General features: G+C 40.9%; 2 protein-coding genes across 4 annotated transcripts in view; both read right to left on the bottom strand.

Annotated features, from left to right (window-relative positions):
* Positions 1–249: 249 nt before the first annotated feature.
* Positions 250–34,445, bottom strand: LOC114156131 (septin-7-like). Of its 2 annotated transcripts, XM_028036388.1 has the most exons (15): positions 34,288–34,445; positions 34,078–34,079; positions 28,072–28,174; positions 18,921–19,027; positions 11,069–11,169; positions 10,057–10,191; positions 9,166–9,283; positions 6,915–7,007; positions 6,684–6,780; positions 5,331–5,382; positions 4,779–4,904; positions 4,403–4,423; positions 2,910–3,045; positions 2,689–2,834; positions 250–1,101 (listed from the first exon to the last, which is right to left on the bottom strand). In XM_028036388.1, the coding sequence occupies exons 1-15, from the start codon at positions 34,340–34,342 to the stop codon at positions 1,065–1,067; spliced, it is 1,329 nt and encodes a 442-aa protein (XP_027892189.1). In that variant the 5' UTR covers positions 34,343–34,445; the 3' UTR covers positions 250–1,064. The 2 variants fall into 2 exon arrangements, with proteins under 2 accessions (XP_027892189.1, XP_027892190.1); XM_028036389.1 differs by lacking the exon at positions 4,403–4,423.
* An 18,080-nt stretch (positions 34,446–52,525) lies between these two features.
* lrrc3b (leucine rich repeat containing 3B) overlaps positions 52,526–72,089 on the bottom strand; it is a 20,685-nt gene continuing 1,121 nt past the window's right edge. Inside the window, exons 1-2 of one of the 2 annotated variants that reach the window (XM_028035224.1) lie at positions 64,751–64,984; positions 52,526–54,311 (exon numbers count right to left, since the gene is read on the bottom strand). In XM_028035224.1, the coding sequence (XP_027891025.1) occupies positions 53,383–54,165 (783 nt within the window). In that variant the 5' untranslated portion in view covers positions 54,166–54,311; positions 64,751–64,984 and the 3' untranslated portion in view covers positions 52,526–53,382. Of the gene's footprint in view, positions 54,312–64,750; positions 64,985–72,089 lie in introns of those variants that run through there. The other variant, XM_028035223.1, reaches the window with a different exon arrangement.

Raw genomic sequence — 72,089 nt, forward strand, 5'->3', positions numbered from 1 at the left:
GCACACTGGGCTGGCAGTCGCTTTAATTTAAGCCAATGTTTTAAAAAGTGACACTTTCCAAACTGCAGAATTTCTGATTAAAGTGACTTTTATGAGAGAACATGCTTAAGTGTCCGGAGGCACAAAGTGCTGCCCTTTCCCCACCTGTTGCTGCACACTGCTGGTCAGCTGGCTAACTAATGGCTACTGCATTTTTTCCTCACTAATCTATTTGTACTGAAAGTTATTGTGCCATGAAACGCTCTAAAATGTTGTGACTTACAATGATTATCCTTTATTTTCGCCATCACAGTTTTATTTTGTGACTTTGTACATTAAAACATAACATTACAAAAAATAGATGCAGTCCAACTGATGTTTACTGTCAACTTGAAGCAGGACAGACAGACAGTCTGCTTCATCTTTCGAAAGAAGTTTCTGTTGGAAAATATTCTTATGCAAAATCTGTAGAAGCTCCAAAAGTCTAATCCAAGCACCGACTGCACAACGCCCTCTCCTGATTGGTTCCGCTCTGCGTGAGCCCACTGAGGAGTCCGTTTGGTTTCCAGGGGCAACACCATCTACAACACTCACATTAAACACAGTTTCTATCCACAGGCCAACAGGAAAGAACAGAAGGGAAGAAATTATGAACAATCATGAGTAAACACTGCTATACCTGGTTACAGTTTTAATTAAAGCAGCAGTGGCTCATGCTAACTGCAGCCTCACACTTTGAGTGTACAGGAAGTGGTGGGCTGACCCTTTGTTTGGGTTTTGGCTTGAAAAGATTGTGCAGCATGAAATATTCCCAAAGCAGAAGAACAAAGGGCAAAGAATGACTGAATTCCGTCTGTTTGAATCAGGAAGATAAAATAGTAGTCATGCTTCTTTGCGTACATTTGTGTGCCCCAAAATAGATCCAGAAAAGAAATAATGAGTTATTTAAGGTTAAACTCAGACTATGCTGCTGCCCACTGGCTTTCACTTGATAGTCACACAGTAAGGTGGTCAAACGGTGGGAGTACTTTGATCAGCAGATGATTGGCAGCTTGGCAGATCAGAACCAACAGTCCAGAGAAAGATTAAAAGATCTTCTTCTTCTTGCCCTTGTCAATGGTCCTGCAGAAACCAGAGCAGAATTGCAGAGTTACAACTCAACACATTTATCAGTAACACATTTATCTGATCTAAAACCTGATGAGAGAGCATTGCTATAGGAATCAGACAACATTAAAGCTGCAGTATGTAACTTTTATAAAGATATATTTCTTAAACTGTCACCATGTTCCTGACATAACGAGACATGGATCTATGAAAAGATATATATATATATATATATAGATAGATCGATAGATCTATCGATAGATAGATATATACAGTACAAACCAAAATTTTGGACCCACCTTCTAATTCAATGGGTTTTCTTTATTTTCATGACTATTTATAAGGCAAGAAATCCCACTTATTAACCTGACAGGGCACACCTATGAAGTGAAAACCATTTCAGATGATTACCTCTTGAAGCTCATCAAGAAAATGCAGAGTGTGTGCAAAGCAGTAATCACAGCAAAAGGTTGCTACTTTGAAGAAACTAGAATATAAGGGCTATTTTCAGTTGTTTTACACTTTTTTGTTTAGTGCATATTTCCACATGTGTTATTCATAGTTTTGATGCCTTCAGTGTGAATCTACAATGTCAATAGTCATGAAAAAAAAGGAAACTCATTGAATTAAAAGGTGTGTCCAAACTTTTGGTTACACATATATCTATGTACTGTATATATAGATATATAGATAGATATATATATAAATAATTGTTTGTATAAAGCTTATTCTAGATTTTTCATTTTATTCATTTGTATTTACTTCATTATTATTTACCTGCACCTGTATACAGTTGTATATAGGGCAGGGTGATATGGCTGAAACATATATCACAATATTAACATTTCATGTCAGTCAATATCAATAAATAATTGTTGATTAGTATTTCTGTTTTAAATATCTAAAATCCTGCTGAACTGGCGATGTGATCTTTTCTGTTTTATCTGGTTTTCCCTGGACTTGGTGTCCTGATTTTCTCCCTTCCCTCCATGCTGTTGTTTTTATATTCTGAAGCATTTCTGATTCACGGTGGCAAAACCTGAACCTGCTGATATACATGTTACGCAACAAGTTGTTGCTAGGTAACCAAATAGTGAGAGAGTTAGTTGATACCACCAACCTAGCTTAGCAAATTGTAAGAAGTTGAGTGGCTAAAGTCTTTAATCCGCCTACATCTCCCAGAATGCTGTGTGATTCTGGATCGGATTTCAGCGAAATTATTTAACATTCTACCAGATGTATTTTCTATTGATTGATCTATTGATTGCCCAGCCCTACATACCAGCCCTAAGTATATGTATTTATAGTCACTCTTACAGTTTTTCAGTATTTTTTCTGTGTACTCCAAGCAACAACTTCTCGCTGCCAAATTTACTGTTGCATCTTTGTTTAGTGACAATAAAGTTTAAGTCTGACTAACAGCTGTGTGTAAGGTTAATAAGCTTTGGCGTCTTCCTATGCCTTTTTGAACTGGATATGTTCAGATAAAAGTTTAAAAAAACTTTTTTTGGCTTTAAAGGTTGATTATTACTTCTCCCATTATTTTTTCCCTCTGATATATTCCATGTTGAACATGAATAAAGATTTATTCCATTCCATTACCTGTTAAGTTCTAGCTTCTGCTGCTCCAGGATCCTCTGGTGGGTCTCCCAGGTGTTCACCTCCTCCTCAAACTGACGCCGCTTCTCTTCCAGCTCTTTGTACTGAGCTTGCAGGTTTTTCTTCATCTGCTCATGACGCTTCTGGAGCTGCAGAGACAATAGAATCCGTTCTGAGATCTGCTCAGGGAAACAAACAGATTTAATCCCTCCTCAGCTGTGTACCTCCACTTCAGAGTCTTGGAGCTTCTGGACCTTCTCTTTGACCTTCATGTCAAACACTTGCTCCATTTCCAGCTCCATCTTCTTCATCTTGGCCACGTGCTCACGCCGCTCCTCCTCCATTTGAGCTAGGGGGCTCCTGGAGACATGGACACAGGTTCATACACAGCAGATGCTCACAGGCTCTTCACCTCCCAGAGGAACAATTCCCAACAGTAGACGTAGAAAAGGAGGGAAAGCTCTAGATGACTGTTGTCACTGGAAGCCTTCTATAGCAGACTGCTTTCAGAGAGAGCTGACAGAGAGAGGAAGCAGAACCAACCAGAGTTTCACAGACAGAGAGGTAAACTGGCTCCTTGTATCCCTCTGAGGAGAAGGGATGGAAGCTAATATCACTTCACGGATATTCATTATGATGTATTGGGAAGGCTCTCATCATGGCTGAAAACCAGCTAGTCATCCAGATGAACTACGTTCCCTCTGACTTCCAGCCAGATCTCTGAGAAATACTAAAACACAACGATCAGCATTCTAACATCTGCCTGGAAGGCCCAGTGGGAGCTGAGGGGGGATTTATACATCTGAAGCACAATGGTGATTATAAATGATCTGTTTGTGTCACAATAAGCAACAAATCAACTAACCGCACGATAAATGATGATTCCCTTTAATACTGCAAACATTTGACACAGAGAACCAAGAGGTTAGTTTGCTCTTTTTTCTTGCCTGTTTTCCCTGCCCAAGCTGATTAATATTGTTGAAACATAATAACTAATGATCCGTTTTAGCTAATGCTGATTTGGTTATTTTGTTGATTTATTTTGAATATTTAAAATGCTTTCTAGTTCCACTGTTAAATGAATTTATAAATGGATGCTCTTTTTCAGAGGGTGTGCCCTCTGAAAGACATTCCATTATTATAACTATATTAGTTGAAAATGGTCAAAAAGATGACAACATGGTTTAACAGCATTTCATTTCTGGGACAATTTATCGTTCAGTAAAGTGTCATCATGACCCAGCCTAGCTGGTGATTCTCAAAGCTCACCAGCGAGGCCTGTGAGCTAGCTCAAAGCTAGCTTACACAGCTGAATGTTTTAAGATTTATAAAGATTTTACTGATTCCAGACGAAAATATTCATCTATGTCCAACAGTGAATGGTTTAGGAGTAAGGTAAATGCAAGGTGAGACGAACAGCAATAACAGGATGTGTAACAAACTGCAGTTGGAATTAAAGTGGGCTAAACGGCGGGTGAGAATGAACCCTATGGTTCTTCAGTTTTTAGAAAACAAGCATGTTAGGTTTCATGTACATCTCATGTTGTATTCACCCAATTCCTCTACCTGGTAAGGACTTAGTATTCCCTGATAAAACCTCCAGATTTCACAGAGAGCAAACAGACTAAAAGCAATGCAGCTGAAAATAAGATAGGAGTCAGGAGAGAGGCGAAGCTAGAGCCTTTTCTCAAGGGAGTGAAGAAGTGAGGTAACTTACATGTCATCAGGTGTGTCAGGTCTAAAAACAAAGAAAGAAAGAAATGCACAGACACTTAGCATGCTGCCATAAATCATGCATTAGCTTGTGACAGTGTGCTGGTGGATAGAGACAGTTGGAGCTATTGGTTTAGCAGTCAGATGGGGATTCAGTTAGAGTGGGATTAAATCCAGCTGATGACCAGTTAGTGGGGGTTAGTGCTGGCTCATTTGGACAAGGAATCAGTGAAGCTTTAGTCAGCCTGTGGCCTAAAGGAAACTTCAGGGTCAAACTGGGAGCAATCAGCTCCCAGAACCTCCAGCTGGACCGCTAAGCTAATCCTAGGAGCCTTTTCTTCATCAATGTGACCTGTAGGAGGTTGGTGTGGTAAACTCACTTGGTTAGCTGGCCCTTGTTCTTATTGTTGTCAACACCATTATAGGTGACAGCAGCCAGCTTCCTGCTGCGGTAGTTCTCATAGTGGACGTTGTTAGTGACATCCTTCAGGTCTTGCATATGAGTCCTGAAACCAAGAAGAAGTGTGTTACCTCCTCTGTGGGATGAATCAACAGGACTTTTCGTTTGGTAAGCTGCAATGTCATGCAAGTGAGATCATGTAAACCAGGGGTCAACAACCTGCAACAATGGTTCTTAATAACTTTGGCAAAAAATTAAGAAGAACCAGCTAATATTTTAAACTTTAGATATAACAACAAACAGTCCTTTATAATTTGATTTTTATTTTAAATCCTAAAAATAGAAATCAAATGGTGATTCTTTCAAAAGGACAACACATTTCCTGTAGAAGATATTCATCTAAAATTATAAGCTGTTTTTTTCAGAAAGTCATCTAAAATTTGTGGCTCTAAATGAGATTTAACTAACTGTCCTGAGTGTAAAAATGGCTCTTTAGGCTGTAAAGGCTGTAGAGATGTGGGTTTTCACTCACCTTATCAGCATGTTACGGAGAATAGTAAAATCACAGTGGTCTCCATTTTCAACTGCAGATAAAAGAGAAATGATCGAAACAGAGCTGCTAACAGTGAGGAGTCACAGTGTTCCCAAACTCTGACCTTATGCTTCAAACTTTCCTTGAAAACTAAATCACCATTCATTACATCTAAATGTGCACCAGGCAGCAGCTCAGTGTGGAACCAAGCAAGGTAAAAACTAGCCAGCCTGCTGCAGTACCGTAACATGCCACAGTGTGGCAGCCCATGCATTCCTCCACAGAGAAGCTCACCACAGTCCTCTGAGGTTTCTCTGTGGTAGAGTGACTTGCATAGTTTCTCAGGGACCTTGCCCTCCGTCTCGCTCTCTTCCCGCCTGCTCTTTATATTTATGCTGACATGTTGCCAAAAACATTTTTGGTATTCCAGATCTCCTTCCCAGAGGACGGCCCACCCTCACCCAAAACCAGTTTCATAGCAGAACGCCTACAACTCGTCTAATTGGTCGTGTTGTGTTCAGTTCTTCGGCTCGGTTTTTCCATATTGATCCAAGCAGATTCTTTATGATGTTTAACTTGTGTTTACTGCTTCAGTCATCTGCTGCTCTGTGGGCTGCAGATGTTCAACAGGTCTTCCCACAGAGCCACGGCAGCTTCCTGTGTCACGTCAAACAGCATGAGACTTTCACATCCTCTGAGCAAATGAAATCTGTGGTCTGTCCTGCTGCCTGCCTCAGAGTGACAATCTTTTATTCTGATTAAGCTTTTCTTCACTTGAGCTATAAGAATTAAGGCATATGAACTTTATATGCCTTAATTTGCTATAAGTTAGTCATCTTGTCATCAAAAACAAGCTGATGTTGGGAACTTAAAATATTCATAATGCATTTCAATAATATTCACACTATTACTGTCACATATAACCACACATTTCAATATATTTGATTCACATTCTCTCCTCTTGTCACTCTCTCATTCAGTATATTTCAGTATCGTCACCTTCCTAAAATAATGGCCTTGGTCTTTTTTTTCCAAAAGTGATTTTTTTTTTCATCTAAATCATCTTTTGGCAATAAAAAGGAGGGATTTCTTTGCCAAAATAGCTTTTGGCAAAAAATGACTTAGTCCATTATTTTAGGAAGTTGACAAGGTGGATCAGAAAAAGAATTTGCATGTGTGAAATAATCTACATGATGCGTTTCTCTTAGTGATAAATTACTGAAATAAATGAACTTTTTTCTAATATTCTATTTTCCAGTGTGTCAGCAGCTCAACATGCATGGAATGGAAACTGTGAGGTATTCATGAGTGGGACGTCCCACTGGCTGCTATTGATGAGCTAACAGCTCTCACCTTCAGCCACGCCCCAGGGGTACTGCCTGCCCCGGACCCGCTTCCCGTTGACCTCGATGATCGTGTTGCTGCCAACTACAGCGAGAGGCAAACGATCCTGCAGGAAGGGAGAGGACGCCGGTTACACGGCGCATGGACCACTGCTAGAGACCACCGTTTCAGATGCATGACCAGAAACATGCATCTGAAACCATTTCAAATGTCACAGAGGAGCATCAAGGAGGAGCTGACCTTGATTTTTCTGATCATCTTCATCTCCTCCTCATTGTCCGTCTCTGGGAAGTCGTAGATTTTGATTTTATGCTCATGGATTTCTTTCATGATCTGCGTGCAGCACAGGAACAGAGGGATGTGGGATGTGAGACAAACACCCAGAAACATCAATAGTTACAGCTGAAGGGAGTCAATACACAGCAGGGGGTCCGACCATCAGCCAGGTTGCTCTGACATTATAAAGTATAAAGCAGCATTAGTGCAGCTGTTATCAGTGTCATTAAACAACACAAAAGTGGATGTAGTCTATGAGGCTACATAATAAAGATATGTTATGTAATGAATTGATTTTAATTTATTAAACTAAAATGATTGAATCAGAAACATTTCCAAATGAACAAAGCAAATTAATATGAGCTGTAATGTAACAAATGGCTGATCTGGAGATATTAGAGTGCAGAGAAAATCCTGCAGGCTGATGCAGAATCTCAAACACTTTACAGCATCAACGGGAAAATAATCTGCCTCCATATTTATCAAATATCAATCAATCAATCAATCTTTATTTCAGACACAAAAGAGGTCCATAGTAAAACAAAAAGAAAAAAAAAAACAAAAAGAAACATGACAGTCACTGAGCCACAAATAAATGATGACGCCAATGTTTCCACAATCTTGAGAAAAATCTCGCTGTACTAAAAACAGGGTTTACTAAAATTGCTATTATATTATTGTATGACACGGGTAATCTACACATACATTTATACATGAGATTCCTGAGCGCAGCTGCACATGTGGGAACAGCGTTATGTGCAAACATGTGGCTGGCACTGCTCCATCTAGGCACTTTGAGTAGGAGCCTCAGGCCATCATTGTATGCCACATAAAGTTTGTGCAGGCTACTTTTTTTTAATATCTTCGCCATAGATGGGCTGTGTAAAATGAAGTACAAAAAACTTTAAAAAGAGCTACCTTCACAGAGGATGAACACATACCAAACTTTCTGATCAAAATATTAGCCTGTGCATACATCATGCAATACTGCCTACAAATGATCATCAGATAGGTCATCAGTTATGTAATGTCCCAGATATTTAATTTCATTGCATATATTGAGGACAATGCCAGATAAAGAGAAGTCAGAGGTTATCAGATGCTTATCTGCTCTACTTCTAACAATCATGACATTGCTTTTCTTAGCGTTATATTTGACATCAAAATCACATCCATATTGGGAGCAGACCCTTAGTAATTGTTGAAGGCCAGCACTTTATGGGCATAAGATTACCAAATCATCCGCATACATTATGTGATTGATTGTGCGGTCACCAACTACACAGCCTGTTTTACAACAATTCAGGCGCTTTGATAGTTCATCCATGTAGATGTTAAAAAGGTAAGGGGACAATATACTTCCCTGCCTTACAAATAATAACTAGGTCTGTTTCTTTAATACGGTATAATCAGGACACTTTGGATGAGGCATTAATTTAAAAACAACATCAAACATGACAAAAGTAAATTAAAGGGATAAAAAAGTAGGTGGGGCAAAATATCAACCATGACAGAACAGAGAAATCAACAGGAAGTTATGAACTCTGTGTCCTGAAGTCACAGTGACTGACAATTCAAATGTGGTTTCTTCAATGAACATGAGACTGCATACCATTATCCAGGTATGATGAAGAGGTAGAAGTTTCCTGTTAAAGCTGCAGGATGTAATTCTGATGTAGATCTGTTTTTTGTGTGTGTGTTTTTTTAACATATTTGCTAAAACTGTCACTATGTCTTGACAGTATAAAATGAGGCAGATCATCTCTGCCTCCTCTCTGAGCTCCTATTGGCATCTACAGACATACAGCAGTCAGAAACAAGTGCTGCCAATCACTCTTGTGTAAGCGCTGCTCACATCCTACCTATTGCGCTCGGCTATGCTATGCTAGTTCCTAAGTAAGTACTCCCAAGCTTTGTTTTGGGCAAATGTAGGCCCAAAACAGAGCAGTAATAAAGTGTGCAATTATTTAAACTAGTCTTTAATCAATACATTTAAGGTGTATTTGTTGGATTTAGAACACCTTTAGAACACTAAACATGTTTCTTTTTAGTGACATAAAAAACAATGTTAGTTTTAGGAGGGACAGCCTGAGGATGCCTTCATGATTCAAAGGAAACTAGTAAAGAGAAACAGCAGTGGATCAAATGAACTCAGTAAAACTGTAGAAGTGAAGAGGAGGCTGAGTGCAGCTGCAGGCAGACGGTAAACACACACCTGTTTTTTGAACTGTTGACACTCTTCCGGAGTCATTGTGTCAGCTTTGGCGATGAGGGGAATGACGTTGACTTTTTCATGTAACCGCTTCATAAATTCAATGTCTAGCGGCTTCAGCCTGGAAACAGCAGCAAGTCACAAGGTTTCAGTTAGTAGGACAGAGAAGAATTCACGATACTGGGTTCATTCAGAAAGCAATGTTGATCTGTATGGTGCGACAGATTTAAGGAGCCCATGTGCAGCTGTCAGTTTGCTACCATAGTGGGAGTGTCTAAGGCAGGGTCTGGTGGGTTTCACGACCAGAACTACAGATAACAAATTGCACCGACTCAGGCACCTGACTGGGACCATTACACACACAAACCTATTACAATAGAAGGCCAATAATATCTGAATTAGAATCAGCATTGTTATCAACATGTTTAGGACACATTCCCAGCCTATAAAAGCTGTTGTTTTGACAGTCTGAAGAGCAGAAGCCCAGACTCCTCATTCAGCAGCAGATGCTGCAAATAAACTCAGCCCATATGGTGGCGGACCTCAGAGGTGGACACAGTCCAGCACACCGGGTCACTGTGGGCCAACAGGCTCAACAAGCATCAAAAACAAACCCTCTTCTGGTTAAGGAGTCCTGTGTGGCGTGGTGTGTGTCTGTGTGTGTGTGTGAGGAAGTTTGGCAGGAGCAGCAGATGAGAGGAATGAGGTCTCCAGGTCAGTGAGCTCAGGGCGGATTACACCAATATTATTCCAGCCGCTTAGCCAGCTACAAGGCCGCAGGCAGGATGGGCCCGAGGGGAGCTAGCATACAGCCGGGGTGGCAGCGTAAACACACTGCCAACAGTGTGACTGCCTGTTAGCAGTCACAACTTGAAACTACCCAGCAGCACTCACCCATGACCAGACGGAGCGATGAAGTACAGGCAGCAGTGCACTCTACTGTCTGGCATCAGTCGTCTGTTGACCCGCGACTCTGAGTTGAGGAAGTCTTCAAACTTATTGTCAATGTAGTCGGTCACCGGCTGCCAGCTGGAGAGGGGAGAGGGGTTTAGAATTCAAGGTTAAATATCAGAACAAAAAAAAAAAGATGGATGTCTAACATTCTGCTCTACAGTCTAACATCTATAAACTTGCCAAGCTTCAATGTATTTTATTGAGATGTTATGTGACAGACCAGCACAAAGCAGTCAAGTAGAAGGAAAATAATACATGGTTTCCAAACTTTTGCACTGATTGAAATCTGAAAAATACGGTGTGTGTTTGTGTTCATCCTCCATGAATGAATACTGTTTAGAAGCAGGTTTCACAGGGCGAGCAGCTTTCAATATAAACTTGCTTCCTCTGTCTTTTATAAACTGCCAGCTCAAGTTCATTTGGGTCGGATGGAGAGCCTGTCTGCTTGTAGAACTGCTTGTAGAGCTGAAAGCTCATTGTCTGACTACAAAGTTTCTTTCCAAAATTTGCTAAATCCAATTTTCCAGAAAGTCTGACCAGCTTCCCTGCTGAAGAACAGTTTTCCCCCATGATGATGCTGCCACCACCACCACGTTTCACCATGAGGATATGGTGTCAGTAATGTGCAGTGTTTTCACCAGACACAGCACTAGTCATTTATTTGCTATGTCCCTCTACATGACTACTGCTGAATTGCAATTGGCAGTTCTTCCTGCCAGTGGATTTTATTGATGCAAACATGCCCCACACTCTTTTTCAGATGTTTTATAGTAAAAAATGTTAAAAACCACAAATAATTTTTCTTCCACTTCACATTTCTGTTAACCTTTTATGACAGAACATTAAAATAAAATACACAAATGTTTGTGACTAAAACCAGATAAAATGGGGCAAAGATTAAGCAAAATGAATATTTTTGGAGCCATCAACAGTAACCTATAGATGAGCTCACCAGTTACTGTTGTCTACAGCGTCCCCAAAGCCAGGCGTGTCAACGATGGTCAGCAGAAGGTGGACCCCTCCTTCCTTTATCAGAACCTGGGACTGCTCCACCTGTCATCAATAAGAACAAGTGTAGGAAACGGGGTTTGTGTCAGTTAGAGTCTCATTTAGAAACACTTTACTGAGGAGAACTGGAGATAAAACAAACAGAGCAGTCACAACATGGAAGTTCCCATAAAGCAATGGAAGAATCCACAGCATAACAAGTAAGAGCAGCATGGATCATGTTTGTTTGGCGAGGAAGAACCAAGAGAACAAAGATGCCTCTGAAGGCATCAATAAGGTGGGGGCTGGAGGGGTAGAGTGGGCTTTGATCAGCAGACCAGTGTGGGGTCGAGACACAACTCGTGATCAGCAGATCAACTTTGATTTAATCAGCAGATCTGAAGCCGACCTCGGCCTCCCTCATGCTTTCAACAGGAAACATTCTGAGTGAGAGACGAGATGCAGCCAGTCGGGTCAGAATTAGAATTTGATATTTGTCACTGTACACATGTACAATGAGATTAAAGCCAGCTTCACAACAGTGCAAACAATGTAAGAAATATGCAATATACACATAAATATGGTGGTATTTACAGTGTTAAATCAATTAGATTTCTATATACACGTATACACAACAAATAATTAGCACATGTGAAAGTTCAGACTCAGACAGCTCTTTGAGTCTGTTTGTTTTTGAACAGATCCAGAAGAAAAATTAGATGAGATAGGATGATGAAAATTAGTTTGGGTTTCCAAACAAACTTAAAGTAATTCTTTTTCATTACTTCAAAGCTAGAAGTTTATTACTATACCTATTTGGTAAACTCAAATGATGCAACAGCATTTTAAACTTCTGATTGGTTCATTCACAATGCTTGAGTTAACAAGCGGCCCACCTGTAGATGCGTTTTAGAGCTACACCTTAAAGCCACTGCTTATCAGGAAGAGAACAATGCTCCTTCACTCCAACGTGTCCCAGAGATGAACGACTTCTGCTGTGAAATTTATACACCACCACCAAAACTAAGTTACACCTTGTACAGGTGCTAACTGAAGTGAAACCAGTCTCATACCAACCTAGCCTGAGAAGCCACTCAGAGAGGAAGGAGCAAAGTGAACAGCCACATTACAGTTTTATTAGAAGTGCCGACTGTCATTACTTACAAAATAATGCAAAGTTGGCACTTTAATGGACTTTCAATGCAGCTTTTAAAGCAACTTTGCATTAAAAGTGTCATTATTTACCGAATGACACTTCATGACAACAGTCATAGACATTCATAAACACTCGTTCATGTTCATGTCAGGTGTTACGTCATGTTTATGACCGTGTCATGTCAGTATTATACACACCCTATCAAATAAAATGTTAACGCTAATTCAAATAAAAAAACAACAATTCATATTTAAAATTCCCACCAGGAAGGCTGAAAAACAGAAAACAAAAAAATAACTGAATTCATTTAAGAGTATAATTTAAAACAAACCATAAATGATTATGTTTCAAAGTAAAAGACCTATGAAGATGTCAACTGGTTGACCGTCGTGTAAGTGTGTAGGATTGTTGTGGAGACAGCTTGAAACATACTTCCATCTACTGCGCAACGGGGCTGACTCAATCCCCAGACACGCCCCGTGAAAACAGTGAACTCATGGGAAAAAGCTGGAGACCAGATCCGCCTTCCTGCTCAGGTGCATCAGGGGGAGAAGGACTGTCCCGGTGAGACAGCATGTGTTCTGAAGCAAAACAATCTACCAAGTCATGCTTTACTTCCTTCCTGTGAAAACATGTTCTGCACCTCCTGCACCCACACTAAGCTAGCCTCAGTTCTACTGATGTAATCTGCTGTCACTTTTATAACTGGAGGTTTTGAAAGAGTCCCAGACTGGAAGCTAATATTAGCATCATCATGTGGCTGAATCTAAACGGTTTATTCATAATATTAGACAAAGAAGAAAAGTAAAAACACTTTACTTTTCAAACCATATGTGACTTGATTTAACATTAAATTTCCAAAACTGAACCAAGGCATCTGTTGGAAGTTGCACTTAGTTTAATGAAAACTCCACTAACTCATTCATGTATTCATCAAATACTTCTTTATGTTGCTTTACATCTATTTGGATGATTTGGTCAGTTTCCCCAAGACGTTGTGTGAGTAATGCAGTTATGTAGCATGTGGTCCAACCACATGATTATCAGGTCATCAGAGCAGATTTTAAAGTAAAAGCAAAACTATGTTGAAACTCGGTTTCCAATCATACTTCACTGTATTTTCCAAACCAGCCTGGCCAAGCAGCTACCTGGAGTCTCTAGCAGCTGCATTTTTCCAGTTGGGCTCCAAACATTGTTTCTTTCTCTATTCAAGGCAGCTACATTTCTTTATCAGGTTTTTCAGAGCAGAAAGTCTCCAGGGCTCCTAGTCTCACTACAGATTATTCTAAAGAAACCAGAAATTCTCCTATTGTCACTTCTATAAGCAACACTCTTCAATGCACATTCCTAAAATGAGTGTTGAAGACTCAAAGTTTTCAGTTTTCAGTATCAGTAAGATGTTTAAAGATGAAGTCAGAATAAGCACAAAGACTTCTGATTTTTATTTTTAAAGAAGAGTGTTTCCTACCACATCTGGTTCATTGGTTCAGAGAGAGTGAGAGGGCAGATAACAGGAAGGCTGAACAGACTTCAGCAAAGTTGCTCTGTCTTATCCTTTTTATTTTGTCAGAGCAGAGACAAGGGAATCAATTCTCTGGGAAATACACACAGACTGATGGTTTTCTAGTGCTAGCCATGCTAATGGCTAATATAAGATGCTAGGATAAATGAAGCCCAGTTTGCAGTGATTGTTTTCTCAAGGTCAAAAAAGAGATTTGTAATTATGTATCTGTTTTTTCATAAAGGCAAATGAAAGTCGGGTAAAATTAGAATCAGCAGGTAGGAGCTATAGAAAAAACAGATCAACCCAACTGGAGCTGAGGCAGAGTGAAAACACACAAGCGGGGCTGAGCTGAAAAGTGAGAAAAGGAAATGAAAATGTCCTCAGTTGTCCAAAAGCTTCTCTGTGGTCCTGGAGGAGGTGGCAGCATGATGTGGCTTTCAGAGGGGCCTTCAACACCTGACATCAATACATACAGCTGGCCATGAGCATGTGCTTTTAGGTCATAGCTCTTGGTGTACAGATTCAGTCTGTTACCTATATGTCAGCACAAATGACTCAGGACATGTCAAAATGTTCAGCTTTTCTTCACAGACAAATCAAACTGTCAAATCAAACAATTTCCCACAACGCCAAGGATCCAGTACAGTCAACTGGTGCACACTGACTTAAGAACGGATCCCCAATGACTAACATCACAACAGAATGTACTCTGACCAATGACACTGGAGGAATGCCAAAAACAAAAAATAAATAAATCAATTCACATAAGAATCCTGATCCTCATTACTACAATTAAAAATCAATTTAAAATGTCAAATTGATTTTTAAAAAATAAAACAAACCCAATGGTTGTTGGTTTCCATTTTCTATCCATACAGGACGTTCTCCATCCACACAGGAAATGAATACTGAACGTTTATCTGTTGTGACAAAGAATTATCATAACCGTGAAGTATGATTAGTGAATAACTAACTAACTACAAAGACTTCATACCTTTAGATTAAAACATAAATCATTATGAATAATTGTTTCGACTCGAAAAATAATTGTAAATCAAATTGTTGCCCTAAAAATCTAAATCAAATTGCAAGATAGTAGGAGATTCTGCCCCTATATGACACACCTGTACATGCTTGTCCTGAGCGAAATGAACCCAACTCTTCAGTGAACTAGTTCCTGAACTAGAACCCAGGACGTGTTTGTGCGTCAGCGGGACAAGAATGTGCTCAGTCCCCAGGCAGCTTGTTGGCTAATCACCAAGTCCCTGCCTCATGCGCTCAAATTAGACAGGAACTACAAAGACACCCACCCAGGTTTTCTCACGTCCAGCTAACACCCCAACAAATTCAACTGGATTAGTATATGACAAACTGCATTCCTTACAGTGTCCTCACATTCTAGCAGTCTTTACCAATAAAGGAACCACAAATGTGTCCAAATCTTCAGTCTGTGGTTCCTGGAGAGCTGAAGAACAAGAGCTGTCTGTTCTCTGTTGTAATCATCTCAGTGATCTACCAGTAAGCTTCACTTAAAGCCCCCAATGACCCAAGGACTGAAGCAAGGGGTGAATCCTGAAACATAAAGTCTGTGGGAACACCCCTACACACACACACACACACACACGCACACATCCTAAATCTCCTTTAATAAGAGCTCAGGGGTGTAAACAAATTGGAAGCAGCAGTGGGTTGAGGATAGACAGAGACCCTCAGTATGCTGCCAGGAATTAGCTGAGATTTAGAGTAAAGTAGAAGATCAGAATGAACAGAGAAGGGCGAGGTCCCCCCCTTCTTTACACCAACTGCTTCACTTGTTCTCCTTCAACAGGAAGCTGCAGTTCAAGCTACAGGTGTGGGCTGTAAGTGATCCCTCTATATCTGCCACCGCAAGCAGAAGCATCGCCTAAAGATTCACTTGAAAACACAGAACTCTGACATTTAGAACCATCTACAGAAAACTGAAAGTCTTGCAGCTTTCATAAGTGTTGTTGCTTCCTTTATCTGTCCTAATCAGGACAACTTCAGCGTTTTACTTTTAAATATATACCAGAGGAAGTGGGAGAAATTGAATTAAAATCACTGAGGGGTTCTTTCTCCCATCGATCAAACAGTAACTGTGAGTGAGAATTTGAACAAACCATGTGTTGGATGTGACAGCAGATACAGCAGTTTTCTGGGTTCATTGTGTTTTCTTCTGAAGCTTTAACCTGTCAAGTTAGACTCACTAATGAAGATTTTTGTCATACTTTGTGTGTGTAGCAAATACAGGAAGAGGATGTTGCTTTCATCACTGTTTTGATGATGATGTTTAAAGGAAGTCAAGAAAAATATAAAAGTATGATGAATCTTTGTCACTTTGAGAAATGAGGCCAATAAATAGGATTTAATCCAGGCCAAACGGAAGTTTGGCAGGACTTTCCTGCGGAACAGGAAAGTCCTGGAAGTAGAATATACTTCAGTAGAATATACTTGTCATGGCAGGAGCTTGTTTGGTTTGAGGCCCAACACACACACTGACATGGAGCAGTAATTGGCTCAATTACAAAAAATCAGCAGACAAACAACAACAAAAACCAGCTATTACATCCAGCATTCATTTATCTTGTAGAAGATAACCTCTCTCTAATAACCTGGCAACTTTATATCACTGCTATCAGATAAAGATATCCATAAAATCCCAAGTCCACAACACATAAAAAATGGAAAGTTATTGTTTCAGAATATCTCCTGCATCCACCATGTTCTGAGTGGCCAAACTAGTTCTTCTCTGTGATGTACTAGTATGAGTTCTACAGTGAACACACATTGCTGAACAGTTGTTATTTTTTTAGCAGTTTTCTCTTTAAACTGCCTGACGTGAGAAAAAGTTCATCTTTCTCTATTAAAACTAAAATAATCACCAACTAAAATCCGATGCAACAGGAAGGGTGAAAGTAAATATTAAACCAGACTAAACATCTGCGTAGGATTTCTAACCTTCCAGCTTCTAGGTTTTTCTTACCAGGTCATAAAACCTTCATCATACACAGATTATTTATCTACTGCTGTCATGACATAGTGACAATTTGACAAATGTAAAAATAACTATTTTTTAAGAAAAGTTACATACCGTAGCTTTAACAGGATGCACACCTGTGCAAGCATTTCACAGCAACAAATGAAACACACTGTGACATCATTTAAAGATCATTAATCAGCCAAGATATCAGGAGGAGAACTGCGTTCCTCCACAAGTACAGCTCATCTGTGGTTCTAATTCTAAGAATCCTACAGTTGAAATCCTCATACAACTTTCCTGCTGAACTACATTCACAGACTGAAAATAAAACTACTCACACCTCAAGTTCATCTATAAGTTAAATCAAGCTGCAATGAAGCACAGCACGGCCCTGTGGTGTTTGTGTTGTGTCTCATTCATTGCAGTAGTACCATTATTGAAGCCATTGATTGGCTCTGCTCTGCATAGTCTGCATTTAGCTTGATGGCAGGCAATGGAGCGCATGCTGTCCCTAGAACTGCAGTCAAATGAAAGTTGTTCTATGTTATCTCTTTACAAGGAAAAATTCTCAACTGAGATACACTGAGATACAAATAGGTTTATTTTGGAGATTCGCCTTGGAGTCTAATGACACCAGAATGAAACGCTTTGGCCATAACAACCGTTGTTACATCTGAAGAAAAAAGGGGAAGTTTGCAGCCTGAGAACACTCCAACTGAGAAGTACGGGGTGGCAGTATCATGTTGTAGGTATGCTTAGCTGCATGAGGGCCTGGTGCAGTGCACAAAAAAGCTGGAGTGGGGTTGGAAAAATTATCTCAAGGCATCACCAAGGAAGTTAACGTGTGGACCCAAATGGGTCATCCAAATGGACACCGTACTCAGCATCACACCAGATCACTTAGTGAGGGGCTTATGCACAGTAAAGTCCATGTTTTGGAATGAACGTTACAAAGTCCTGATCTCTGGATTATAGGAAATGTGTGAGAAGGTGTGAGGGCTGCTAACCTGTTCTGTCAGGGGGAGTGGGACAAAATTCCAGCAAACTATTGGGAGAAGTTTGTGGAAGGAAACCAGTAAACGTGACCTAAGTCAAACAGTGTGAAGGGAATTCTATCAAAAACCAAGAATCTAAAGGAAGTGGTAAAAAAAAAAAAAAAAGGAAAGCATTTAGTAATTCTAACTGATCTGAAAAGAAAATGTTTAATTGCAATTAATATCAAACAGAAAATACCCTTTATTAAAAGTTTACATGAATATTAACTGTATTTTTTTATATTTGTGCAAGACTCCGTGGTACTGGATATCAATTTATATTCTTCTCATCTGAATCCGTTTTTTACCAATAATCTGATGGTAAAAAAAATAAAAATCAAGACCAACAATTAGCTTCTAACTGTTGCAACAAACAAACATCTTATTCTTTTTCCAATAAACATGTTGGTTTGCCTATAGATTTATTTCAGAACCCAATCAAAAGATGCATGTGACACTTATACTTTGCAGCTCAAACGACAACACATCTGGGTACGTTTAGTTCCAAACTTTAGACTTCAATTATGGCCACAAATGAGATTAAGTGGCTGCTGTTCTGGCCCTGACAATAATTATGCAGAGATTACACAAACCGTCTCCTCGTTCTTTATAGCTGCAGCTATCCTTTAATAATGCAGTCAGTGTTTTTAGAACTTCATGTTCAGAAATAATATTCAGACTTTTGATGGGAAAGCTTCGATGGGAAATCAAAATCAATAACGTTTTTTTGCAGAAGAAAGCCTGACTCAATATAATACAGACAGGTTATAACCTGGAATATATGTAAATATTTCCAGTCTGCATCAGCCTCATCTTATTAATTATGTTGCCCAGTAGGGCTGCAGGACATTAGAAAATCATAATGAAAATGTTATTGGAAAATATTGCCTCAATCTTGACTGTTGCAATAGATAGGTGCCTTGCTGTTACCATAGCAACCAGGTTGGATTCTGATACAGTCTAGTGTCAGAGTAAAGCAAACCTCTTTAATCTTTAGCTTCATACAATAAAACTGCAATGTTTCATTATCATGACAACATAAATCCAGAGAGACAGATAGAATGACAATACTGCAGTGGGTGAGACAGAGGCAAGTGGACAGCAGCCCTCCATGAGTGTCTCTACCTGGACAGTTTTTTTGATCCTGTGGGAAGGACCGGGGTATTCTGGGGAGTACAGGTCGGTGAGAAAGAGCGAGTTGATCAGCGTGGACTTCCCCAGGCCAGATTCTCCTGCAAGACAAAGAACAGGGACAGAGTGACTGGTTTGGTTGGGAGGGAACAGAAGAATGCTCTACTGGGTTTCTAATCGCCTTCTTCAGGCCAAACTGACACAATCTGCAGATGTTTATCATCTCCATTTCTGCTGCAGTCTTCTGCAGCCAGACATTCTTCACATGTTTCAGATTCACACAGGAAATGACCCCTCTCTGCCCCCCCACCTCTCCTTCTTCTTAAATAAGCAACTGATAACATTAGGCGAGGAAAAGACAGACAGGATGGAAGGGCTGTCTGTGAGCAAATTATTTTCCTGTTCGCATTTCAGCAATCTAGTCGGAGAATCTCAGGGAGAGGGAGGAGTCAGTCGCACAGAGACGATCCCACAATCTGCTAGCTGTCTGAAGTATATTAGGGGACAGAGTATGATCGGATGCATAATATTTTGAAGCAGCTGCGGTGGAGATAAACACAGTGACACATAAAACCCGGAGAGCATGGCGGTGGTAAGCCAACAGCCTCAGCAGGGCGTCCTGGGTGGAGTGCAGGGCGAGCTGCTAAACAAAAGCTCTACTGTGAGCGGAGGAGCAGCCAGAAAGCAGCCTGGCCTGGGAGCCAACAGGCTGCTGCTGACCTTTACAAGTGGTCAGTCTGAGGCCAACAGGGGCCACAGCTGCCAGCAGCTCAGCCCATCAACACCCTATGAACAGTGAAAATAAATGGGAAGAAGATGGAAAAAAACAAAAACAAAAACAAAGGAATCTTTCTCTAACCAGTCCAGAGTTAGAAATATTTTCCAGAAAGGGCAGTCACATTTATCTTCCAGCAGAGTGGCTCAGAAATGACAACTGGCTGCTGATCAAACCGTCAAAATGACTAAACTATGTCTGACTTTACACATGCTTTACACTGTGGACTGATACAGGACCAAAGAGACTCTTTGTGTTGGAGAAAAATGAATTAAATGTCTAAAAATAGTAATGTTTCCAGTACAAATGTGTGTAAATCTTTGTGTTTTTTCAACATTAGCAGAGTAATTGTGGTGTTTCCATTAAAAACGAAATCTGATTAAAATCCCATATGAATAAGCTTGTTCATATGGTAAGTTATTAAACCCAGGGCAGTGACGGATGTAAACAGTTACTTCAGATAGTATATTCATAATTCATCATGGTGTTAGCGCTCATCATCAATCAGCCAATCAGAGGAGATGTCGGCGTTTTATTCAGGGGTTGGAGCAACAAGCCTCTTATAGTTGGGAGAAGCTACATTTTGGGAAATTGTAGTTGATGATTTTACAGAAAAATTATAGACTCAACATGTTGGAATGACATGCAACTTTTTATGAACTGTGATGCTGTGAGAGCTCTGCAGGAGCCAGCAGCAGATCTTCCGAAAAAAACCCAAAAAAACCCATCATCCTAATACTACTTCCTGTCATCTTTGTTGTTTCTGCCAGTAGTGACATCCAGCGGTTGATCATGTGACTCGTGTGATGTGAAAAAAAATGCTTTTATTGCAGTATTGTGAAATACCTATTTTTGATATGGCTGAAAAACCACCTCATCCTATTGTAAAAACTTTTTAAAAAGCTAAGTTTTGCTAAACTGCCATGTTTCAAATAAGTAGTTTTATCTTTGTAATTTCAATTTGCAGAGTTCTATGGTTAATGGAAACCCAGCTTTTGAAAATGTTTGGTTCCAACAATCATACAGGTGGAGTTCCCAGGAAGTCTTCATGCAGCAGAGATGAGATAGATGTGAGGAGGTTAGTTTCATTGAGCTCTTATTAGGCCTAACTAAGTTTGTTGAGCAATTAATTGTCTCAAAAATTATTGCGATAAACAACAATATTGTTTGAAGACCGTTTTAAACTGATGTAATGGTAATGACGTAATAATGTCATGACAGCACATCCTGCCAAAAATAAATACACGTTATTTTCAAAACAACACTTAACACTGGAACTGTAAACAAAATTAACAAAAGAACCAAAAACAAAAATAAAATGGTCTCTCAGTCTCCATTAACAAAAGATGCACTTGAATTAAAACTAAACACAAAATAAAACCAAAGTGGAAATAAAATTTCAACCAACAGAATATAGATGATGAAGTCTGCATACTATATATATATATATATACACTGCTCAAAAAAATAAAGGGAACACTTAAACAACACAATATAACTCCAAGTAAATCAAACTTCTGTGAAATCAAACTGTCCACTTAGGAAGCAACACTGATTGACAATCAATTTCACCTGCTGTTGTGCAAATGGAATAGACAACAGGTGGAAATTATTGGCAATTAGCAAGACACACTCAATAAAGGAGTGGTTCTGCAGTTGGGACCACAGACCACTTCTCAGTACCTATGCTGTCTGGCTGATGTTTTGGTCAGTTTTGAATGTTGGTGGTGCTTTCACACTCGTGGTAGCATGAGACGGACTCCACAACCCACACAAGTGGCTCAGGTAGTGCAGCTCATCCAGGATGGCACATCAATGCGAGCTGTGGCAAGAAGGTTTGCTGTTACCGCTACCAGGAGACGTGGAGGAGGCCGTAGGAGGGCAACAACCCAGCAGCAGGACCGCTACCTCCACCTTTGTGCAAGAAGGAACAGGAGGAGCACTGCCAGACCCCTGCAAAATGACCTCCAGCAGGCCACAAATGTGCATGTGTCTGCACAAACGGTTAGAAACAGACTCCATGAGGTTGGTATGAGGGCCCGACGTCCACAGATGGGGGTTGTGCTCACAGCCCAACACCGTGCAGGACGCTTGGCATTTGCCAGAGAACACCAGGATTGGCAAATTCGCCACTGGCGCCTTGTGCTCTTCACAGATGAAAGCAGGTTCACACTGAGCACATGTGACAGACGTGACAGAGTCTGGAGACGCCGTGGAGAGCGGTCTGCTGCCTTCAACATCCTTCAGCATGACCGGTTTGGCAGTGGGTCAGTAATGGTGTGGGGTGGCATTTCTTTGGAGGGCTGCACAGCCCTCCATGTGCTCGCCAGAGGTAGCCTGACTGCCATTAGGTACCGAGATGAGATCCTCAGACCCCTTGTGAGACCATATGCTGGTGCGGTTGGCCCTGGGTTCCTCCTAATGCAGGACAATGCTAGACCTCATGTGGCTGGAGTGTGTCAGCAGTTCCTGCAAGATGAAGGCATTGAAGCTATGGACTGGCCAGCCCGTTCCCCAGACCTGAATCCGATTGAGCACATTTGGGACATCATGTCTCGCTCCATCCACCGTCACGTTGCACCACAGACTGTCCAGGAGTTGGCGGATGCTTTAGTCCAGGTCTGGGAAGAGATCCCTCAGGAGACCATCCGCCACCTCATCAGGAGCATGCCCAGGCGTTGTAGGGAGGTCATACAGGCACGTGGAGGCCACACACAATACTGAGCCTCATTTTGACTTGTTTTAGGACATTACATTAAAGTTGGATCAGCGTGTAGTGTTATTTCACTTTAATTTTGTGTGTGGCTCCAAATCCAGGCCTCCATTGGTTAATAAATTTGATTTCCATTGATGATTTTTGTGTGATTTTGTTGTCAGCACATTCAACTTTGTACAGAACAAAGTATTCAATGAGAATATTTCTTTCATTCAGATCTAGGATGTGTTATTTGAGTGTTCCCTTTATTTTTTTGAGCAGTGTATTAAAAAAAAAGAAAAAAATAATTTTATATTTTTACAAGAAAGAAATGTAATATTCTCTGTTGGTGAAAAGGCATAAAATTTAAAGTGAAAAAAAGGATCATCTTCCATGATTAGAGGCATAAATCCCCAACTGAGATATTCACTGATATTATAAAGTCTGACTTTTGCATCAAAAATGCCAGATGTCCTCCAACACTGAGGTGGTAAATTTATGAAATATTAACTTCTTCTGGTAGGGCCAGTTTAATATGGATATATTTTCTTAAAAAATGATAAACCCTAAATGAAATGATCATCTGAAAACTGCGTTTAGCTTTCTTTGATATTAACATCTGTTTGTTGATCTGAACTATTTAAGAAAGACAAAATAATAAAACAGAAAAACTGCTTAAGAAGCCAATCCATTTTTACAGCCCTCCATGCGACCGGCTGACTCCCGTCAGTTTATAACTTGCAGTTTTTATATGAAGAACGTTTTTGAGTTTCTCCCATCACTCTGTGTCCTGCAGGAGGAGGAGCTGTCTCAGAGAGCTGACCGAGGCTCACTTCGCAGCCAGCTTGCCTCCTTTAAAGGAAATTTCCAGCAGCTGTGTAAACCATGTGGGTTTATCCCAAAGCTCTGTTTGCTATTCAGCAGGATGGTGGAGGGAAAGTAGGAAAATCCTGCCTAAGGGAGGGACTGCCTTGATTCATTCCTCTTCTAGGATTGTAACATGCAGGTGATGTAAAGACGGAATGAAAGGGAAACTTTAGAGTGTTTAACGTGGTAAGCTGTCACCTTTTCCCCACAACTGCATTTACAAATGCCACTTTCCATTTAAAATATGCAAGAATAACTCTGACGTTTTTCAGCAAAGGCATCAATTTGTGTTGTTTAAGTGATGCAGTAACAAAACTGTCAACTAGGAACCAGGCTCCAGCTGCAGTGGGCAACATCTAGGTCAGACTCTGCCAACATAGAAAATCACTGCCAAGAATTTACTTTGACTAACAAATGGCTCTGTCCCACTTACACTTGTTGGCTCAGCCAAAGTTCCAGCACTGAGAGAGTAAATATTTGGAACCCTTACAGCTTGGAACAGTGGTTCTATTAGAAGCAGTGCATTTAAGCACACCTGCAGGACTTTGTCATTCCCTCCAGGATGTCACAATGTGTTTTTGAGATTGTTGCAGTCTAAAAGTGCAGATTTTGCAGCACCTCTTTGAAAAAGTTGCAGTCAAAGTAGTGATTTTTTAAGCTTTATGTTTGCCATAATATGGTCTTACAGAAAAGTTTAAATTACTGCACATAATCCCCCGCCACCCCCAAAAAAGGATTTTAATATAGTTAATATTTAAAATGCAAGTAACATTTTCAAGTGTCTTCTAGAAAAAGCACCTAAATCTAAATAAAAGCATATCTTGAGGAATTGTCAAAGTGTAAAAGGAAAAAAAGTTAAAGTTTTTGCTTTTTTCCAGCAGTAAAATTTGAGATAAAAGTATCACTCATGCTTTCATCTCACAGGTTCAGCTTTCAAGAAAGGCAATGAAACGGGAAGTTCCATTTGAAGGGGCCAAAGGGATTGGTCAAAATTCAGCCAAGTTGCAGTGATTGGTCAGAAAAGAAGGAAGTAAAAAAAAACACTACGGTGATTGGTCACATTTCCTGAAAAGTTGCAAAGACTGGTGAGAACTGCAAGATTCTTCATTTTACTATTGTCTTCTGTTTGTTCAGTGAGGGAATCAATATGATTAAATGCAGTTACTGTGCAGTTCAGTAACACAAATCACACTTATTTATGTGACTGGTGTCCTGAAGAAACATGTTTCAAATGGGAATGTTTTTCAGGAGTGACTTATGTGCTGTGAGGCTGTGATTGTTGTGTCATGCACTCACAGCCCTACAATTAGCTATAAAATATGTAATACATAGCTTTTATCATCACTTTTATTGTTATCACAATATTACTAGAAAATATCATGCTAAAACTTTAAGTCCATATTGCCCAGCCCTAATTTAAGGTTATGATCAGAAATCCAGTCTATGTAAAGGGGAATAGACCCGGAAGATGGAACAAAGAAGAAAACTCAGAAACTCTGAATGAATGCATGTTCAAGATGAAGACTCTATGATCGTGCACTAGCAGGTTCATGGTTCTGTGTTAAACAGCTGCTAATATTATTAAACTCTAAGGTTCCTAGTTTTGCAGCCGCCTGGAGAACATTTCTCAGAAAGAAAACTAAACTTTGTCCCTTTCACAGTAGTATTTTCCCAAAACTGAAAGAACCAAACTCAATTTTTAAATGTATAAAAAAATTTACCTGATACAAGAAGGGAGTTTTTGCCACAATTTATTATTTCTGGAATATTTTCCTCAGAATTTCACAACATCTCATAAAGCCTACACCCATCAGGTCCCATCAGAGCTGATGTTCAGGAACATCAGCTCCTTCAATGGCTTTTCTAATAATACTGCTGTTCATATTACATACTGCTCATAAAATAATAACATGTTTCCTGAGAGAACAGCAGGGGAAACTCCAGAGCTACATGCACAAACAGAGGAATGAGTTCCACTGAGACCAGATTCTTAACCCTGAGGCAACAAGCTACTGGAACTCCTGGGCCTTTAGCACAGGATGTGACATCGTGTGGCCATTCGGTGCCGTTTCCTGTTCAGGTAGCAGCATACAACAGGAGAGAAAGGAAAGGCCAGACAGGAGGACCTCCTGTTGAATAAGCTGACCAGGCGTTGACTTTCAGGGCATGAATGGAATGACAGGAAGTCTCCTCCCTCTATATAATTTAAATGAGACGGATAATCACATACACAAAACACACACACACGTCTTTCTATAATCACAAGAACTTTGCATTGACTTTGTATTATTTCTACAACCTAAGCCTGACTCTTACCCTAAACCCCAACCATTACCAGTACACGCCCAACCCTAAGCCTGACCTAAACTCAGTTCAGACCTCAGTCCTAAACCTAACCTCTAATCCAAATAAAGCACTAAATAAAGCAATAAAGCAAATAAGAGCATCCAGTCCCCACAATGTGGTATTTGTTAGGAAAATGGTTGACACAGTGTCTCAAAAATAAACACCATACCCACACACATACACCCCCCCCACACATGCCCACACACAGAGACAGAAAAGAGTGGGTTCAACAAACATCATTGTTGACAGATGGTGTTGTCTTTTGCAAAGTAAAATTACATTAGCATTTCCACCTGACACACAGCTGTATTCAGACTTGGATCAATGGCACATATGCTACTTTTAATAATAAAAAATTCTGTTGGGTCAGTCCTCCAAATCACTGATTTCAGGTGTTCCAGTCCAGGTGAAGAAAATCCAGCATCTAGACCTACAGCCTGCTTCCACTATCATCTGTGAAAGAATGAGTCCATGGTACCATGAGATCAGTAAAGTGCGGTCAGGGGAGGCAGGTGAGGCAGACTTGGATCTAAGATAGAGTATATCTTAGAATATAAGATCATTTATATTGCTATAATCACCAGGTGGTTTGTACTATTTATTTTTCATTTAGCTTAACCAATTTTGATCATTTTTTCTTCAAATTTGCTGAAGTTTTGCAATTTCCCATTCAAATGCTCAGAAGCGCAGCTGATGAGGCAGCAGCGAGTTGAGCCGAGCCGAGTTTAACCTCTCGCTAACTGTGCTGGCTGCCATTTGATGAGAGCATGTTCCTCCTGTCTGTACGTCGCCAATAAAATGGTTAAAGAACATTTAATATATGACCTGATTTTCCATAATTTAGCTTATGTATATAATGTACAGTGTTTTTTGTCACCAACTGTGTGTGTAACATGTTTCGTGTGCTGAGCAGCGATCAGAAATGACAGAGAACAGATTTGAGGTGAGGCAGGCAGTTCTCCTGCCTCATGGCAGGGGGCGCTCATGATCCCAGACATTGGTCTTATGACTCCACGGCTGCAGAGTAAGAGTCAGCGACCTAGATATTTTTGTGCAGAATGAGTAAGACAGCAATAAAATTTCTTTTGTTTAGTTTATTAATGAAATATACATTTTGTGGGCTACAGTTTGCACGTGTAAAGAATGCAGAAAAGCAACAACCCACAAACTGCTGTGTTCGATTAGCCAATAATAGCAGCGGTAGCTATAATCTACCACAGTGTTCACTTATCCCCCCTCCACGCCCCTCCCCCCCAAAAAAACAAACAAACAAAAAAACACATTAAGCCTAAAATCATAATACTGAAACGGACTGAATGTTCTGTTCTTTGTGTGGGAAATATTTCCATATGTAGACAATAACATGCAGGGGGTCTATCTTTGTAAACCTGATTCTGATTAAGTCAATGCCTCACCAGCTATGAACCTCACCACATGTCACTGCATGAGATGCGTACAATAAGTCCAGTATTAAGGCTTCCTCACTACCAAATACTCCACAGTCAGCTGTTAGCTACACTATAACAAAGTAGAGGTGAGTGGAAGCAACAGGCACTCAGCCATCAGCTGGTCGGCCATGTAAAACCAGAGAGTGGTCAGCACACAGGTCAGCTGCTACTGTCCTCCAACCTCCAAGCAGTCTTCAGATTAGCTCAAGAATAATTAATAGAGACCTTTTTGGAATAACTTTCTATGACCAAGCTGCTGCAAAGTTGATGATGTGAGTTTTTATTTTGAAAAGTAAGTGAGGCCTGTCATGCTCAATTTTGCTGGACGCTAAATTGTTCCAGAAGTTATTGCGATAAATGATAATCTTGTTGTTTGTAGACCATTTTTAAGAAACATAACGGTAATGGCAAAATAATAATGCAAGAACACATTCTAAAAGATCAGTAAACTTTAAATTCTAATGATCATTTAACACTAGAAGACATTTTAAATGTCCAAAATAAACAAACAAAAAAACAGATAAAATGATTTTTGAAGTCGTTGTAAACAAAACTGTCCTTCAAAAAAGGGCTAGTTGAGACCAAAGCACCAAACTGAAGACTTTTATCATCCAATTTTTGGTAGAAAGAGAGAAAAAAGAGGAACGACAAATCAAAAATTATTCAGAATGCAAACAATTAATTGATTTATTGATTATTGTGACAGGCCAAAGGGGCGTGGCTTAAGTTCACCAAATGAGCACCATGTGTTATTGTCCATTTATCATTATCGAGGCGAACTGCTCAATATATCATGATATTGTCATAGGTCATATGGCCCAGCCCTAGTCTGTGGGGAACAACAGCTGCAAAGGTTATTACTTGAGCCACAGGCTGACTTTCTGTTTGCAGCTGTTAGTGTTGCATAATCATATAGAATGATATGGCACAATAAACCCAAACCCTTCTGTGACATTATTTTGTTTGGTTGAAACATGTAGACAACCAAACACAGATGAATACAGATGTACTCACCCACAACCATCAGAGTGAACTCAAAGCCTCTCTTCACTGACTTCCTGTAAACTTGGTTGGGGAGATTAGCAAAACCCACGTAGCCCTCCAGGTTCTTCTGTTGCTGTAGATTGAATTTACACACATACATTTCAATTTTTCTCCAAAGCCAAAAACTACAGTTGACAAAATGACCAGACATTCAAAAATCTCAAGGAGCGTTTCATACAGATGACACTTAATTTTGTACAGTTGTTAAATAATAAGTAAAGACCTGGTCTTAGACCAACACAAAGCTGAAGATAATGGCAAACTAGAAAAAAAATGATGGCGTTTAATAAATTTGTCACAAACAGAAATGTGAAAAGTATGGTGTGAGTTTGTATTTAGGCCTTCTGCACATATATTACATGAACAACTTGTGCAAAAATGACATCTACAAAGGTTTGGGGTTATTTTTCTGCTAGCTTAGCACATCAGCAGATCAAAACCTTTGCTCATTTTTCTTAGCAAGATAGCTCAATCTTAGGTTGGATGTCTGTAAGAATCAAACTCCTTTCCATTGACTCCCAGTTAGATTTAGGTTTGAACTTTGACTGGGCCATTCTAACACAAGATGGACCTGAACCATGCCAGTGTTTCTGTGGCTGGTGGTCCTGTTGGAAGGTGAACCACTGACCCAGTCTCTAAGCAGTTCTCTTCAATGATTATCCTGTATTTAGCTCCTTCCTGTCAACGCTGTCCAGCTTTCTTGTCCCTTCCCCAAGCATGGTGCTTGGTTACTTGGTGATGTGTTCAGGGTGTTAAACAGTGTTGGATTTCCTCCTCATGGAGCTGCATGTTGGCCAAAAAGTTCCATTTTAGTTTCATTTGACCAGGATGTTTTTCCACATGTTTGCGGACATGTGATGGACAGATGACCAGCATCACATCACATTGTCCACTTCCCTCATTAATGCTCTCCTTGTCCAGCTTGTCAGTATAGGTGGACGTCATTATCTTTGCAGATATGCAGGTGGTCCATCCTCCCTCCACGGATGGTTGACTGATCAGACATGTTCTGAGCCTGGAATGTTGCTTAACACCCAATGCTGCTTTAAACTTCTCTATATGTGTGCAGGGTTCTTGGTCTCTATGGTTCCGTTTGTCCTCTGATGTTCTCTAACAAACATCTGAGGTCAGAAATAGAACAGCTGAGTTTGTACTGTAATTAAATTGTATCCAGTTAGACTATTTACTTATTGGGAGTCGATTACACTGGACTTTTAATAACGAGTAAAATTGGATAAATACAAATACATGCCACACTTTTCAATGTTTCTTTACCAAAAGACAACAACAACAAAACACTAAAATCATGTATTCTTTTCCATCCATCATAACATTTGAAAACTTTTACAAAGTAGTTTTGGGGCAGGTGATCTTTGATCTCACTAAAACAAGAGTGATGTACTTACAGCTGGTTGGATAGCAGACGGATGGAGAGCAAGGCAGCAGTGAAGGTGGCAGATCCAGGACACATAAAAACAAGAATAAAGGAAAGAATTAGGGCAACAAATCGTCTTTTATCCTTAATCTCTATGAGCACTTATGAATATTTCTACAGGATTTGAAGTATGTAGTAAAAAATTTTTTATTCCTTTCCTTTTTTTTTTTTACATACTAGTTAAACTGACACAATGTTATGACAGTATGAGACAGATAAAGCTCCTCCACTTCCTCCCTGTGGTCCTACTGAGCATTCCTTTGACTTGTTAGAGCAGAGACTGGTGAGCAAGATGCTATGGAATATTCTAGATTAGTTTCTAAATGCAACAAAACTTCATATTGTATATACAAATATGGCACTGCATTTAGAACTATTCTATGAATGTAGCTCTAAGATAAAACATAAAATGTCTTGTTCTGGTATCACAGCTAAAAAAAAAAGGTTGACACACATTCACACTGAATTAAATGAAGTACTTTGGTTTCTGGTAATTTTGCATGACTGAAAGACTTTTAACTGGTTTCTAAATTGAAACTCAACCACTTTTAGAACAGCCGTTCTGCCTGACAGCTTCAAAGTGCTAACTGTGGCCCTCTCCACACTGCTTCCTGTTCGTTGCTCATAGTTTAAACTGAAACTGCATGCAAATACCGCAGAGAGAAGCATATTTCTACAAAAAATAAGAATGAAGACACAGTATGTTCTCTTACACCTAACATGACTGAAAAGTTCCGTTTACATTCACAAAGTGTTTGATGAGAAGCCTCTACTTCTGCAGCGCAGCAAGCTGCTGTCTGTAACCATTGGTAAATGAGTGAGCTTGGTGAATGAGTGAGCTTGGTGAATGTCATCCCAGACAGAGAAGTGTTTTGAGCTGACTCTGTTTGTTTCAGCAGCGCTGCACAGCATCAGCAGCTCCCACTACCATGTTAATCAGAGGAACACATGGTGCTTACAGGAGGGACATGCTCCTGAGCTAAGATTTTACCACAAAAATTAAATCAGCGCAGGAAGGCGTTGAGGCCGTAAAGCAAGGTGCACTCTGCTGAAGAAGTGGAAACTATGTGGGAAGGCAGTCCCGGAAGCCTGAGTCTGAGTCTGGCTGGGTTCAGGTCCAGAGAGCAGTGAGCTGCAGCAGAGAGGAGAGAGATTCTCTCACACACACCAACCAGCTTCCCACGACCCTGACACAGCTCCAGCATTCCACACATCCTCCTGCTCTGGAGGTTCATCCAAACCTCTCAGCCCATCCAACACACTCTGCTCCAAAGAACCACCCAGAATTCCTCAACCGGATTTTCATCCTAACATGGGAATAAAAACAGGAGATTCTCCAGGAAATTTATTTGATGAATTTCCTACAGCAGACTTCGGATATCCTGAGCCTGTCCTGGGGCAGGAAATATCCCCAAAGATAGGGCTGGACAATAAATCAATAAAAATATATATAGCAATACATAGAATATTTAATATATAGGATATTGACTGAACTCTGATCCAGAACTGCACAGCATTCTGGGGGATGTAGGCAAAAACAGACTTTAGCTGGTCAACCTCTCACTGCCAACTAAGAAAGTGGTAACAACTACCTCATGCACTCTTTGGTTACCTAGCAACAACTTGTTGAGTAACTTGCAAAGCAGCAGTTTCAGGTTTTACCTCAGAAGTGCTTCAAAATATATTTTAAAAAATGGTGTTGAGGGAAAACTGTGGATAAAACAGGAAAGGTCTATTAGCTCAATATTGCATTGAATAATGTAACAGCATTCTATGCCTAGTAAAATATTTATTTTCTTATTACACGTGGAATTAAATTATTTGTTTATTTGCATTTTTACATATTTCTAATGTTGTATGAAATAAGACAGTAATATAGAAAAGCCAAATTTTTATCCAAGTTAATCAATTAACCATCAAACTATCCAACAGAATCAACGATTACTAAAATAATTGTAAGTCACAGCTATAAAGAAATCTAAACATGACCAGAAATAAGGAGAACATGATCCACACCCCAGCTGGTGTTTGGAGCTATAATTAGGTAAAGTGTTGTGCCTTGCAGAGCTCCACAGACCTGTAAAACATGTCACTCGTGTTTGCATACCAAAACCATTTCTCTCATTATTCTGGCATGATTCATCGAAAGGCTCCAACACTCCCAGTGTTGTTGTGTCTCAACTGCTGGGTGTTGCAGAATGAACCAGGATGAGCATCGCGTTGCTGCTGTCAGCCACAGATCATCATGCTGGGCTGGATGAGTCTGATCAAACATGTGACCATCAGGACTCTTTTCTACAGGAGCTAACATTGCTATGGCCAAGAAACTTGGGGATTATCTGTATAAAGAATTTATATGGATTCTTTGTTTTAATAGAAAAAACTGGAGCTAAACACTGGACTGAATTCCAATTTAAAAAGATTAAAAATATAACAACTGTAAACAACTCTCTGATCTGCTAAGGCTGCATTAGATCTGCTGGGTGGAGGAAATCTAATGTAGATGTGAACCATCCTGCTACTGCATGTAGAGACAGAAGAAATTATCTCTGATGCACAGAGACGTGACTACACTCCAACAATCAGAGCAGGAACCCAACCCAGCTCAGCGGACCCGACTCAGCCACCACCTCCTCTTGGCATTAGCCTGCCGTGTCACCTGATACTCCATGTGTAGCTGGCAGGCGGCCTGACCTATCCATCTGCATTGTCAGTCTCTCTGTACAGTAGACACACACACAGACACACACAGCATGCTGCTTGGATCCAGCTCTGTTTTCCATGATATAACTGGGTATTTATTCTCCTCCATGCTGTGGCTCAGAACTGCTCTTTCTCTTTTCTCCTAACAGCATTTTAACTGGATCATTTAATGAATCAATGTCATTGTCTTTAAACAAAAACAGAAACTTTTGTTCCTGTCAATTGAGTAATGCACCTGACATCACAGAGACTTGCCCCAGTGCAGCAGACTGACCTGTTTCTCCACATGGTTTCTCACCACACACTGACAAATTCTACGTTTCACTATCTATAACCAGCAGGGCGGCTGCACTTGTTAAATGAATGTCTGGTGCTTCTCTAGTAACACACGTCTGCAAACAAAAGATGTCATGGCTCCTTTGAATTGTCTTGCTTCATGGTGGCGGGCGCTATGAGGAGTTAGCAAGTTTAGCAATGTGTAGGTGCTTCACAAAGAAGACATGGACGGCAATAGCTGGATGGGATATTATGCAGAACAGGAAGGAAGCCATCTGATGGACGATGCTTAGTCAACACGGTCACTTACAAGCAACCATGTTAATACCACAGCAGTAAGAATATAAGAGACAAAAGACAAATAATTATAATCAAATGCTTTTTTTTTTTTTTTTTTTTTGCTCAGCTCAAAGCAAAACCAGCATTCTTGTGGGACTCCTGAACACCACAGCCTAAGTGTTCCTAGTCACTGAATTTGAACTAAATGGAAACCAATGCAATCCATCCAATAGACACTGTCCATCAGATGGGTTCATACCTGCTCTACCAGGTATGACGTTTTCTCAACACCTAAATTTCAGAATTGTGTTCATCTGGTTAGGAACATGAAACAATTTCCATCCAACTGTCATGCAAATTTTGAGCCAAGTTATAAAATTTCACAAAAACAAAAAAATAATTTAAAAATACAAATTAGTCATGTTTCCTGCAGTGATTCAATCAGGCTACACAAAGCGTAACTACATTAGATGACGCTACGCATGGCTGTAATAAACAAGTAAATGTTTGCAAAGTCAGAACTTATTCACCATAGAAGTCTGATCCAGGTAAAACTGAATATATAAGAAAGGAATGCAGGTCATGAACAGGCCTACTTAAAGTCCTAAGTTTAACCTAATTGAGATGTTGACCTTAGCAGGCATATCATACTTGAGAACCTTTCAATGCTGCTGAATTAAAACTATTCTGCAAAAAAGAATAGTTTTAGACCAAAATTACCCCACAGTTATACAAAAAAACTGTTTCCAATTCAAAAACACTTGATAGAAAGATCGACTTGTACGAGCTTTTACACTTTCACAACAGAGCAAGCAAGAACAAACCACTTGAAATCTGAAATTTCTAAATACTTAAGTTACCTTCACCTGCTAATAAAAAAAAAAAGTTTGATGATCTCAAAGAAAAACAAAAAGAAAAACCGTAAATGGGCAATAGAATGGTATTCAAGTGTTTCATGGGTGGGCTTAGCCCCCAGTGTTTAAGGATCCTAGCACCGCCTCTGGATCAAAGCATTAGACACAGATACCGCTGAGAACAACGCCGCTTCCGCACGTTGCTAAACTTACTCCAGTCTGTGGATCCTGACAGCTCTTCTCAATTAGGTCCGGTTTGACTTTATTTCCAACGAATGGGCCTTGTTCTGAAGTATTACTCAGAAGGAAAACAATACTTCTGAATGGACGGTTCGTGTGAATTCCGATTATTTAAGGTCTAAAAAGAAGTGACGGAGCAGTTTCATGAAGAGAGAGCGGCAGGAAACTGCTTCTGACATGTTGCCAAACAGCTATACATGCCAATCATTTATACATGTCTCACTAACATGTCTGTTCAACAGCATTAAGCTGAAGTAACGACAACTAACATGTATTCTCCAGCATTTTGTTCAACGAAGTTAGGAAACAGTTCGCTAAAGAGACAGGCACTACCAAAAAGTCCGTCCTAAACAAAGCTCTAGGGCAAAAAAACAGCTTCCCAAAGCTGAGAAAACTCACCCATTATGTCGCCGTTCCCCTCCACTTCACCAGCCAGGACTTCTGAGCTTGACATTCCCTCTGAAAGAAAAAAACACTCCCAATAACTCACTGAACCAGTATGAGTGGCACGCTTGCACTACGCCAATTGCTGTACGTAAAGGACGTGATTCACACGAGACCGTCAAAGCAAAAATGCGTACGCGCTCAAGAGAGTAACAGCGGCAAGTTATCGCGAGATTTTTATGAACCCAAATATCACTTTAAAAAACTCCACAACTAATATTAGTTCAATAGGATGATAAACATAGCTAAACTAAGGCACTGTAAAACTGGTAAAGTTTGCACAAATGTTTTCATAAGATTCAGGCTCATCTGGAGAAAAACAAAATCTATTCATCAGCGCCACCTAGTGGCCTTTTCCATTACATTACATTACAACCCATGTTTCATGAAGACAGATACGAATTTTACCTGCTCTTGGGAATCATATCCTCTTTTCTCGACAAAGTTTTCTCATCTCACAAAATTATTATTATTATTATTATTATTATTATTATTATTATTATTATTATTATTATTAACAGCATATAAAATAAATAGTTAAAATAACAACAACAAATCTCTCAGTAGATTTATTTGAAAGTAACCAAACATGTATGCCCATTAACGGAATATACATATACTATGAATATATTACACACAGTATATACTCTGCATAGCTGAAGTCATCATGTTTAACTTTTTTTTATTAAAGAAAATAAAGATTATTGCATTAATGAGCTGCCGATTATTAGGATGGATCCTTTGGTTTAAATGACAGAAAAACAGTCAAAGAGCTTTGCAGTCCTGAGCAATCCCACGCAGTGAGGGAGCAGTAAAATCAATCACCCAAACCTCAGCAGCTCCCTCTCAGCATTAGATGGAGCACGAAAGCCTCTGGCTGTGAAATCAAATGAAATGGAGTGCAACAAAGAGGAAAATGAGCTTGTCGCATCATGTTATATAAAGATGGAAGCTGATGTTGTTGCTCTAAGCCTCACTGTAACTGTTGAGTACTAGCAGCTTAGACACTGCAAGATTATGCAATATAATTACATTTATAAAGTACATCTTTCATTATTGGGCCGCATAGTGGCGCAGTTGGTAGCACTGCAGCAAGAAGATCCTGGGTTCGATTCCTGGCTCGGGGTCTTTCTGCACGAAGTTTGCATGTTCTCCCTGTGCATGCGTGGGTTCTCTCCGGGTACTCCGGCTCTGTGTTGCCCTGCGACAGATTGGCAACCTGTCCAGGGTGACTCCGCCTCTTGCCCAGAACGTTAGCTGGAGATAGACACCAGCACCCCTCCTGACCCCACTATGGACAAGGGTGTTAGAAAATGGATGGATGGATCTTTCATTACTTCATTTTCTCTGGTGTTGTGGTTATAAAAATATTTCTCTGACATCTCTGTAATGCTTGTGTTACAGTTAAAAGCGAGTGCTTTGCCAATAAAAAATAACTAACATGCATGTTTTTGTCGATAAAAACATTCAGTGGGTGCAGAAAAGTACTCTTAAAGTTAATATGGAAAATATAATAAATAAGACACCATTTATTTGTATGAGTTTGTCACTGTGGTCAAATTACTCCTAGAGCTGTTCTCTTCCTTATTAACTATTGTATGTTGAACTGCAGACCATAAGATGATCTAATGTTTTGTAATTCAAAATAAGCTATTTTATAAAAACCAACCAACATAATAATAAAGACTACATTTTTATGTAAAAACTATACAAACTTTGAGGCAAAATCAAAGTTATCCACAATCACGGGTGAGTTTTCCCAACACATTCACAAGAAAGCAAAAGCCACTCACTTCTGCATGGGGGCAGAAGTGAGTGGCCCCCATGCATGGGGGAAGTTCCTTCCCTTTGTGCCCATTCAGATACCTGAAGTTCATTTTCTGTATGCCTTAGGGATTATATAATAGTTAGAAGGGAGGACAAGATAGTAAGCTCACTTTAAATGAAGGAAATTACTTTACCTGTCATTAATCTTAGAAAGCAAATGTTTATCTCACAGTCTTAATGGTCTGTTTACACTCAAGCAGTTTAGAGCATTAAATCTTGCTAAACCCTAACCCTAAATACAATACAATACACTATCAGAAAATAGTTTTATCCTAACTAATTTACTCTGCTTAGATACAACTCTTACTTTAGTCCTTCTTAACAAAGGACTTGAGTTAAAAGGACTTTAGCAGCCTCTGTCCTCCTTCCTTAACAAAAAGGAAGTCATGACAAAGCCATGACTAGCTCAACCTTATTTGGCTAAACTACAGATTAGCTGTGGCTAGCTAGTCGTAGCTAAACTAAGGTAGCCATGACTGGAGGGGAACCTTTGCAGCGCAGTGGGGAAAACCATTTGCAGTTAGCGTCTTGGCTAGTGGCTGAGGAAGCGTCCATTTGGCTTTAGGTGAGCATTGGCTCTCATCTTGGGGCAGGACAGTGGTGGCAGTTCTGGTTGGCAGGACAAGCAACAGCTGCAGGGCAGCATGTGTGGAGCCTTCGTCTCTTTTTGGACGGTGAGGCAGCTTCTGTAGGCTATGAGATCTAAGAACCAAAAGTCTCATTGTTCCCTGAATGTAGATCAGACAACAAAGTCAATGTTTCAAGATCAGTGACCATCAAAACATGGTCACTGATCTTAGTTCTAGAGAAAATGAATGGGACAGAGATGAAAAGCTGTGTGTGACTAAGGAGGCTTTCAAACCTCCTCCAGTTTCAACAAAATTCTTCCAAAATATCATGAGGAGCTTGTGGAAGGAAAAACAAGATATCTGAACCAAGTCAGACAGTTTGAAAGGCATTTCTACAAAATATTCAGGAAATGTAGCTCAATGCGTTTGAATTTGAAGATAGTAATAAAATAATACTCTCTATCATCATGCTGACATTCAGCAATAGAAATGATGTAAATAGGGACAAATCAGAGACAAAATGGTTGCCGTGGACATCTGGATCAGGATATGAAATAATGCTTAAAAATTAGGAATGTGTCTGTTCTACATGTGGTTTTATGAATCATATGCTACTAGTACCAAAATTTTGCTTTTAATTAGTGTGATGCAATCATTCATTCTCTTAATCCCATCACATTAATGACAACAACTGACTCTCTAGTGCCTCACTAACCATCATTCACAGTGGCATTTTGCGTACACAAGATGTCAGTGTGGCCTTTGTTATAGAGAAACCAGCAGGCTGATGTGGTGTATTGAATAATGGCATGGCTGTATAGAAAAACACACAACTCATAAATGATTATTTGGCTGGAAAATCAAAAATCTGAGTGACGAATGATAAGTATGAATGAAAGTGTTTAGTGTATTGTAGATTACCACCACCATGAGGCACCATCAGATTTAATACCAGCACCGAGATGAAACAGCTGTACAAAACAAACCATCTGTCATCCAAATCACCAATCCTGAAATCTAATTTCAGATTGAGAAAAGTGAATTATTATTCACATCTTCACACAATTCTAATTTCATCAGCATGAAAATTTCTTTTCTAAAACATTTAGCATCTTATTGACTGAAACAATAACTCATATGCCTGTCTGTGCACATATTGAGCAAATTACTCAATATGTGCAAATAGTCTGTTTTATTTCAGGTCTTTTATTAAGCAGGGGTAGAGTGTTGAAACAAATGGAAGATTCCCTCTGTTTTTCATCAACAGTGTTTGTCACAGTTCAGGAACAGACAATTGTCTGTTTGCCAATTTTAGTGCAAATTCCTCACTGCTCATTTTGTGTTCTGTATCTGTTTACTGTCTCTTTGTAGCAGGGTGTTTGGGAAGCGAATGTCGACACTCGCTCATGCACATGGATAGTCTGTGTGATTGGTATGAACAAGAGAATTATGTTTAGAGGTGGTGAATGAGATGACTGTCATCTCCAGTAGGAGCTCATTAAGAAGGAAAAGAAGCAGTTTCTCCCTCTCAGGAAGGAACACAGAAATGTGGCTCACAATTAACTCAAGACTTTTGCCTTACTAAGAGAAAATGTCAGCAATATATAAAACAGATCATTATGTACAGGGTACCTACAGAGGACACTATAAACATAGGGTAGCACTTCATCTGACAATGCAGGTCAGTCACTTTAGGATTTTCTATGTTATCCAAAAGGTAATCTGTAGGTGCCTGATGAATGCCCACATAGATTATAAATACGAGTTGCCTCATAATCCAGCCTTGTCCCTATAGACAACTCAATGTGTGGAGAAGCGTAGAGGTGATCTAACATTTGTTGTAACCTTTAAGCAAACGTGCAAATATCCCTGAAAGTACTGCATGCATTTTCCCATATAATAACCACATGAATCCCCTTTAAACCAGTTATCCTTGTACAAACAAAATAGATAACCTGTAAATATCACTCTATCATATCAGTACGTCCAAGGTACCTCATCGGTATTCCAAAGGGATTCCTGTCAATATCTGGAAAGTTACTTGGACCATGTAGGCACCTTCTAATTAATATTCTCCTTGTGAAATTTTTAAGGAAAAGCAATCAGATGGGAGGGGTCTGTTCTAGTTAAGAATGTGAAGGTTCTGTAAAGGTTCTGAGTGCCGTGTTGGTTCCCTGAAATTTACTTTTGGGCATCCAGAAAGCGCCCTGTGGCTACCTAGAAAAAAACCCCTCAAGGTAGCAGAATTTATTCTGTAAAAAAACATTTATTCTCCCTTTGCCAGCTGATATCTAGGCTTTTTTTAAAATAATTATTCCCTCTGGTTCTGGATGCTGTGCAGTACCTTTGGACAGCTGTAATGAACCACAGTAACAAGAGGACTGTTTCATTACCAGAAGCAGCTGATTAACATCTCAAACATTCAAATAATACCTCAACTACAGCCCTAATTTACAAATGAGCTCAGAGGGTGATGTTATGGATGCACAGAAAAGGCGAATAGAAGAAGCTCAAATTTGTTGGGATTGGGTTTTTCACTGTGAGAATTTGTGTTTTTCTGTGTTTATATTAGGTTTCTGTGTCTCTTGAGTCTCTGTGTTGTCCTGTCTTCCCCTTGATTGTTCCCAGGTGTGTGTCGTTCTGTGATTACCCTCTGTGTATTTAACCCCACCTGTGTTCCTTGTTCCTCCTCGGGCTGTTTAGTTAGTCGTCTTGTCCATTCATTCACCAGTTGCTACCACTGTTGAGCCTAAGCCTTCCGCTCAGCTGTGCTGCCTGGTTTTTGGACTTTGGATTTGTGTTTTTTTATCATTAAAATCATCATTTTCCTCACACCAGCCTGGGTCCTCGGCGTCTGCCTCACGTCCTCACACCGCAATTCATGACAAAATTATCATCTCCATCGATTCTGACAATTTCGGTTTGTTATTTAGAGTGGAAGTCATCACAAAAAGCTACATTAATGAGAACACCTCTGCAATATAACTATATAGTTATAACTATAACTTGCAAAGGTCATTGAAAAAACATATTCGCCTCTCTTCTGTCCAGAAACAACCTTGATTAAAACTTTGAATGTAATAAATCTTAACAGCGATGGATCTAGAACTTCTGCATTTGACACAGTTGATGGTAATATACTGATTGACAGGCTGGTGAAACAGGAGGGATGGTCTGATGCTCTGCTAAACCAGTTCAGATCTTATTTGGGAGAGGGACTGCATTATGTTATCTGGTAATTACAAATCTGGGCCCGCAAAAATACATTGTGGCATTCCACAAAGGTCCATTCCTGGGCCTCTTTTAATTAGCTTACAATTTCACTAGTTCAGATTATAGAGTATTACCTAGAAGTGCAACAATACATGTATTCATACAGAATATATCAGGTAGCCTTGTTGGTTCAGTATGCATGTGCACCACACATTCTGTAAAGTGCTTTGGATTGTCTGTTGTATGAATGATCCTTGGCTTGCAGCAATCCCTTGAATAAATTTGTATGAGTTACAAAAATATTCAATTTCCCTTTGGGTATAATAATATATTTTTGAACTGAATAGAATAAGCAACACCAAGTACCCTGAACTCACCTTGTAGTTACTCTGTGGCCCAGTTGTAACCTTCCAGAAGCCTGAAAGTGCTGTACCAGTGCCTTGAAGGTATATCAGTATCTTGTAATTATGCTGTAGCTGTACCCTTTGAGAAGCAGTCTGCAGGCAATCCCCTGTAGGAACGCTATGAGTGGCAGGCTGCATTATGCATTTCTACCTAAACCTGCCTGAAAGACAGCTTTAAAGTAGAGACACAACAGAGGCATCACAAACTGTTGACATTAGGACTCCGCCCACATCTTGTCTGAAACATTAAAGACAACATTAGGAAAAAAAATGAGATCAGTGTGGAACAGAATACAGAAGAAATGATCTTCAAAGGTTTTGGCACAATCTCTGTTTAATGAGGCAAAGTTGTGTAGGAGATGAAGTTTATCATTAATGTTTGAGACATCATTAGCTGAGAAGCAAAATAAGCTGTGCATTACAGGTTGAAATTAGGAGACAAGAACACAAACAAATGTTCTCTCATATAACTTCAAAGAAATACATGCAATATAATATTGTCTGTTTTACCCATTGCAAGTAATTTTCTATAATAGTTGAAAGGACAAAATATTTGACCAAATTCTTGTTTATGTCACATGTTGGATTCCTGATCTTCACTGCCATTAACAGTGAAGGTCAAAGGTTTTGGAATGTTGAGTTTTCAGACATTTTATTATTTATTTTTCATGTGTTCAGTGTAGAAAATGAATATTTCTGTTGCTTCTGTTGAACTAATTTCTCATTCCTAGGTGAAGATTTAATAGTTATAAGATCTTCTTCATAAGTTTTGAGAATGAGCTCATAAATATTCTGTAATATGACAAAATGTTACCTACGTACCGTACCTTTAAGCAGCAAATTCCTTGTTCCATGTACCGTTTTGATGTTTTGGAGGTTTACATTGTTTTATTATGGCAGATTTATGCTTCTGTCTTGGCTCTGTTCTGACTGCTTAATTATAACTTCTCTTATATCTACAAAGTTTTCAACTGCTGCCAAGATAATTATTGCTCATAACCTGTCAACCCCACTTCAGAAAATCTGAGCTGTGATAAATTTCCATCTTCAGAAAGCATTCTTTGCATCTGCGATCTTAAACAGCAAAGCTGTTCTGTGACGTACAACGCCTGTTCTCTGTGACTTGGAGCTAACAAATCAAATCATCCACTTTCCACTGAGGGATTAAGTGCCTATGCACACACACACACACACACACACACACACACACACACACACCCACGCTTATACAAATATCACTATCTTAACAAGGACTTTGCATTGACTTCCATTCATTTTTCAAATAGCCTAGCTCCAAACCTTACCCCACACTTAACTTACCAGTGCATGCCTAACCCCAAATCTAACCAAAACTCAATTCACCTTAGTTCTAAACCTAACTCCTCACCTAAATACAGCAGTCCTTCTGATGTAGCCAGGGTTTTGGGTCCCATTAGGAGCTTTGGGTCCTCATAATATGTATATTTTTAAAATTTTGTTGGCTCTAATGGTCTTTATTGGAAAGTATTTTGACAGAAAAGAGGGTAATGAGAAAGGGGGAAGACATGCAGCAAATGTTGCCAGTCCAGGAATTGAACCTGCAACCACCGCCACGACGATTAAGGCCTCAATGCATAGGTTGTGCTTTACCCCTTTGCCACCACAACACTCTGGTCCTCATAACATTTGTTGAAAAAAATGGGTCTTACAAGGTGAGAAATGTTAAAACATACACAGTGAGAGAGAGCGACAGAAAGAGAGGGAGAGGAAATGTCAAACACTAAAGGGTGGCTTTTCCAGATGACTTTAAGAAAAATAATTGAACACATTCAAACTGCAGAAGATGTAAAGTTTCCTCTCTCTTTCCTTTTATCTTCAGGCTGATGTGCTTCTGTGTGGAAAGTCCAATTATTGAAAATTGAACATTTCAGGCCTTGAAGGTGGAACGACTGTTTCTGTCTTCCAACAGCTTCAAGACAAATAGGCAAGAGCCACGAAGCAGCTTTTCCACAGCCACTACAAAGCTTTAAAATCTCTCCTGAGCGGAGAAAGGAGCAGGCGAGCCTGGCATCTGGTGATTGTATCTGTCGTTTTTTTTCTGTCTGTAAGCTCACCGCTGCTCAGCCGCAGGAGATGCAGAATAATACACACCCTTCAGAGTTTAATGTGATCATTGTTGAAGAGAAACAAACTGGATTCATGGTCCAAACATCTGTCAGCTGAAGAAACCAGGTGTAATGTTACATTTTTATAGACCAGTAGTTATGCAGTGTTAGACCAGAACTGAGTGATATGATCCTCACTGTAAGTTTCAGTCCAACAATATCTATGGCCTGACAGCAAATGTACAAATAAGAAGGATTGTCAGACCTGGCATGTTTTCCATGGGATTTCATTTCCTGTCAAAGCTTAAATAGGTCCATGTGAGGACAGTGAGCCTTGCTAGGAAGTGCTGACTTCTTTAAAGTCACTTACAGCCCTACAAGCTCAGAGGCTGCATCACTTTCAAAACAACAACAAAAACACAATATGATTCTGACATTTTTTCCAAAAAGGATTTAGGAAAAGAAGCAAAATTCAGCTTTAGTTATTCTGACCATAATACTCTTCATGCATCTTATTAGAGAATCTGGAAGTGCAATGATGGTGGCAGCATACTGGAGTAGCTCTGTGGTGTTTAATCTGATTACTTTCATTTTCTAAATTTTTGTTCATAATGTTTACTGTCTGTACATTTGGACAATGAATTCTCTCTGGTTTTGAACGCTGAGCAGCTAGAAGGATTTTTGATCAGATTTTTTTTTTTTTTTTTTTACTTTTGGACAGTTGTTATAATGCATAACTATGGCAACAAAGTGTTGTTTTCACAACTAAGGGCAGATAATTATCATCTCAAAATGTCAAATAATATGTGAACTATGACCCCAAAGACCAGAGACATTGAAAAAGAGACTTCATGGATCCACAGCAGGACCAAAGAACAGAGAGATTCCATCTATCATAGCGGACAAGGTTCATATTCCCAACTCCAACATCTGCCTGAGCGCACAGCCAGACAGAAATTTAAAGAGGAATAGCAAAAGCAAATGAGGAGGATTAGCAGAGCTGCTAACAACTGATGGTTTCATCCAGGACATCTTACTGTGGAATATTGTCTCTACTTCCTGGCTGTTAGCATGTCATGACAGTCATGAAACTGTTGGCAGCAACAGTCTTCAGTCAGAGGCGTCTTCAGATTCGTGAGGAGGTTGACTGCTACCTGAGATCCTTCCTGCATCACCATCCACAACGACGATTTGGATAACATGAGTTACAAAAACATTTAAGTTCTCATTATGATAAAGTATTTTTGGATGGAACTCATTTGAATTGAATCCTTTGAAGATATTCAGTAGATGATCGATTTATTTCTTTGTCATTTAAGTGTTAGCTTGGAAGATTCCCTCATAGCTGGCCTCCCTGTATGAAAAGGGATTATATTAGCCTCTAAATCATCTTTTGACTCAACAAACAGCTCAAATCCAAAGATCATAGGGGGAATCCTTCCCTTCTGTGACTGGACATCCATTGAATGTCTGCTCATTAATACACAGAAACAGAAAGCTACAGTTTCTAACCATTGTGTGCTATTTTTTCTGTAAAGCTGCATGACTTTTTTGTCAAAGTGTCATGAACAGCAGCCCAGTGTTTCTGTGTTTGCTTTTTTCCACTTAATGAGGTTTTACACCTCTCGCTTTATGTGCAGCCTCAGTGGAATTGTGGAAATGAATCTTGCAGGAGTGAGAGGAGCAAGCGAGCTCTGACAGCCGTCAGGTGTGAAAGCAACGAAAAACAGATTTGTCTTTCCGGGCCCACGTACTGTACTGTTCAGAATGCAAGAACAAAAGCTGTGACCTCATATTGAGGAGAAAGCATAGGTGCAGCATTACACACAACTGCAGCAACAGAGGAGATAAAAACAGAATGGCTGTGGGAGTCGGTGTAACCTGCTCCTCTCTCAGACGTTTCCAAAGGGCAACATCAGCCCAGTTCCACACAGCGGAGCAACCTGCTGGAACAGAGCAACAGGGATGCGAGGTCTCTGATAAACAGATGGCTTAAAGTAGGCAGCAGTGCAGAGTTTCTTCAGGGAGGAAATCTCAAAGTGGAGGGGTGCGTTCACTGTACAACATGCATGCCACATGCTTTCAGATTTATACTAGCAGCATATCAGAAAGCCATGTTTTCCTCTCACTACCTTGGTGCTGGTTTATTACACAAAATCCAAATAAAGACATTAAAGTTTAAAATTGTAATGTGACAAAATCTGAAAAAAAATATGCAAGTGGTGTGATTACTTTTGCCAGGTACTTTATTCTGCTATATTTTTTTTATAAGGCAACAACATTATTAATGGTGTTGGGGCAGAGTAGGACTTCATTGGGTTTATGACCACAACAGCTTAATTAAAACGTCAATGTAAAATGTCAACTTTATGAGGTCAAATGTTAATCAGCTGCACCCAAGTGTAGATAACAGGAGGCAGCAGACCAATGCAGAATGTTGAATGAGCTCAAGATGAATAATCTATGCCAATTTTGTTTAATATTTGTTATGAAACATGGTCAATATGAGCCCAATCAATCATTAGACCAAAAATGCGTAATCATAATAATTCTTTCATATTACTGTCATGGGATACATTATTTCAATGCATGAGAATGAATGATGACAACGAATAGAATTATCTTTATTTTAAAAAATTGTATTATTAAATTTTAAGAATGCATTCATGGCAAGAAGACAAAAAAATGGACTCTTAAAACAAAATACCTTTGTGGATAAATCTACTCTGTACTCTGAGATGCGGCAGCAAAATCATCCATTGCAGACATGCGTATGTGTGTGTGGGCGTGTGTGTGTGTGTGTGTGTGTGTGTGTGTGTTTTTTTGTTGATAGGATTAGGAACAAGAAGTACTTGGAGACAGGCAAACATATGCTTTAACTGGTCAGACATTAGCATCTCCATGGTGTGTACTGAAAAAGTTCACCAATCGGTTTGCTCCAATTGGCTGCTATATAAATAGAAGGAAGAATAAATGATTCATCGTCAGTAGGGTGCGCTCTCATCGGTGTGTGACAGCAGCAGGAGAAGTGTATCTCTTGCTTGACAGCAGCCTGCAGGATGCCACAGAATAGATATGAAAAAAATATACACACACCTAAATCTGTGTGCAATGAGAAGCGTGAGGTAGACTTTGTTGAATCCTCATCATTTTCCAGCTGGACTAAAGTAAGTTAAAGCTGCAGCTCAGCAGCTAATTAGTAACCCAACCTTCCATTAGCTGCATGTTAAAGATACATGAAAGGCTATGTGTTCCTAATGTATTTTAAATCTCAATGTCAACACTTATGGAGACTCACTCAGTACTACACTTTTCTCTTAGTGCAACTTGTGATACAGGAGTGTATGCCTGTTCACTTTGCCTGTGTTTATCTTGGAGTGGTGAGGTGAGAGGATGTGTCCACTGGAACTGAACCTTGGAAGGCACACTGTGACTGGGATGAAGAGAAATGTACTTTCTACACTGCTAAGAGGACGTAACTCTCATGTCCACACTCTTTCTGATAATAATAATTAAAAAAAAAACATTCATACCTCGGGGAGGGTACAACAGGAAATTTTAGTGATTTTGAAACCATTACTTTTTTATATCGCGGCATCTTTGAAACCAGTAACTGAGTAATACTTAGTTGAGACATTGAAATTTTGTGTCCCATTTGCTCCTTAAACATATGAATGAATTTGAAATCAGCTGAGAAAGACAGAACACCAAAGATCAATGCATTTCTCCTTTATTTCACTCTAGGTATGACATGCCTTTACAACACAGCCATGATAGCCGGTGCTAACATCTGCTCTGTCTGGGCACAAAGAGCTGCGGTAATTTACAATATGATTCTAAACAGATCTTTACATCAACATAGTTCATTCTGTTGTTGTAGAACCTCCAAAACAATCCACTGTACTGGGAGAATCCTAAATAAGGAGGTTTTAAGACAAAAACCAGAGGTGGAAGAAAGAAAACATGAGTTTGAAAACAAAAAGCAGATGTGGGAGGTATTCAGGCACTTAGAAAATACACTCTGCTCCTTGGCTACCGTGTTTTATTACACTGCACATGCATTTTACATTTTACACATCGCTCTGATCCAGTCATGAAAAGGTTGTCCCGACATGACAAGGCTATGGGTACGGCACATTCAATAACAACTAATTAAAGGGATTCAAGTATTCCACAAAACACCAACATTTGTATTTACATTTGATCATTTTTAATATCTATACCTGGACATCTCATTGTGTTTCACTGAACTCAATTCACCACCATAGCTGAACAGACTGTCTACCACTGGGTTCACACCATCCACTCTGTTCAGTTCTTGCATTTTCTGTTTTGAATCCAGAACTTGAAAAGTGACCAGTTATAAGTTGAATTTCTTTGGGTTCTTATTTAAAGTGATTGGAATTTGGAAAATGATCTTTATCACATGAAAGTCTAATTTCCTGGGAATTTACAGATCCCTGTTTCCTTCCTCTTTCAGTTGGTCGTCTATGTGTCTGTGAGGAGCAGGAAGCCATTAGACACAATCGATTTTCTCCTGAGACACAGCTTGGAACATTGCTGCACTCTGTGTTATTAGAGTGAAATGATGCATACAGCGGCACCGTGACTTTGAATAGGCTCATTTGCAATGATCAGTCATGATTGGGGTGGCCATGTTCACGTCTGCAAAGTTCATCATTTACATTCGGAGCAAGTGAGAAGAAGCAAAAAGGAAAAGGCAAACATTTACAGTTAGCAAAACAGCAGAGACACCCAAGGACCCGAAGAACCACAGAACACCAACAGGAAGAGTCCACTGAAACCGACATTTAGTCTTGTGCTTACTTCGGCTCAGGACCGATGTTTAAAAATTCACTCTGAGAGACAACAGCTGGCTGAAGACCACATGAACAAACACAAACTTCACAACTTAAAGAAAACAGAAACCATCTAATGATTTTTACATGTTTTTAAAGTGCTCAGTCATAAGGTAAACTGTTCAGCTGTCACTGATAAAACTTGTTGCCGTCATTTGATTTCTTATTTCTAATAAAATCTTTGTTTGGCAGTTGACTGTAGATACTGTACCAAATGCACTACAACATGTTTGTACAGACGGCAGCATGTCACGGTGGTAAAATTGCACTTGCCCTTCTTCCACCAACCTCCTGAACAAAATCTTTACATTTTGCTTTTGCCCTCCATGTAAATACAATGCAAATATGATGGATAAGTGTTCACGTAGAGACACTATTTCTTGTTTAAATGTGGCTCATGTTTTTGTTGTTAATTCTGTTGCACAATTCCTTAAAATAAAGGACTGCTTTGATTTGACACAAGGATCCACAGAAAGATTCCTAAAGATATCCAGCATTGGCATGACAATGCAGTTCAGCAGTGGCACCAACCCGCTGACTTCCAGGACTAAACAGGACATATTCAAGCCATTGAGATGTCTTGCAGTCTCAATTGGATCCATGTAAGGCCCTCTGACTGCACTGAGCAGAAGTGAACTTGTGTCTACTTCCACGCTACAACCTTTTGACCACAAAGTTTGTGCAACGTTCATTTCGTCATCAGTGTGCCTACTGAGGTTCTTCAAACTGTTGACATTGAATTCCTGAAAAGGTTTGGGTTTGATCCCAACCACGGCTTCATTGCTAACAACAGTTCCAGCTTCATTTACATAAGTACACATCATAGTGAGATGCACTGGTGACTTGTGAAAAACCAAGATAGCTTAAAGAAGTTATTTGTGTTGTTTAGTCATTCAATTTAGACCGCAATCAGAAAACTATACATTTGGTCATACAGCTAAGCTGTCGGTTTGTAGCTGCTGATGTCTCTGTCTCAGTGTCCTCTCTATGGACAGCTTTAATGTGTGCAGTAATTATAAATGGAGGCTTCTGTTCCCCCATTGGTCAAAGTCTTACTGTTTTTTGGAAAGTTACTGATCTCTCCAAATCATTTTTAGATCTAAAAAACTGTTTTCAATGTCTCTAGATCAGTGTTTCCCAACCCTGGTCCTCAAGGCTCACTGTCCTACATGTTTTAGGTATTTCCTTGCTCTAATCCAGCTGATTTCAATTGATGACTGATTAACAGGCGTTTGTTGAACTGCAGTCAGTTGGATCAGGCACATTAAAGCAGGGAAACCTTTGTTTCCCTGCGTTGTTTGTGCAAGTTCTCGTCTGATAATCAAACAAACTAAAGGCTGAGAGGGTAAAATAACCAGTCACTGTAAGACGGGATTAAAAGGACGACTGCTTTCATTGGTGGATGAAAGTTCACATTTCTGGACAGTGTGCAGGAAGACATCCATAGTGACATTCACACCAATCACAGGAGGAAATGGGTGTGAAGGCCAGTATTTTTTTTTTTATATGAAAGGAACAATTTAAAGCTCCAAGATGGTTTTCACTTGGCTACTTGCTATGTGTGAAAGAGCATTTCCTTTTGATTTGAAGGGTGCCATTCTACAGAAAGCCAATTCCATTTAGAATTTGGTGACATTTGATCTATTATTCATTTTTGATCAAAAACATCTTATCAGACTATGTCTTCACAGCTTCAAAAAATTACTACTTTAAGTGTTAAAACACATAAAAACAAATAAAAATTGATTTTAATAATATATGAATGTTTATGTGTCTTTATCAACAGGTTAGATGGCCAGAGGGTAAAATGGAGCTGGCACAAACCTTATTCTATCCTTTGGGGTGTGAGTCCACTGTTACATGGAGACACCTCTCTTGAGTGTATGGTGTGTGTGGGTGTGTGTGTGTGTGTGTGTGTGTGTGTGGGCAAATCACACAGTTCAGCTGGGATTTGGAAGGGTCTCAGATTTACTGAAGACTACATAGTTTTTGGTGTGACCATAAAAGTATACTAAATAATTCTCAACAAAATCTATTGACAACAAACTCATCATAAATTGCTACATATGTAATCCTACACAAAGCAAATACATCTCAGATGTTACAATTGTTACAGTAGTGTATTCTGAACATGGAAACCATTGTGGTTTCCATGTTCCATGTTCCATGTATGATGAATTATTAGCTGTGTTGGTACTCTCACTATCTGAAGAAACCTCTAAGCAGGAAGCTACACACCCAGAACTAATGACCTGATTCTGACATGATTTGGTTAACATGCACACCAGTTCACAGGTTTAAACTCACACCAGCACCAGAGGTTTGACCAGGGCCGCCTGACAGAGCTTGATCGGGGTTAGAAGAAGCCAGTCTGCAGCTGCATTTTAGCTTTGCATCATGTTGTGCTACATCACAGCAGATGAGGTGAACATTTTACAGCAAATGGAGAGATGTGAACACTGCACATTCTACTCTACAAAGGAAAACATGAAGAAATATTTATCATATTTGTTCTGTCCTTTGGGGAACACGAGGAACAAGGAACATTAGGCTGCACCAAAAACAGCGCTGCCAGGCAATTTTAATTCCAAACTCAATCATTTGCTGTGTAAAAATGCTTGAAGATTTAGCTTTTCCTGTGAATCACTGGATGAATATTTATCTGTGAGACCACTGTTCTCTGAAAACAACATTGTGTCTGATAATACATCACATCTTGATGCCTCATAATGGGTTTGGACAACATTTCTAAGCCAGAGTTATTGGATAGGAGTTACCCAAAAAGGCCAGGCATGAGTGCCTGAACCTTCTTAAAGACAGGTGAAGTCACAGGCTATGGGATACCAAATATGGAAAGAATGTACATATGAAAAATACTGTGTTTAAACTTAGAGCCATATGTTGGGGAATGCCAAATATAATGCAGAATATGTGCTGTCTGAAAGTCTATAAAAGTGGATGTGTTTTAAAATAAACTGGGACTCATCATCATTCTGTTTGAAATTCCCCCAGATTGGTTCACATATTTATTATTTTGGACATAGCTCTGGTTTGTTCCACAAAGTTTGTGTCACCAGTCAGATCCTGGAGCATTTTTAAAGCAGCAGATTGAAGGTGACCAAACAAGTTGGTGTTACATGGAGCCTACACACTTCTCTGGACTTTTTAGTTTTGCCTTAGAGTCAGCATTGTTTCTAGAGCTTAGGGTCGTCAACATATTGTTAAAACCAGAGAAAGACATTTCCTCTTCTCACTGAGATGACATCACTTTGTGATTTATCTGTGAAATATGCTATGTAAATAAAATTATACTTACTTCCTTACATTTAGTCTTCAAGTAATATTATACGTTTGACCTGATGGATGTGATAAATAGGCCAGACACAATAAGGAACAAGTTCAAAGCATGATACCTAATCCACTATGCTTCACAGTGTATTGTGGGATTAGGAGTTATATGATGAACTGAGTGGAGCCCCAAGACTCTTGCCTTCATCAGTCCATCCCATGTTGCACCATGTCTCTTCAGGCCAGTTAGTGTGTTCTTTGGCTTCTTCACAAAGTCTTTTCTTTAAAAAACAGACTTTGCAGGGGGGATCTTGTTCATAGCTTGGCTTCACATAGGCATCTTCTACTGTTATTCACAGGTATCTCTAGGCCTTCGTCAGTCACCCAGTGGATGATCATCGACTGATTTTATTTCCATCTTCAATCCACGTGACTGCTAATTGTCTATTTCTTCTCACGTCTTTCTGTTGTGTTTTTACATTTTAAAGAATTTAAAGAAGCTGAATTATCTGCACTTCTTTTTATGCTTTTCCTTTTCAATCAAATCTCACATGAAAGTACTCTGTTATATTATTTATTTACTATTTTGACTGTCAGATGATCCTCTACCTAGATGTACATGTCCTTTACTTAGACCCTCTGGTGCTTTGCTAAAAGAACCCTTTATGTACCAATCACTGGTCTGCATGTCCAATCAGTCTAATCCTTCAGGCATTGTGCTTAACTGTTTTGTCATTTAATGTTTTTATATGGATTGTATATAAAAATATTAACTAAATAAACAGAACATTGGTATGTTTTAACCCTAATTTCTCTCCAGATCGAAAACTTAGTTTATTACAAAAGAAACATTCATAGTGCAGTAACATTTCACTATCCCACCAAAGACTTGTGTTTGGCAGCACGCCACTAAAACTATCACAAAGACAAATTTTCTTTTATTTCTTATTGTATCACTACATATATTTCAGAAAAAAGACTGTTGTAGTCTTAGATATAGACTAGACTCACGGGTGACAAGTTGGACAGATTGTGTCTGTGATAAAGTTAGCAAACCAAAACATGTGGTTGCCATCCAATGAGAAAATCCAATAACCCACCAAGAAGTCCGAATGGTTCTACTTTTGTAAAGATAATTAGGAAAATCATCTGATTTAAATTACAATGGGTTTACTGGTTCAACTGGGACTAGATATATTAAAGACAAAGTAAACACTAATACCACTGGGCTGCTACATCAGTTTAACAGTGCTGTAAACTGGATTTGCCTCCCGACAGATTTCTTATGGTTTGGCTTTCTAGACACACTTAACTATTCAGTCAAAAGACTTTTGATAACAGTTAAAGAATTCACTTCCATACAAACCTGTCTGACAACATGAAGCTAAAAGATCTCAGAAAGTAAGACATTGCCCTGATTTAAAGAAATTCAAGAACAAGTCACAAACACAGTCATTGACATCAATAGATCTGGAAAAGGTTACAAAGCCATTTTAAGGCTCCAGGACCTCAGAAAACCATAGTGAGACATACAGTACAGACCAAAAGTTTGGACACACTTTCTCATTGAATTCAATGAGAAGGTGTGTCCAAACTTTTGGTCTGAACTGAGTACAGACCAAAGGTTTGGACAAACTGTTGTGTCCAAACTTTTGGTCTGTACTGTAGATCAGTGAAGAAACTTCCCAAAAGTAGCTGGCCAACCAAAAATTACCCTAAGAGATCAGCAAGTGCTCATCCAGGAGGTCACAAAAAAAAAACAAACAGAAAATCATTTGAACTCTGTCGGGCTCACTGTCGCAGCTAAGGCTCATGATTTAGCAATAAAAATAAAAGAATGGGCAAAAATGACTTTCCAATCTTAACCCATAAGAGAGTTTCGAGGACATACAGTACAAACCAAAAGTTTGGACACAACTGTGTGTCCAAACTTTCGGTCTGTACTGTACCTAGTAGATGTCTAGATTTAAGTCCAACAAAGATGCTGTGGAATGACCTTTGACTGGGCATGTATGCTAGAAAAACTGTAAACACTAAAGAAATCTGTAAAGGGGCAAAAATTTAAAGCACTGTAATTGCTTAGCATAAAAGCTTCATCCTCCATCCAGTCAATGCGAACCTAACAATGAAAAACAGACCTGCAACAATCAGAACTGCATAAATTCCAACATACATGTGTTTAATATAAAACACCTTTTATTTCTGGCAGGAATTAGCTTTATTGGAATTTAGTACTCTATGTTATTACCCTAAGTTGTTATTTTCAAAAAAGCATGGCAAGAAAACGTGTCTATTTAAGAGACAGGCCTGCTTAGTCAAAGGCGAGGAGAGAGATAAGAAATATTTTGTCTCATTTGTTGTAAATTAGACACAGTATAAATTGAATGTGCTCTGCTTCCATGTTATAGTTTCAGAGACAACACTTTTCAGCAGGTAGACACTGAAAAATAGGGGCTTTTGATTAAAGGTGTATATCATATCTTGTCTTAAAACTAAATATATATATATATATATATATATTTCCACATATTCCCAATCATTACCTAAAAAGCCATTACCATGGTAATATTTCAACCTGAGATTACATTTTTCAAAATGTTGTAGTGTGGGTGTTGTTTCATTTCTTGCCTGATTTCACTATGAACATAAACTCAGCCTGGTAAAGATATATGAGAAAAGTTCCAAAGTACAAACCCTTCTGATGCTCACAGAGACTGAAGTTTGGAGTAATAAACACTATAAATGTGGGTCCTGATGCGTAAACATTTCATTGAGTCTGTGATGGAGAGCCATTGTGATGCTGCTGTCAGACAACAGTGCTGATGTCATCAGCATCATCAGGTTTCTTGGGCTTACTGGGGAGAGACTTGAGGTACTCCAGGTGACGCCGGGCGTCCTCCTGGTTCTGACGAACATAATACACCACATATGATATAACCATTGCAAACCAACCAAACATGGTGACCAGCATGGCATAGTCTGTGGTCCTTTTTGCCAGGTTACACAGGTCAGTGTCAACTGCCAGGAAAGGTCGACCCTCTTGATCGAGTAGTTCGGAGCTCCTGCAGAGGACCCTGGCTGCGGCCTCGTGGTTGTGAGCCATTCCTCCAATGGCCTGCTGGAGGGCGCAATCGCAGTGCCAGGGATTGTCATCTACAATGATGCGGGCCTTCAGTCGGGCAAAAGCATCCCTGTGAACGCTAGTGATGCGGTTGTGGGAAAGGTCCAGCACCTGTAATGTCCCCTCGATGCCACTAAAGGAACCTTCCCCTAAAGTTTCCACTGCATTATAAGAGAGGTTCAGCTCCCTCAAAAGCCGGAGTCCACGGAAGGCTTGGTCGGGCACAGCACCTATTTGATTGTGGTCCAGCCTCAGGAGGACAGTATCGACTGGGAGGTTGGGGGGAATCTCTTTGAGGCGGGACTGACTGCAGGTGACATTCAGACCGTGGAGGTGGGGGTCGCGTAGACAGCTGCAGCCCTTTGGACACATGCTGGCCGAGGGGAAGCACAGGGCCATGAGGACAAGGCTCTGGAGGAGCAGGCACATGGGGATGGAGCGTGACAGCCACAAGTCCAGCAGAGTCATACTGACCGGCTTCCAGCAGCATCCCGCCTGGGGCCACAACACCACCACTGGTCCTTTACACACATGGCATAGTGGCTGCTGGACCTCACACTCTACTCGCTACAGATACTGGTGGATGAACTGGTCTCATCATGTTGTGTTGGGATCTGGAATGACATGAACAGACAGTCAGTTGAGATATTTTATCCATTGTTATTCCTTTTACTGGTTTTGACTGAATGCAGAGCAGGAGCAACGTTGCTCAGTATCTCGCCTTGTCTGCCTTTGGGTAGTTTTGGCTTTTTAAAATATTAGTTTGAACTGCTTTAGTATTAATTAATTGTACTTAATAGTAATAGTCTAAAATTAAACTGATATCGATTCCTGTTCAAGAGAATCTTCCTATAGATAAAATATGAGCACCAAGTCACTTAAAGTAGCTTTATTAGTGTGAATGCTTACAGCATTCACACTAATAATTACTTTTTTATAATATTCAGCTTTTTATGAATTTTTCTCCCCATGGGGGAAACCGCTCCATCCTGTGGCAGAATTGAGAGTTACAATATAAAATGTCTGTCATGTTTTACAGCTGATGTTTCAGATGTTTCCACTGCCTACTAATTGCAATCAGTCATCCAGTTTTGGAGCTGTCATAGAGGAAACAAGGTAGTGGCGATTTTGAATTTGGGCAGTTTAACAGATTTCATGCTGTTTAACACCTGGGAATAATTTGAGCTTTGGACATTGGGTTTTTCTTGCTGCATGTAGGATGTTGTTTGTAGTCACCGTGCTAAACAATGCCTCCAAACAAATATTGATATCTTAAGATATCAAGATATCAAATACCGTTTCACCCACCCAAAAATGGTGGGTGAATGGATTTCATTCACCCACCATTTTTATCAGAAAGTTAAGTTTTTGCCCTGTTCAAATTTTAGGGTTTACATGACTTCTTCTTTTTTTTTTTCATTTTGTGGAACATATTACTGTAACCCAGCATGCTAGTGGTAGCCTATTTGCTATCATTCGTATTTTAGCTAGTTTTAGCTTTTTAGCTAATGTTGGCTTTTACGTGGGTTTTTCACACTGCATGAACTAGTTCTTAAGTTTCTGCAAGTCCTCAGCTATTGGCTTCAGACGCTTTTGCGATTTTCACCAAAAGCATTCAGCATTGAGCATTCAGCATTCACACTTGTATTTTCATATTAAATGCACAATTTCTAGTTGAACTTGAGATTTTTGCCAGAAAACTCACTTTTAATTAATGACTTCATTACTGAGCATATTCTTTATATATTTTTTAACAGAAACATGGTTGGATGAAATAGTGAGACAGCTGTTGAGCCACAATAGCTTTGGTTTGGCTATACATAGATATTAACACAAACATGGTGGCATAATGGTTCCTGAAATCATTGGACTTTTAAGGCATAAAAAGACATTTATTCTGGCTCATACAAAAGAAGACCTCCAGTATAATAGAGGCAGGATAAGATGCTAAGTTTATCTTAAAAGTATGCGTATCCTGCATATTACCGAGAGTGGACAGGGAAATTCTGGAAACTCTGAACAGCCTCAGACTGTTATGCCAGTAAGATGCAGTGGCCGTTGAAACAGTGAAAGCCTCAGCAGCCAGGAGGAGACGGTGGCTCTGCAACAGGAAGAGGAAGAGCAGCAGCCGGGAAGGACTAGCAGCAAAGCTAAAGTGTAACCAACTGGGAACGTTGCTTCCATTCAACTTGCTTGCTGGAGAAAAAAATAGGTAACTTAATGCTGGATATGACATCAAACTGCGAGATGAGTAACTACTGTGTCATAATTCTGACTGAGACATAATTAAACTCCTCTGTTAATGATAACCCTTATAATTGTCAGGCTAACAACATTCCGTTTGGATAGAGGCAGCACTAAGTGGTAAAACCTGACGTGGTGGTGTCATCATCTTCATCATCATCATCAACATCATCATCACTACTGTTTCCATCTGTCCTAGTGCCAACACTAAAGGGGCTCTGAGTGAGTCAACAGTTCCAGCAGTGACTTCCAAACTACACATCCAGAGGGTGTTTCCACTGTTGGCAAGGACTTTAATCAGGCCAATATGAAGACAGTGAGATGCAGAGGGCACAGAACGCTGCATTGAAATGTGGCGATAGAGAAGTCATCAGAGTAGTAAGACGTGCCAATGGTCAGAAAATCCAGCAATTTTTCCATGATTCGGCAAACACCAGGTGCATATGGCGTTTGAAGCCCTCAACAAGATTTCCTTTCTCCAGTAAGGAAATCCACTCCTCAACCAGGTGAACCGATACTCAGACTTGTGACAGCTAATGTTCAGAGGACCTTGAGAAGACTCAACATGCATAAAGCAGCAGGTCCTTATAACATACCAGTTCTCAAGAACTGTGCTAATCAGTTCTTGACTCGCGACCTAATGGACATATTTGGCACCTTGCTAAGCTAGGTTCAAGACGGCCATCATCATACCAGTGCCCACAATGTCATCACTTAACGACTACCGCCCTGTCGCCTCACTCCCATCATGTTTCTTGTGTCTGGTGAAGGATCACATCATCTCAAAACTTCCCTCCTCGTTGAGGATCCCAGTTTGTTGAGGGTTGGTAAGAATGCTTCAAGGGTCATCAGCACTGCCCCCCCCCCTTCTCCACCCCTCAGGGCTGTGTACTGAGCCCACTGGTCTTCACCCTGATGTCCCATGACTGCCATGTTCAGTTTGAACCACATAATGTATGCAAACGATACTACAGATAGGAGGTGAAACACCCTGAATGTCAAGAAAACAAAAGAAATTGTTGTTGATTTCAGGAAAAATCAGCCAAGACACCCTGTGCCCCCCTACTCATCAATGATGCTGCAGTAGAGCAGGTCAGAAGTATTAAATTCCTTAAAACATGCATGACAGAATCAAGGCAACAGTACAGGTCTGTTTTTGATGAGTGAAAACCATTGTAGCATGATATATACCCTTTAAGAGTTTTGTTTGATTTCATCAGGGGATAATAATATGATTTGACTCATAGTGTAAGAGGAACACCAGAGTTATTTTTAAATATGATAGGATGAATTGTATTTCTGTTATATACAGCGTATTGAATGACTAATATAGTGTCAGACACATATTATAGCTTAAGGCCTTAGGATTATTTCTAAGACAGAGCTTTGAGCAGAGTGACCAAAAAAGACAAGATATGAATGCATAAAGATAGTTGAAGCCACAAGCTGCTGCATGAAAAGTGTTTGCCTGCAGATAAAACTGTGCTATAGATAGCTGCAGTTGTATGTTTAGAGGTAAACAAGCCAAATATGGGAAGCTGAGTGTGCACTGTTTCAACTCCTGTTTGGAGACGCTGTGTAGAGAGAGTTAGAAATTTATTTTATAATTCAGCTTTCAGGATGGTGCACAGATCCATGATGGCCTTGTTTGAAATAAATGCTCCTTCATTTGTATAAGACCGTTCTCTAGAACGTTCTCACATAGACACAAAGACAAGATTTATGCAGTCTACACTTGGATCAGTTTAAATGTATTCAACTTATCTTTGACCATTTTCTCTTTTGACAGAGCAAAAAGCTGCCCAGTTTTCATTTTCCAGAAGCTGTTGAAACTCTGAACAGCCTCAAACTGGATGCAGATAATTGGACAAAGAAAAGAACAATAACAGATGTGTAACTGGTATGTCAGGTTTTATTTGTTCTCACTCAACATTAATATGCATAAAACATCAATGTTTTATACATTAAAAACATTGGCTGTTTGTAATGCATAAAAACAATTTTGGAAATATAATTTCTGAAAATTAGATTTTCAGAAATTGCTAAAACAAACATACTAATAGTAGGTTGCCACACCCACCCTGTGGGTAATCTGAGAGACATGCTGTCTGCAAAGTGACTCATAATCTTGCAGTAAATCTCAACAAAGTAAGCAGGTATTAATTTACATTCAGCAAAGAGCAGAGGTGGCCTTCACACTTCCAAACTGTAAACGGTCAGCTGACCACCTTCAGGACTTCACCTGCAGTTTTCACCAGCCATAGAACAACTCACTGTGTTGGTTCATGGCAGCTGCAGCAGATGGAAGTGGACAGGGCAGATCCCTACAACCACTAAAGACAGTGATGTTTTCTACATGAAACCTTAACAGACTCCAGACAGAAGAAGCAGTAGTGAGAATCAACCTCCTTCATGGAGGTAACTTTCAGTGTTTAAATTAGAATACTTACTGACAGTAATACATTTCATAATCTGCGTGAAATTCAGCATGAATGAGGAAAAGTGAAAAAAGACAATCATAATATTTAAAAGGGAGCCAGGATTGTTTTGTCTTTAAGGTTTATTTATTAAGCTGAAATTATAGACAGCCTTTATACTTGATAGAAAATCCCCTCCCTCTGTCGGCTCCATATGGTAGAAATGTGGCAGGTTGTGAAAACCTAAACACTGAGCTCCTGTTGTAGTTATTTGCTGGCAGAGGAGCAACACTGACGTCCAACAATACGTAGACAATCAGGAAAAAAAGACAAAGGGTGGTCTGTTTACTGCAGAGACCTCCCAGACCTACATCAAGCTGCTCGTCCAGCTGCTGCACTGCTATAAGAGAAAAAAAGCTGCTCTACAGAGACACTGTCTCTGTTCAATGTATAAAACCCACATGAAGCATACAGACCATTCACTAGTATAGCACAACTGTCATGATCTGTGTTTTTCCTTGTTTATTTAGAGTTTTCTGTGTCGTTAAGTCTCTTCGTTGTCCTGTCCTCCCCTTGATTGTTCCCAGGTGTGTCTCGTCTCTGTGATTACCCTCCCGTGTATTTAACTCCACCTGTGTTCCTTGTTCGTCGTCGGGTCCTCGTCAATGTCTAGCCTTGTTGTCGTCAATGTTAGCTTCTGTGTCGTCAGTGTTTCCATGTGCCTGCTGCTCGTTGTTTGGATTAAGTTTTCTCATTAAATCTTCATATTCATCATACCTGGGTCCGCTGCATCTGCCTCACCACCCTTCACCACACCGCTTCCTGACAGTAGGACCCGACCAGACCGAACGGTGAGGCACGCTATTTTTACTTTTCATCATGGACCCAGTGGAGTTAAAGGAGCTGACGGAAACGATCAGCGAGTATGAGGAGGCTATGGCCAAGCCGTACGCTGCCGGCCGACGCCTCGGTTTCGCCATCCGCTTGGGACTGTTGCTGGACTACTGGGTTCCTCGTTTTCCGCACCCGGGGTTGGTGGAGTTGCAGAGGGAGGCAGAGTGGGAGCGTAAGGCGGCCCTAGCCGTCATGGCTGGCGAACCTCTGCCTCCCAAGCCGCACAGTTTCTCCGCCAGCCCAGATCCCGCTCCAGTTCCGGGACCAGCAACTCCAGCCAGCGTTCCAGCCGGCGCCCCCGAGGCCGTTTCAGCCGGCGCACTCCAGGCCGAATCAGCCGGCGTTCCGGTCGGCGCACCCCCGGCCAAGTCAGCCGGCGTTCCAGCCGGCGTTCCTGCCGGCGCACCGGAGGCCGTTCCAGCCGGCGTTCCTGCCGGCGCACCGGAGGCCGTTCCAGCCGGCGTTCCTGCCGGCGCACCGGAGGCCGTTCCAGCCGGCGTTCCTGCCGGCGCACCGGAGGCCGTTCCAGGCAGGACCGGCGCACCGGAGGCCGTTCCAGCCGGCGCACCAGCCGGCGCACCGGAGGCCGTTCCAGCCGGCGCACCCGAGGCCGAATCAGCCGGCGCACCAGCCGGCGCACCCGAGGCCGAATCAGCCGGCGCACCAGCCGGCGCACCCGAGGCCGAATCAGCCGGCGCACCAGCCGGCGCACCCGAGGCCGAATCAGCCGGCGCACCAGCCGGCGCACCCGAGGCCGCACCAGCCGGCGCACCCGAGGCCGAATCAGCCGGCGCACCAGCCGGCGCACCCGAGGCCGCACCAGCCGGCGCACCCGAGGCCGAATCAGCCGGCGCACCAGCCGGCGCACCCGAGGCCGAATCAGCCGGCGCACCAGCCGGCGCACCCGAGGCCGAATCAGCCGGCGCACCCGAGGCCGAATCAGCCGGCGCACCAGCCGGCGCACCCGAGGCCGAATCAGCCGGCGCACCCGAGGCCGAATCAGCCGGCGCACCAGCCGGCGCACCCGAGGCCGAATCAGCCGGCGCACCAGCCGGCGCACCCGAGGCCGAATCAGCCGGCGTTCCTGCCGGCGCACCCGAGGCCGAATCAGCCGGCGTTCCTGCCGGCGCACCCGAGACCCAGACCCCCTGCGTTCCACCCGAGACCCAGACCCCCTGCGTTCCACCCGAGACCCAGACCCCCTGCGTTCCACCCGAGACCCCCTGCGTTCCACCCGAGACCCCCTGCGTTCCGACCGAGACCCCCTGCGTTCCGACCGAGACTCCCTGCGTTCCGACTCAGACTCCCAGCGTTCCACCCGAGACCCTGACCTCCAGCGTTCCACCCGAGACCCTGACCTCCAGCGTTCCACCCGAGACCCTGACCTCCAGCGTTCCACCCGAGACCCTGACCTCCAGCGTTCCACCCGAGACTCTGACCTCCAGCGTTCCACCCGAGACCCTGACCTCCTGTGTTCCTCCAGAGACCCTGACCCTCTGCGTTCCCTCCGAGACCCTGACCCTCTGCGTTCCCTCCGAGACCCTGACCCCCGAGACCTTGACTCCCGAGACCCCGAGGACCAAGACCCCCTGCGTTCCTCACAAGACTCCCAGTGTTCCGACTCAGACCCCCGGCGTTCCCACCGAGACCCCCTGTGCTCCACCAGAGACCCTGCCTCGGGGGGCTCATCATCGCCACCTCCCGGGCCGCGGACAGCCGCTGGACCGCCTCCTGGGGTCCCGCCTCTGTGGTTCCCGCCTTCAGCGCCGCGGACGGCCGCCGGACCGCCTCCGTGGTTCCCGCCTCCAGCGCCGCGGACGGCCGCCGGACCGCCTCCGTGGTTCCCGCCTCCAGCGCCGCGGACGACCGCCGGACCGCCTCCGTGGTTCCCGCCTCCAGCGCCGCGGACGGCCGCCGGACCGCCTCCGTGGTTCCCGCCTCCAGCGCCGCGGACGGCCGCCGGACCGCCTCCGTGGTTCCCGCCTCCAGCGCCGCGGACGGCCGCCGGACCGCCTCCGTGGTTCCCGCCTCCAGCGCCGCGGACGGCCGCCGGACCGCCTCCGTGGTTCCCGCCTCCAGCGCCGCGGACGGCCGCCGGACCGCCTCCGTGGTTCCCGCCTCCAGCGCCGCGGACGACCGCCGGACCGCCTCCGTAGTTCCCGCTGCCACGGACGACCGCCGGACCGCCTCTGTGGTTCCCGCCTCCAGCGCCGCGGACGGCCGCCGGACCGCCTCTGTGGTTCCCGCCTCCAGCGCCGCGGACGGCCGCCGGACCGCCTCCGTGGTTCCCGCCTCCAGCGCCGCGGACGGCCGCCGGACCGCCTCCGTGGTTCCCGCCTCCAGCGCTGCGGACGGCCGCCGGACCGCCTCCGTGGTTCCCGCCGCCGCGGACGACCGCCGGACCACCTCCGTGGTTCCCGCCTCCTTTGCCTCCGCCCACCCTGTGGGTAGTTTTTTGTTGTTTTTGGACTCTTGGCCCTTCTTGTTTTTCCGCCCACGATGGTGGGTTGTTTTTTTTTTTTTTTTTTTTTGTTGGTTTGGACTCTGGCCCGCCGTCCGGCACCCCTCCGCCCACCCTTGCTGGGTTTTTTGGTTGTTTTTTTTTTTTCTTGGGCGTCTGGTAGCCGCCCTTGAGGGGGGGGTACTGTCATGATCTGTGTTTTTCCTTGTTTATTTAGAGTTTTCTGTGTCGTTAAGTCTCTTCGTTGTCCTGTCCTCCCCTTGATTGTTCCCAGGTGTGTCTCGTCTCTGTGATTACCCTCCCGTGTATTTAACTCCACCTGTGTTCCTTGTTCGTCGTCGGGTCCTCGTCAATGTCTAGCCTTGTTGTCGTCAATGTTAGCTTCTGTGTCGTCAGTGTTTCCATGTGCCTGCTGCTCGTTGTTTGGATTAAGTTTTCTCATTAAATCTTCATATTCATCATACCTGGGTCCGCTGCATCTGCCTCACCACCCTTCACCACACCGCTTCCTGACAACAACATTCAGTGACCCGCAAAAATCCTTTAGAGTGATCTCAACTCGATATTAATTAGGACAAGTCATAACACCAGATAGGAAGAACAACAGGTTTGGCTCACAGCTGCTGCAGATCCACCTCTTTCTATCATCTAGTGGTCATGTGACCCAGCGATGTTTCAATAGTGCATCAGTTTACAGAGTTCCCACCAGGATGATGGTAGCCTGGATATTGCTTTCCTGCGCAATTCTGCTCCATTCAAATCTCACTTTATAGACAGTCTGGGCTTTCTCCCATTTACTTGGATTCCCTCTGGTAGAATTTCTACTGGGCCAATCAGTGAACAGAAGGAGAAGTTGTGAAGTATGACTTTGATTTTCTGCTCTGTTTTAGAATAGTAGTCTGCCTGTAGTTTCAGTAATGGCAGGGGAGGAAGTGAAGGAAGCCGTTCAGTCCGCGCTTCCAAATATTAAATCAACATTAACAGCCGCCTCGTTCAGATCAGCACTTCTCTATTCACAGTGGAGGATGGTTGTTTACAGCGCAGGCAATTACTGCTAAGCTTCATAGCATTGAACTGGTAAATTACACTTCCAGGCCAAGCGTTAGTGATTAAGTAAATTGTAAAACTTCAACAGAGTCCACACCTCCAGAAACCAATTGTCTCTCAATAGCTGAGGGTCCAGACCCTCAGGATGAAGTATAGCATAAAACAAGGGGCTGGTTTTTACCAGGCTGGATGATGTTGAAGACGCTCTCCTTTAGTCTTTTATGGGGTTAGATTTGTGCTGACCACTCTAAGCATGTGAATTCAGCCTCAGAAAGTGTCAGGAACTGGCCTGGTGACCACAGGGATTGGCTTTAGAAGGAAGATCCATCCACATGTTCCCTCATGTCATAAACTCTGATTGTGGATCTGCCATCAGCTCTGCTGCAGCAAGTACCGTCCTTCTCCTCTCTTTATCGTCCCAGCTGGATCTTTGGTCTTTTTGTAACCCTTTTTCTGACAGATGACAGGGTCTCCTGTCCTGTCAGACATGTTGCGTGGCTGGTAGAACCAAACACAATAAAGAACTGACAGTGGGTAGAAAGAAGCAAGTACTCTGAGCTAGCAACACCCAGAGCACTAAGCATGGAAGCAAGGGTTACAAAAAGACCAGAGATCCAGACTGCAGCAGAGCTGATGGCAGGCTGACGATCAGAGGCTCACAGAGATTATTACATGAAGAAAGGATGTGAGCAGAGAACGTGGGAGGATCTTCCTTCTAAGACCAATCCCTGTGGTCACCCAGCACTGTCAGAGGTTTAACTCACATGCTTTGTGTGGTCGACATGGGAATACTGATGAAGTAGACAGCACCATTCTATACCTGTAATGAGTCTGCAGAACTGCAAAGGTAGGAACTGGAAAACAGGTAAAATGACTACAAATACTGCAAAAGCTGCAGCAACAGTGGTTAGCTAACAAATAATCAGTTCATGTGAGAACAGCTTTATTCAAAGACATCAAAAACACATAATTAGCATGGTCAGTGAAGGTCATTACCTAGTATAATTAATTTGCGCTTCTTTTTAACATAATTTTTAAATGATAAAATATGTCATATTTAAATATATATTTATGTTTATAATATTCTAAAGGGAAGATTCAACGACAAGGTATGAGAAAAATGGAGATTCATGGATCTGTCCAAGCACAGTAAATTGACTATTTTTCTAAATTAAATGAATAATTGCTCTAATCATTACTTCTCCACTTCTGTGTCAAATGTGTTATATCTGTGGAATGGAGGAAAAAGGAGCATAAATTTGACTTTAGCATCATTCTTATTAAGGATGGAGAAAATCCAGACATTAGCTGATTTTTAACGAAGCCTGTCTGATAAAAGTCCAAGACATTATAGGGTATGATGAAAATAATCCCTCCATCTTTTATCAAACTACTTTAATGTTTGAGATATTGGATGAGAACCCAAGTCTTTGTCTGCTGGACCTCCAGAGGGACGGCTGCTCCCTCCAGCCCAGCTGCGAGATCCAATCCCTCCTGCAGTTGCTGGGTCAGCCCCGGGGCCTTTTGCCCTCCTGGAGGCACCCAGGGGAGCCGTACCTGGTACCGCAACACACCTACTGCAGATTTCTGCCTGTCTATTTTCACTTCAGTGAGTTTGGGTGGTAAAAATTTTAAAACCTGCTGACCATCACTCAGAGTTAAACTGTGGCAGTTCATGGAATACATGCTGACATTTTCCAGAGTGGACTGAAGTGACTGATGCTGACAGCATTACAGCCACACACACTGTGTTACTAAAAACAGTGGTGCCAAAGGGTATTTGAAGCCATTAGCATGAAGTGCCTCTCGGTTGACGGGAGCATGCCACTGCCTTCCAGCTCTGTTACTGAGGAAGGTAGGAAACGCTACAGAGCTTACAGTGTGGCTAACACTTATATATCTCTGATTATAATTGACATTCTTGATGCTGCGAGGGAAAATAATTTTTCAACAGCAAATCAATGTCGTCTGCAGGGTCAAAGCAACTCACACGATTGTTCTCGCTGCATCTGTAGATCTCAGTCACCTGTTACTGAGATCTGTTGCTGTAAAACGGTGTGGAAGCAGAAGTCCTAAATCAATACCAGTCTTACTTAAGAACTACAATAATAAAGCTATTTTTTAGAAAGCACTGAGTTAAAACCTCACAGAAGCCTTGTTTCCACTGAGCAGTATGGCACAGGCTGGTGCCGTGAAGTACGCTACTTTGTTTCTATTGTAAAATCGACCCATTCCGCCAGCCCATATCGCACCATTCCTGGACCCGTTCAGTTGTAGGTCCATAGGACAATGGTCCGGTGTGGTTAGGGTGGAGCCACTGACATCACACAACACAATCCACTGATTGGAAGACAGAGAAACATCAGAGTTTGGGACGAGCACGAGACAAAATCAGGGACAAAGGTTGACTTTTTTGTCGCCTGTCAACAAGAAACCTGTCAACCTTTTTTTGACTGATGGGTTAAAAAAAATCCAGGCATAATCTGTTTTTACCCAACAACTTTCATAATGATAATAATACCATATTCAACTGCATTTAAGCTTAATTTGGTTTCATTAATATTCAGTCCAAACAAGCTCAACAGAGAATCCATATTGTCCCATCACACATCAAGCAAATGAACACATGAAACTTTTTCTCCACAGTGACAAAATCCTCTGACTGTGGACCCAATGACTACATATAAACAACAAAATGAAATAATTGCACATGAATATGAACTATTGACCTACGGTAGCCGAACTATACATTCTCACAGCTTCCTCCTGAATTGGGGCTTGCTGCAGAGGTTACTATTGTGAGGTTTTGGACTTTTCTTATGGCTGTTTCAATCATGATCTGGAGGCTGAATCTCGACTCTGCTGCCACACTAGAGACTGAAATTAGAAGCACCACTTCAGCCAAAGTTTTGGAATCAGGGAACATTTCTCCCGGCGAAGCAATCAGAGTTCTGCAAGACTTTCGAAATGAGAGGCGTCCTGATTCCCCAAGTCCTTCCATCAGTGGGAGGAAATCCCACTCCTGGATAGCGAAATGCACTGTGCTCAGTGTTCAGGTCTTAAATAATACTCTGGTGGTTGTTTTGTTTGATAGAATGATTGATTGATTTACTTAGCCACTTGATGCTCTCTATGCATAAATTTGTAAATGCCTGCACCTAGTGGTCAGATGACAGATGATTTTCAGATTTTTCTGTCACCATTTAAAAACGAAAGAAAAAACAGCCAAAAACAGAAAATCTTCAGCTAATGCAACTCCTGGTCAGGCGCAGTGAGAGCTGCGGTAAGTTATTTCATGGCTTACCATGAAATAGTGAAACGAACCACACTAAATCTAAAATATATCAGATTAGGCATATCTGTTTGCCTTCCAATTCAAACAAGATCTGCCGAGAATAATGGACAGCTGAAAAAACAGCTAAAACATTTCCATTAGAGGAACATGATATGTTGGATAATTATCTTTAATGCTGTCCTTTATTGACTTAGAAGTTAAATGTTTTCTTTTATTAGCTCCATATATTGTGTTACAATCTTTAACTTGCCTGTGCAGAACTCTGCCTAGGAGATCGATGGTCTTAAATCACAAGTTTCTGACAGAAGAATAGTCTTTGGAAACACAACCCTATAAAACAGAATTGCCATAAATCCATATGGTGGTGATGATGATGATGTGTTGTATGGAACAGCAGAGTCAGGCTTCCTGTTGCTGTAAACAGAAAAGTATTTTTAACTTTTTCTATACTTTTTGAGAGCAGACGGAAATATGTTGAATGTGCTGCTGCTTTCTGGCAAAACAAAAGAAAGGAATGAGCACTGTCACTTTTCCTTCCACACCGTCTATACAGGAAGCGTGGGCAATGTGACAGCAAACAGGCAAACAGAGAACACCCTCTCAAGTTTAAACCCTTTTGCCCCAGGATTATAAAATGATTGAATGCTATTATTTCTCTGTGTCAAAAGGCAAAGAAATAAAATGCAGATCTAGGCAACTTTGTCAACACACCTGGTAAAGATGTGCAAAAAGTCCAAAAACTGAATTCAGTTTTTTGCAATTGCATAATCGTTGCTGCAAATGTTTGAAAAATGGTCACCAAGACGTCATAATGTACTCTGAGCATAATCTACATTCCAATTAATCTCAAATTAAATTACGTTGACAGTTTGGTGGGATAATTATCCCATATCTATGAACCAAGCAACACAGAAATTCATCAAACACAATATCAACCTCCTTTTGTCAAACGCCTACCCAGAGAGACTGGCGTGGTGAAGAATAAAAAGTGAATTACATGTGATGCTTCCTCAGTACAGCTCTGGTGGTGCTGGAGGTCATGCTTCCTTTAGTCTGCCAAAGCAGCTCTGATCATCCAGGGCATAGAGAGCAACACCTGGGGTTCCCACAGCTTCTGGTCCTGATGAAGTTGCAAGCAATCCTTAAGGCTTTGCTTTTTTATTACAGCAGCATCTCTGTACCCATACAACTACTGCTGCTACTTTATTTATAAATAATATAATAAATATAATATAATATAATAAAAACAGCAGCTGTGACAAAGTGCTGTATAGATAAAAATCAATGAACATTGAAAACATGATTGAGGCGTTGAGACTGGAACTAGATGAGCTTAGAAATCTGAACAGTTTCATGTCTTCTTAAGCTATTGCTAAGTAGATTCATAAAACTCTCTGCTTTCAAAGAAAGAGGTTGGTGATTCTCTTACCCATGTAAAGCATATCTGGTCATATTTTATAGGTTCTTAGTCATCCAGGACAATCTGTTATGGTTTTATAGAATAAAACTGGATTTCTGAACTAAAAGATGCTCCACCACTCATCTGAAAACCCGCTTTAATCCTGAGGAAGGATTTAGTGAGTTCTTGGTTCTTAAAGTTGCTGTTAGGACAACTAATACAATCACTGACCTGTCCATCCATCCGATCTCATTAAAACCATGATGCATGCTGGTTCATTTGTCCCATCATCTCCATGCAGTGCCATGCTGTCTTTTTGATTCTTCCTACCTAAGTACATAAACCACTGCACATCAGCTTACTTTGCTAAGTGCTTTTGTGAATTATAAAAATGCCCAAATCTCACCTTTGATGAAATATGACAGATTATGGCTCCTGATCAACTTTCTGCTCCTGCTGGTAGATATTTTCACTGGAGTCAAAACTCCATTCCTTTACAGTGGACGATGAGTAGAGAATGGAGTATGAAAACTAACAGGAAATCCTTCATTTTCAAGCAGGTATGGATTGATTTAAAGTTGTGGCAGAACCAAAAAAGTTGGGTCCGAAAAGACAAAACCTACAAATGAACATAATAGTCATTGTTGTTACTTCTGAATTACATACTGACAGCAACATGAAGTATTTCAGTGACATGCCTCAAGGTGTAAATGGCTGCAGGAAGAAGAGTCAAGGCTGCGTTCCAGGTGTTTATCCAAGTTGATCTCCTCGGTTTTATGAGACAGTTTCATTTTATGTTTATGTAAGAGGGGAGTTCTCTTCACACACAATGCCTCCTGAGTTATCTGTGTTTCCTGTCCAAACTAAACTTCACAAACTGTAGAGTACTCACTGCTAAATATAGAGTCGAGTGTACCACAAGTACAGGTTATGCAGTGTGATGAAGAACATGTATCCTCTAACACAGCTGCATTTTCAGTATTACTATACTGACCAGTAAAAGTCAGGGCGTTACTTAATTTGTCTTTCTACCTCTCATTATATTCTACAACTATTTATGATGTCTAAATTTCTCCAAGTACATCAAAGACTCCTACCAAACTGGCTGGTTAAAAGAACTCATATTAACAGATTAAATAATTCTCAGAAAAAGCAGCAAAAGCCTTTGATACAACTCAATTTATCACATAACCACATTTCAATCCCTTGGCTAAACAATTGCTTCCTTGAGGTGTGGTCTCTGATTTTACCCAAGCGCTAATGTTTGGCCATGACATCAGCTCCACTGTATCTTCAGAACCAATCTGTGAACATCCTGAAATGGCCAAACCAGAGTCCAGACATTAATCTGAGTGGACATTTCTGGAGAGAGGTGAACATGGCTGACAGATGTCTCCATCCAACCTGATGGAGAAGAACGGAGCAAACTGAAGCCTGAAGAGAGGAGGGCTGAGCTGGAGCTGCAGGTTGAGACTGGAGGCTGTTAAAGCTGTCAGAGGAGATCAGCACAGTCCTAAAGAAAGCCTCTGAATACTTATGTAGATATGATACTTTGGTTTTCTATACATTTGCAAAAAACTCTGAAATTTTTTTCCACATTTTTATAGTGCGGTATTTGTGTGTCTTTTGAAGAAAAATAAATCAATTTAATACTATTTGGAAAAAGGCTAGAATATAACAAAATGTGAAAAAAGTGAAGTGTTGTGAATACTTTAGAAGAACTAAAGTACTCCAGTACTCCGGTTTCCTCCCACAGTCCAAAAAAAAAAAGACTGAGGTGAACCGGTCTCTCTAAACTGATATGAGTATGTAGGGGTGTGTGTGTGTGTGTGTGTGTGGTTGCTTGTGCTGTGTGTCTTTGTGTTCCCTATGATGGACGGTCTACCCCCAATGATGGATTGATGGACACTTAAATTTGAAAAAATAAAAATTTCTCCTATTATTCTGACCTAAAACAAGAACGTTTAGTATATTTTAATGTCCAACCATGAGAAAAATATGGCTATATCCTATTATACAGCATATCGAGTTTCACATTTGGTTTAGATTGTAACCACTTCATTTTTGTTTTTACATCATTCATCGTGCGACTTTGAGTTTTCTGAAATCTAAACATAGCAGTAGCCGACAAACCAACGAGCTGAAACAAGATCACGACCTCAATGACCCACCGAGCTGTTCTGATCTGATCTGACCAGAAATCACTTCAAACTATAAATCACAATTTACAAAACATGTAGAGGCAACATATGGCCATGCTGACAATAAAATCTGAACACCAGTTGGACTTTTACACCCAACCGCTTCCTGCTGCTAAAGAAATGGAAAGAATCTGAAGAAATATGCTTTTGGCTGCTGCCTCGAAACTGCTTTCAGTCAAAATGTTTGCATTTCTCCTGACAGGAGGAGCTGGCAGTCAGGAATCATTATCTTTCTGCTTCTTTACGCCGCTGCATGTTTTTACCCCGTCTCCTTGGTGGAATGGATTACATAGCAGGGTAGACTCATCACATACACTGTGACCTCTACGACCTTGTAGTGATGGTCATGAAAATGATCACATAAGACTGGGATCTGTCTTTAGGTTGTTCCAGTGTTCAAACAGCGAATGATTAAGTATGTGAGGGCAGGAATATCCCTGTTATTTAAATAACACAAAATTAAATTCATTAGGTGAAAGACATCATTATAGTGCTCACCACAAACAAAGGTTGAATAAATTAACTTTGGCAAACTGCGTTAAAAAAATGAATTCTTAAAGATTCCATATTGTTTTGCTTGTTTACCACACCTACATATTTCAGAACAAAAATATAAGCAAAAGAAAACCTAGGAAAACAAAAAACAGCTACTGGTATTTCTTTTTTTAAAATAACATTTTTGCCATCTGTGGTGTATTTCTTTGGTATTTAGCATCTTAGAAATGGAGTAAATGACTTACATCCCTTTCAGTGTTACTAAATCCAATCAGAAATCAGAACTGATCTAAAAATCTCGCCGTCTTTCCATTGTGATCCCAGTTATCTCTGTTGTTTCTGGTGTTTTCCTCCTTTGCTTCAATATTTGTTTATGTTTGTTACTTTCTTCAATAAAAATATTTTTTTTCATCTGCAGGCTGCCTTCACTTGGGTCCTCCGTCCACACCAACATGACAGAATATGAAACTCTAAAGGTTAGATATTCAAGAGAACTGTAGCAATTAATTGGCCTGGGATTAATCAATATAAATATCTCACTGAGAGATTTTATATTTTATAAGAATTCACAAGTTTTGGGTATTTCTGCCACACAACGATTACAACAGAATTTTCTAATATGCACTTCCTAAAAACCGGCCAAATGTTTTGACAAGCAGTCCAAATTATACCAACCCACCCAAAGCTGTTTGTCCAGGCCCAATGTGTTGAAAAGAAGCCCAGTTGGGCAGAAACCCACCCAATCTGGCAACACTTCTCTCATTTTTCTTGTTTACAAGAAAGAAGACCTGATCTTTAGAAAGTCGTTGTGTGGAAACTGACCTTTACTTTCTTAGGTAAGTGTGACGAAATATGTCTTCACACAGAGTGCAGGTTGGGTAACAGATCAATATTCTGGTTACCAATTAGCCAGATAAAATGATCTGTCAATGTATAAAAAGTAGAACAGCAGGAAGTTATAGTACTCAGTATGATCAGTCTTTAGAATGTAGAATTTAGATGCTTCTACTAAATGGACCTGGTGTTTGTTCCATGCTTTACTTTTCCATCACTGCTGACAGATGATAAAGAAATTTGACATTTTGTTTTAGCTTATTCTCACTGTATCTCACTAACTAGAGTTGAAGTAGAAAAAAAAATATCTACAAATATGAGAATAACAATATCTAATACCTTGCCATGAAACATAACTGGACTCATAGCATCGTATTTTAGCAGAAGCAAAGTAATAGGAGCTGCTGTTGTTTTAAACAAAAGCCATTTGCTCTGGTTTAACACGTTTTGTCTCTTTCCATCTGTGGTATTTTACTCCAGTAATGCCTGTACTGTGGGAATCTTGCATCGACCCTAGGTTAATTGTAAAAATAAATAAATAAATAACTGTAACAACATAAACACAAAACTCTAATCAGCGCATCGTCTCTCATTGCAGTTTTTAAGTTGGTATGTAGAAAAAAATATAACCATAGATGAAACGGTTTTGTATGCTGCTTACACCCGTCATTTTCCATGGGTGTTTTCTATTTTCTGAAAAATAAAAATATCCTCTGATTGAACAGAAGTGATGAATTATTTCCCTCCTTTCTTCACGTGCTATCTCCGATTTGACCCTTTTTAAGGCTAAATAAGATTATACTTTAGCAAACCTGAAGAGATTAACAGCACTTACATGCAGCCCTTAAACATAATGCTATCTGCACACACATGAATGCGAAAAGGCAGTGGAGGTATTGTAGTGGTTTACATCATCCGTCAACAGACACGTCCCCGCCTTGTGGCTGGGATCGTCTCAAAGAAATGTCCAGGTCCAAGTAAAAGAATCTCATTCCCTGCCCAGCAGCAAGCAGCGGTAACATTCCTGGAACATCCAGCTGCAGTCTGACATGGACACAGCTGCCTTCATGCCTCTTTAACTGCCGCATGCATTTGATGCATTGGC

This window comes from Xiphophorus couchianus, chromosome 13, assembly GCF_001444195.1.
Source record: "Xiphophorus couchianus chromosome 13, X_couchianus-1.0, whole genome shotgun sequence".
NCBI classification, from domain to species: domain Eukaryota; kingdom Metazoa; phylum Chordata; class Actinopteri; order Cyprinodontiformes; family Poeciliidae; genus Xiphophorus; species Xiphophorus couchianus.

Excerpts from the sequence above, each read along its gene's own strand:
- LOC114156131 (XM_028036388.1), bottom strand. The coding sequence starts at position 34,342 with ATGTCAAGCTCAGAAGTCCTGGCTGGTGAAGTGGAGGGGAACGGCGAC. Across the intron at positions 4,424-4,778 it reads AACAAGGGCCAGCTAACCAA|ACCTGACACACCTGATGACA; the intron begins GTGAGTTTACCA and ends CTTTGTTTTTAG. Across the intron at positions 3,046-4,402 it reads CCTGACACACCTGATGACAT|GAGCCCCCTAGCTCAAATGG; the intron begins GTAAGTTACCTC and ends CCATGTCTCCAG.